At 43.3% G+C, this 72,089-nt stretch overlaps 1 protein-coding gene across 1 annotated transcript; it reads left to right on the forward strand.

Moving 5' to 3' along the window:
• Positions 1 to 7,627: 7,627 nt before the first annotated feature.
• insig2 (insulin induced gene 2) lies at positions 7,628 to 53,892 on the forward strand. Its single transcript, XM_070874483.1, has 6 exons — positions 7,628 to 7,812; positions 26,068 to 26,422; positions 29,241 to 29,365; positions 30,568 to 30,734; positions 43,711 to 43,810; positions 51,839 to 53,892. The coding sequence occupies exons 2-6, from the start codon at positions 26,173 to 26,175 to the stop codon at positions 51,878 to 51,880; spliced, it is 684 nt and encodes a 227-aa protein (XP_070730584.1). The 5' UTR covers positions 7,628 to 7,812; positions 26,068 to 26,172; the 3' UTR covers positions 51,881 to 53,892.
• Positions 53,893 to 72,089: the final 18,197 nt, after the last annotated feature.

A 72,089-nucleotide genomic window follows, 5' to 3' on the forward strand; every position in this document is an offset into this window, starting at 1 on the left:
TCTATAAAAAAATATTAAACTTTTATTATATATTGTGTTCCTAACACAGATGAGACTGCACACAGGGAGGTTAAGTAACAGTGACCTCAGTCTCTATTAAGACACTCCAGAGTGAGGAACAGGCCTTAGGTGCCGGCTTATACACAGTGCTCCCAAGAGATGCTGGGATCCCTTGGGACTTCAGGGGATGCACTCCCTGGTGGCGGAACATGAGAGTGCATGCTTTACAGATACACAACATTATATTTTTCAAAAAATCTTCCATTATTACAGTTAAATAACATGTGTCTATTTTAAATCTAAAATTTTGTTTAGAAATTTGAAAAAGCATTTGCAAAAATATAACATAAACAAGATCAAACATTTGAACAGCTGCAAACCTGAGTTCAAACAATGTAACCATTTTGATAGTTTTGTGCAAAATTTTGATAATTTTCAAAACATTAAATAAATCCTTAACGTTTTCAAACCTGTATCTTTTTAAATATCAGAAACAGCAAGATAGTAGATATCTTCCAGGAGGAAAAAGAGGAGGTCGTAGAGACAGGCTTAAAATGTCCCCATTTCCCTCAAGGCTCCTCACTTGGCCCATGTGCCCAGACAAGCTCTTCGGCCAGCTGCCACCCTGCACTGTCTACCACTTACTGTGGATGTGTCGGAAAGTTGGGTGGGATGCCAGTCTGATGAGTAGTGGGCCTGTGGTTCCATCTGCTCCTGGAACAGGGATGCTGCCATGTACATCGCAGGACTGAAATCCTGAGCTGCCTTGAGCAGCTGGCAATGTGCCTGCTGCTGTAAGGCTGGAGCCCAGGATGGTGCTGCCACCCATAGAGGTGGAGGCATCAGCCAATTGATCCACACGAGTTGAGCTAGCAATGCCGTCTTGATCTACGGCTCCCAGCCTGTACCCTGATGGATGGAACGATGGCAGCCAGGAGATCCTGCAAGACCTCAGCTAGATCCTGAAAACCGTGACTCATCACACACTCCTTTCTGTTGCCCAAAGCCTTAAGAGCTGAAGTTTGAGCCTTCATCAAGTTGGGGGGCCTGACTTCTCCATCATCGTCACATGATGAGGTATCTACTGGATATCCCAAAGCAGCATTGGCACTTGCAACTGTAGCATCACCTGTGGAGCAATTGAAGAAGTCAGTGGTCTGCATTTATCCGGGAGGGCTGGGGGAGGATGGGTGGGTGGTCTCAACAATGGGTCACTAATCAGAAGGTGCTGCCTGAGTATGATGACCACATATGGCATGAGCGACAGTTATGGCATTGCGAGTTTCTTACCTTCCCTGTCATAGTCATATTGTTCAACTTCTTTCAGCACTGCTTCTCCATCTTGGGCATGATTGATGTAGCACTTCGTGGCTCTGCAACCTCGGCCCCTATCCTGACTGCATTTGAAGGCTGGGATGTTAGGGAACTGATAGCTGATCGCACCTCTCATCTACCTCATCCAATAGGGCCTTTGTCAGAAAAGTTGAGACAATTCAGACTTTACAGAGCATTTGAAATGAATGAATTAAAAAATCTGCAGGACAGAGAGCTGTTTGCTGCTTACTTTGCACTCTCCAGCTTCATTCTGAAGGATTTAAAAAAACCTTTTATAGCACCATAGCACCCTGAAGCCCCATTGGTTTTATTCCAATTACGTTTCAACCACGCTCGGAATTCACGTGGATTCACGGCTATTTTTACGTTTGGGTGTATTCTAGTTAGATTGTGAGGATACTTGGGCAAAACTTAATATCAGTAAAATGGGCGCAGCTGATGGCACAATTTCGGGTCCAACTTCCTGGTTGCACCCAGTTAGAAGCTCCAGGCCATCCTTTTCATACTCTAGGTGTGAACTCTGTTCTTGTAAGAGTTCCTGTCTACAGTGGTGGCTACACTCCAAAAGTACTTCATTGGCTGTAAAGCGCTTTGAGACGTCCAGTAGTCGTGAAAGGCTTTATATAAATCCAAGCCTTTCTTTTTAACATACAAAGTCTGCAATCCCTGCCTTTAGTGCTGGGAGTGGCAATGAGAGGAGAAGGACTGGATCTGCTGTGATAGCAGTCGGACTTGGTCAAGAGTGGGACTGAGGGTTATGGGACCCAGTCAGTGCCGATTTTCATCAGAGAAAGCTGGCACACTGCCTGCCTGGTTCCCATTACAATGCCTGTCAGCATTGAAGATTGACATGCATGGCACAATGTCAGTTTTTTTAAGCTGTTGGCCGGCCTATGCTAGTTTACTGAATTGGCACGGATGCACCATCGTATGCTTTTATAATTGAAAAATATAATTCATTATTCAGAAATTACTGCACAAAATATTTCAAATTAAAAAAATGACGCCATGTACTTATAGTTTATAATTAGGACATCCTTAATTTTAAACATGGATATCAACCAGCAACGAGAGGTACTGAAACATTGACTTTGTTTCTATCTCCACAGATGCTGCCTGACCCGATGAATATTTGCAGCATTTTCTGTTTTTATATTAACCGACATTGGTTTTCAGGGTCTCCTCATTACTTTTGATATCATCGATCTTCCTTGCTGCAATGCTCCATCTCACCTCTAAGCTCCCCGTTGGAGTGGAGTTAATCTACAGAACAAATGGGAAACTGTTCGACGACCGTCGCCTCCAGTCCAGACCCAAGGTCGTCCCATGCTCTGTTATTGAATTACAGTATGCAGACGATGCTTGTGTTTGCGCACACTCGGAGGTCGAACTCAAACCATCGTCAACACCTTCACCGAAGTGTACGAGAGTATGGGCCTTATATTAAACATCTGTAAGACAAAGGTTCTCCACCAACCTTACCCCGCCATACAGTACTGCCCCCCGATTATCAAGATCCATGACGAGGCCTTGGACAACGTGGACCATTTTCCATACCTCAGGAGCCTGCTTTCAACAAGGGCAGACATCGATGATGAAGTCCAACACTGCCTTCAGTGTGCCAGTGCAGCCTTCGGTCGCCTGAGGAAGAGAGTGTATGAAGACCATGATCTCAAACCCGACACCAAGCTCATGGTCTACAGAGTAGTAGTGATACCCTCCTGTATGGCTCAGAGGCATGATCTATGTACAGCAAGCACCTCAAAGCACTGGAGAAGTACCACCAACGCTGCCTCCGCAAGATCCTGCAAATCCATTGGCAGGATAGGCGCACCAACGTCAGTGTTCTCACTCAGGCCAACATCCCCAACATCGAAGCATTGACCATGCTTGACCAGCTCCGATGGACGGGCCACATTGTCCGCACGCACGATACTAGACTCCCAAAACAAGCGCTCTAATCAGAGCTCTTGACACGGCAAGCAAGTCCCAGGTGGGCAGAAGATACGCTTCAAAGACATCCTCAAAGCCTCCTTGAAAAAGTGCAACATCCCCACCGACACCTGGGAATCCCTGGCCCAAGACCGCTCAAAGTGGAGAAGCAGCTGAGAAGGCACCAAACACCTCGAGTCTCTTTGCTGGGAACACGCGGAAGCTAAGCACAAACAGCGGTAGGAGCGCGCAACCAACCAAGCACCCCACCCACTCGTCCCTTCAACATCCCTCTGTGACAGAGACTGTGGTCTCATCTGTCACCTGAGAACTCATTAGTGTGGAAGCAAGTCATCCTCGACTCCGAGGGACTGCCCAAGAAGAGAAGTTGGGCAAGGGTATTAAGGGTATAAAAGGATATAAAAGGGGTCGGAGGGTCTAGTAAGGAGGAGGAACTGAGGGAAATCCTTATTAGTCAGGAAATTGTATTGGGGAAATTGATGGGATTGAAGGCCGATAAATCCCCAGGGCCTGATGGACTGCATCCCAGAGTACTTAAGGAGGTGGCCTTGGAAATAGTGGATGCATTGACAGTCATTTTCCAACATTCCATTGACTCTGGATCAGTTCCTATGGAGTGGAGGGTAGCCAATGTAACCCCACTTTTTAAAAAAGGAGGGAGAGAGAAAACAGGGAATTATAGACCGGTCAGCCTGACATCGGTAGTGGGTAAAATGATGGAATCAGTTATTAAGGATGTCATAGCAGTGCATTTGGAAAGAGGTAATATGATAGGTCCAAGTCAGCATGGATTTGTGAAAGGGAAATCATGCTTGACAAATCTTCTGGAATTTTTTGAGGATGTTTCCAGTAGAGTGGACAAGGGAGAACCAGTTGATGTGGTATATTTGGACTTTCAGAAGGCTTTCGACAAGGTCCCACACAAGAGATTAATGTGCAAAGTTAAAGCACATGGGATTGGGGGTAGTGTGCTGACATGGATTGAGAACTGGTTGTCAGACAGGAAGCAAAGAGTAGGAGTAAATGGGGACTTTTCAGAATGGCAGGCAGTGACTAGTGGGGTACCGCAAGGTTCTGTGCTGGGGCCCCAGCTGTTTACACTGTACATTAATGATTTAGACGAGGGGATTAAATGTAGTATCTCCAAATTTGCGGATGACACTAAGTTGGGTGGCAGTGTGAGCTGTGAGGAGGATGCTATGAGGCTGCAGAGCGACTTGGATAGGTTAGGTGAGTGGGCAAATGCATGGCAGATGAAGTATAATGTGGATAAATGTGAGGTTATCCACTTTGGTGGTAAAAACAGAGAGACAGACTATTATCTGAATGGTGACAGATTAGGAAAAGGGGAGGTGCAAAGAGACCTGGGTGTCATGGTACATCAGTCATTGAAGGTTGGCATGCAGGTACAGCAGGCGGTTAAGAAAGCAAATGGCATGTTGGCCTTCATAGCGAGGGGATTTGAGTACAGGGGCAGGGAGGTGTTGCTACAATTGTACAGGGCCTTGGTGAGGCCACACCTGGAGTATTGTGTACAGTTTTGGTCTCCTAACCTGAGGAAGGACATTCTTGCTATTGAGAGAGTGCAGCGAAGGTTCACCAGACTGATTCCCGGGATGGCGGGACTGACCTATCAAGAAAGACTGGATCAACTGGGCTTGTATTCACTGGAGTTCAGAAGAATGAGAGGGGACCTCATAGAAACATTTAAAATTCTGACGGGGTTAGACAGGTTAGATGCAGGAAGAATGTTCCCAATGTTGGGGAAGTCCAGAACCAGGGGACACAGTCTAAGGATAAGGGGGAAGCCATTTAGGACCGAGATGAGGAGGAATTTCTTCACCCAGAGAGTGGTGAACCTGTGGAATTCTCTACCACAGAAAGTTGTTGAGGCCAATTCACTAAATATATTCAAAAAGGAGTTAGATGAAGTCCTTACTACTCGGGGAATCAAGGGTTTTGGTGAGAAAGCAGGAATGGGGTACTGAAGTTGCATGTTCAGCCATGAACTCATTGAATGGCGGTGCAGGCTAGAAGGGCCGAATGGCCTACTCCTGCACCTAGTTTCTATGTTTCTATGTTTCTAAGGGATATGGAGTTAAGGTGGGTAAATGGAGTTAAGAGATAAAAACAGAAAATGAAGTATAATGTGGATAAATGTGAGGTTATCCGCTTTGGTGGTAAAAACAGAGAGACAGACTATTATCTGAATGGTGACAGATTAGGAAAAGGGGAGGTGCAAAGAGACCTGGGTGTCATGGTACATCAGTCATTGAAGGTTGGCATAGAAACATAGAAACATAGAAAATAGGTGCAGGAGTAGGCCATTCGGCCCTTCTAGCCTGCACCGCCATTCAATGAGTTCATGGCTGAACATTCAACTTCAGTACCCCATTCCTGCTTTCTCGCCATACCCCTTGATCCCCCTAGTAGTAAGGACCTCATCTAACTCCGTTTTGAATATATTTAGTGAATTGGCCTCAACAACTTTCTGTGGTAGAGAATTCCACAGGTTCACCACTCTCTGGGTGAAGAAGTTCCTCCGCATCTCGGTCCTAAATGGCTTACCCCTTATCCTTAGACTGTGACCTCTGGTTCTGGACTTCCCCAACATTGTGAACATTCTTCCTGCATCTAACCTGTCTAACCCCGTCAGAATTTTAAATGTTTCTATGAGGTCCCCTCTCATTCTTCTGAACTCCAGTGAATACAAGCCCAGTTGATCCAGTCTTTCTTGATAGGTCAGTCCCGCCATCCCGGGAATCAGTCTGGTGAACCTTCGCTGCACTCCCTCAATAGCAAGAATGTCCTTCCTCAGGTTAGGAGACCAAAACTGTACACAATACTCCAGGTGTGGCCTCACCAATGCCCTGTACAACTGTAGCAACACCTCCCTGCCCCTGTACTCAAATCCCCTTGCTATGTAGGCCAACATGCCATTTGCTTTCTTAACCGTCTGCTGCACCTGCATGCCAACCTTCAATGACTGATGTACCATGACACCCCGGTCTCTTTGCACCTCCCCTTTTCCTAATCTGTCACCATTCAGATAATAGTCTGTCTCTCTGTTTTTACCACCAAAGTGGATAACCTCACATTTATCCACATTATACTTCATCTGCCATGCATTTGCCCACTCACCTCACCTGTCCAAGTCGCTCTGCAGCCTCACAGTATCCTCCTCGCAGCTCACACTGCCACCCAACTTAGTGTCATCCGCAAATTTGGAGATACTACATTTAATCCCCTCATCTAAATCATTAATGTACAGTGTAAACAGCTGGGGCCCCAGCACAGAACCTTGCGGTACCCCACTAGTCACTGCCTGCCATTCTGAAAAGTACCCATTTACTCCTACTCTTTGCATGCAGGTGCAGCAGGCGGTTAAGAAAGCAAATGGCATGTTGGCCTTCATAGCAAGGGGATTTGAGTACAGGGGCAGGGAGGTGTTGCTACAGTTGTACAGGGCATTGGTGAGGCCACACCTGGAGTATTGTGTACAGTTTTGGTCTCCTAACCTGAGGAAGGACATTCTTGCTATTGAGGGAGTGCAGCGAAGGTTCACCAGACTGATTCCTGGGATGGCGGGACTGACCTATCAAGAAAGACTGGATCAACTGGGCTTGTATTCACTGGAGTTCAGAAGAATGAGAGGGGACCTCTTAGAAACATTTAAAATTCTGACGGGGTTAGACAGGTTAGATGCAGGAAGAATGTTCCCAATGTTGGGGAAGTCCAGAACCAGGGGACACAGTCTAAGGATAAGGGGGAAGCCATTTAGGACCGAGATGAGGAGGAATTTCTTCACCCAGAGAGTGGTGAACCTGTGGAATTCTCTACCACAGAAAGTTGTTGAGGCCAATTCACTAAATATATTCAAAAAGGAGTTAGATGAAGTCCTTACTACTCGGGGAATCAAGGGTTTTGGTGAGAAAGCAGGAATGGGGTACTGAAGTTGCATGTTCAGCCATGAACTCATTGAATGGCGGTGCAGGCTAGAAGGGCCGAATGGCCTACTCCTGCACCTATTTTCTATGTTTCTATGCTGGAAATACTCAACAGGTCAGGCAGCACCTGTGGAGAGAGAGAGAAAAACAGAGGGTGGATGACCTCTGGTCAGAATGGAGTAAGGATACAGATCAGCCAGGATCTCATTGAATGGCGGAACAGGTTGGAGGGGCTGAATGACCCAGCCGTGTGTTCCACGACAACCTGCCTAACAAAGACGCGTGCACGTGAGCGAGCTCTCGCAACCCCTTGCCGCGCACGCGATATCTCGCGAACCCACGCGTCGGTCGGGAGCGCGCACGCGCGAGAGCGAACTCGTGCGTAGATCGGGGCAGCGCCAGCAGAGGTGCGCGCGCACGCGCCGCTGTGTTTGTGCTCGGTGTCTGGGAGCGATGCGGTTTGGCGGACAGTAGTAGCGGCGGTTGGAGGAGGAGGAGCGGCCTGGACAGACACGGTCTGAGAGGCAGCCTTCCCGCTGTGGGCTCAGAGAGCGGCGGGCAGCTCAATTCGACTCGGGTAAGAGCCTGGTTGAAGCTATTTGGCGGAAGCAGGCTGCGCCGCACTGCGTGTGGCCTACGGTGCTGCTGGGATCCCGCAGGAAAGGGTTTTGGGGGTTCAGTGAGTGTGAGGGAGGGCGGTCGGGCACTTGGCATCGGCGTGCATTCAATTTGTTTTAACGGAAAGTCTTTATTTTACTATTGGTACTATTAAAACTACAGCTGTTCAGGCGCCCCGGCCAGGGTTAAATGTGGTCATCTGTGTGCCGTTTGCCACTTAGACATCAAAGCTGTTGAACGCTGCGGGGGTTGTTTCACACCTGTGCCACCAAATTGTCCACAGCGCTCCGTCCCGATAGAGAAAACTCTGCTTCGGACTGGCTCCAACGGACACTGTTCAAACTTGTATTGTTTTATTAATCACACTGGTACTGCAGGTTGATACTGAGCTCCAGGCTCTGTCGACACCGTATATCGCAAGCAGAGCAAAGATTGTGCTGCAGCTGGTGGTTTTATACGGAGGTTTGGTAATGGGGACCCCATACGGTAGACTTATCAAGAAGTAAACCTCCAAGTGATGGCAGTCCAGCCATAGCTCATAATCTGATCTAACCTGAAACTCCAGTGGAGTACTTGAAGGAGTGCTGCATTATCAGAGGTGCTATCCATGTCAAACCAAGCTTGCCTGTTCAGATGGACATTAAAGGATCATGTTTGAAAAAATGTAAGACGTTTTCCTGGTGTCCTGGCCCAACGTTCCCTTCTCATCCAACACCCCCCAAAAAGTGGCTCATTGTGGGTTCTTGCTGTATGCAAAATGGCTGGTGCATTTACCTACATAATGACTGCAAAAGTAATTCATTTTATGTAAACTACTTTAGGATGTTGTTGAGAATGTGTGAATTAAGTGCAAAATAATTTCTTTCTTTCAACATAATTATTTAATAAACAAGGATTTTCAAATGCCTCCCCCCCCTCCCCCCCAAAAAAAACACAACTATCCCCCCCACAGAAACATCTATACACAATCAGTTCACAGTTATGATGTAAACTAAAGTAGCTTGTTAACTTATCTGCTTCAGTGCCCTAACTAGAATGTAGTTAAAATTAGAGGAGAGTAAACAAACCTCAAAGTCTGATGTATGCTTTCAAACAATACAACAGTTATTACATTTCATCACATGAAGGTCAGTGATCTAGACTGTTAAAGTCCAAGCACTTTATAAAATCAACAAAATTACAATGATTGAGTTACTGTCTTTTAATTCCTCATCAGATGGTTATACTTTATAGCACATCAGGTTGATTTATTTTAAATATATATTTTTCTTCCTACTGAGTGGATGTTATGAATGGAATGGAGGCAGCTGTTGCAGGTAGTATTTATTTACTCCCAGGTAGCATTTATTTTCTGGTAACATTAAAGTTTCGAAAGTCTGTCTTGTGGAAATTATATTGGAATTAATACGAAGCCAAAGAGTTCATAGCTTAGAAATTACAATATATTTCAGTGTCTTGCCATATTTGCTGCCACTTGTCTCCTGTGTTCTAATATTTAGGATTTTCTGTCATGAATTTCTCTGTACTCCTTTACGTATGGTTTGTGTTCTGTGTGAAACTGCCGAAGAAATATATATTCATAAAATCTTTGAGAAATGACAGTTGTGGTTTCATGCAGGTTATTAAATATTCATATTTTATACAGATCACATGTTTTCTTAAATATGCTAACATTGCTCAAAGAATGTAAGTGTGTAGGAACTTGAATCAAAAATTTATATATCAAAGATGTTGTTCCAGCCATAGAGCCTGCACTGGCACTCTAAAGGAGCTATTCACATGGTTACATTCCCTTGCCCTTTCTCCATACCATTTTAAAATTACTATTTTTTAAATATTTATTTGCATTCTTTGTAAAAGTTGTTATGGATTTTGTTTCCACCACTGTTTCTGAGAAGACATTATCTGCCTATTTTCTTTTCTCCTAACTTCCCTTTTTTGATGACCAGCTTAAATTTATGCCTCTCGGCCACCTCATAATTTTGAACAGCTCTATCATATTTACTTGAAGTTGCTTGCTATAAAGAAAGAAAGAGCTTGCATTTAAATAGTGCCCTACTTCGGCCCAGGATGTCTAAAATGCTTCATAGGGAATGAAGTTGTCACTGTAGGTGAATGCAATAGTCAATTTGCACACTGCAAGGCCCCACAAACAACCATAAATGACCAGATGATCTGCTTTTTAGCTGATTTTGCTTGAAGGATAAATGTTGACCAGGGCATTTGAATAGTGTGGTGGGATCTTTTATGTCCACCTGAGACGGCAAACAGGATCTCGGTTTAACATCTCATCTGAAAGATGGCATCTCCGACAGTGCAGCACTTCCTCAGTACTACACTGGTGCAGAAGACACTTACTGTACGATACCGAAGATGAGAGGCTTTAGTTATGAGTATGGAGTGGAGAAACTGGAGTTCTTTTCACGAGGACAGAGAAGATTGAGTGCCATTTGAGAAATGTACTGGCACAGCATTAAAGTGTAGCAGCTTAAAAGTTTAATTTTCATGTAGTGTATTGGCACCAATACATGAACTAAACCGACTGACAACTTTGGGAACATTTAAAAATATTGAATTTCAGATCCTCTATCCTTTTTTTTATGTGTAAAATTAGGTTTTCTTCAAAACTTAGTATCTTTAGAGAATACAACATTCTTTAGATCAAGATTGTATACCTGAAAGTTGCTAACTTCCCTTCTGGATTCCTGTAATATATTAGTATATTTACTTTTCTCCATGTTCCATTTGTATCAGATTTATCGTAACTTCACTCATTTGGATAGGGTTTCTATTAAGAATTTTCAACAACTTGTATTTATATAGTGCCTTTTAATGTAGAAAAATGTCCCAAGGCACTTCACAGACACACATTGATTATAAAATTCTATTTTTGGTTAATTGTTTATTTTCTTGTATTATGCCTCTGAAACACTTTGGGATATTTTATTATGTTAAAGGCGCTATATAAATGCAAATTGATGTGATGTTGAATGACCTGTTAAGGATAGGTAAAAATGTTAGCTGCCAGCTGTTAAATTTAAGATTATGAAATGACAGTTAAAGCTTGTTCTCTGATTTCAGTAACAAAATTAATGTTTTCTATTCAGAAAATATTTTGGAGGAAAAAAAATCTTTTATGTTGAATAGTTAAATTTTGCTTGAACCAGCTAAGCATTCCTTGTCAAAGTGGTCCCAATGGGCATTTCTAATATAATTTCAATAAAATAGTAGAAATGGATATAGATTGAGAGGTGGAGCATCAATAATATGAAGGCTACAGCATGTGACAAACTAATTCCCATTACAGGCATAGTTCAATGTTAAGTAACAATATAAAAGTGTTTGGAATAGTGATCAGGATTGTTCAAGACCACTGGCCAGTGAGTTCTATAATATGGCATTAGCAAAGGCAAAGACTGACTTTCCGAATTGCATAGCACTTTTGGGGTGAAAAGGTAGATCCAGCTGAAGCTTGATTATGCATCTGTTTTTCTCCCTTTTGTGCAGACTGTATTGAAGTACAGTTCCAAGTGCTACCACAATCTGCAGTATCTTTCCCAAGTGGCCATTCTTCATGTGTGATCTGAGATAGTGAGTTTAGATAGGCTATTTGACTGTGGACGGTATGACAATTACACCCAGTCTGGTTTTCACCGAAGATCTGTCCAACCACTCGTACATTTTCCAAAAGGGGTTACTAGATAGTTATTAGGGGCTCAATTTTCTCCAAAGTATTTTTTTGGCGTACTTAAAGAGTTACACCTGATTTTTTTTTGGGGGGGCCCCCAAATATGCAAAAAAGAAAGTGTTGTAAGTTTCCCTGTTGCATCTCTCCATTTTGGCGTAGCCGAACCCGATCTTTAGTTTTGGGGGTGGAGCCTTGATCTGCGCCAAAAAGATTAGGCTGTCATGGTAACCAGGGACACAATGCGAACTGAGGCTGCAAAGTGAAGCATACAGCCACCTCCCAACACATTAAAAAAATTGAAAAAACACAGCAGCAACTTGCCTCCAACCCCGCGCTGTCCGGTCTTCTCGGTTTCCCCCCACCCCTCTCTGTCTGCCTCCCCCCCCCCCACCCCTCTCTGTCTGCCTCCACCCCCCCTCTCTGTCTGCCTCCACCCCCCCTCTCTGTCTGCCTCCACCCCCCCTCTCTGTCTGCCTCCACCCCCCCTCTCTGTCTGCCTCCACCCCCCCTCTCTGTCTGCCTCCACCCCCCCTCTCTGTCTGCCTCCACCCCCCCTCTCTGTCTGCCTCCACCCCCCCTCTCTGTCTGCCTCCACCCCCCCTCTCTGTCTGCCTCCACCCCCCCTCTCTGTCTGCCTCCACCCCCCCTCTCTGTCTGCCTCCACCTCCCCTCTCTGTCTGCCTCCACCCCCCCTCTCTGTCTGCCTCCACCCCCCCTCTCTGTCTGCCTCCACCCCCCCTCTCTGTCTGCCTCCACCCCCCCTCTCTGTCTGCCTCCACCCCCCCTCTCTGTCTGCCTCCACCCCCCCTCTCTGTCTGCCTCCACCCCCCCTCTCTGTCTGCCTCCACCCCCCCTCTCTGTCTGCCTCCACCCCCCCTCTCTGTCTGCCTCCACCCCCCCTCTCTGTCTGCCTCCACCCCCCCTCTCTGTCTGCCTCCACCCCCCCTCTCTGTCTGCCTCCACCCCCCCTCTCTGTCTGCCTCCACCCCCCCTCTCTGTCTGCCTCCACCCCCCCTCTCTGTCTGCCTCCACCCCCCCTCTCTGTCTGCCCCCCCCCCCCCCCCACTCCCTTGGTTAAAGTGGATTGATGTGTAGAAGTTGAACAAGTACCATCCTTTTATTAGCTGGGTCAGAAGTAGGTCATTCTGCCTAAAATTCTGCAACGACCATTTTTAATCAATTGCTTACAGGGATTGCTCAATTACAGAGTTAATTCTTTCGATGATGGTATCATAGTACAAAACTGTACTTGAGTTGTACAGAGTAATGAATCAAGTCATTTTAATAAGACTAAAACAGATTTATTTTTCTCCCTGGATTTAGTGGTCAGATAACATTGTGAATTTTAATTCTTGAGATGAGTTATTGGCAGTTGAATAAAGTTCTGATATCATTTATGGATTATGGAATTTGCTTGAGCAGAACATTTTGTAGCAAGAAGATTGTTACAACGCCTGGAACATATTTATTCGTCTTAAAGCTTAAAGCTTTTTGACCTTGGTCAGATTCCTTGAAGTTCATTGTGCTTATGAAGGGAAGAAAGGGGATTGCATAAACAAACTGAATTTGGGTGGAATTCAAAAAAAGAACTATAACAAGAACTACTCAGAACCGTCAATAATTTGCTTAAGATAACTTTGTAATAAAGACACTTGGATCCATACTGCAAAGGGCAAATCAATTGCCATTGCTAGTGAAGAGACTAGAATTGCCTCTGAATCATTGCCGCATATCAGTTAATCTGTCATTAGATTAAAGAAGTCATAGTCTTAGCTCTACAATTTAAAGCATAATAATACCATTTTTGAGTGGGCCTCGATTCAGGCCTCCTTTGGAAACAGATGGGCGTCTCATTTATCATTGCATAGCGGGGTCCTATAACATAGTTGGGTCGTTTATGCTATTTTAGTGCAGTACATGCTGTATGCTGGAAACTGTTCACTATGGAGTGGGAAATGACCAGAACCAGTCTCCCTCAAAGGGATTGTTGGCAGCAGCTCTGGCAACAACAACAAAAATTAGCACTTTGAGTAGCAGGATGAGCATAATTGCTAATCGCCCCACCCCCTTCAATAATGCTCTGTCACTCTCCTCTGTCATCATCGTAGGTAGTCCCTCGGAATTGAGGAAAACTTGCTTCCACTCCTGAAGTGAGTTCTTTGGTGGCTGAACAATCTAATACGAGAGTCACAGCTGGGATAGATAGTCATTGAGGGAAGGGGTGGGTGGGACTGGTTTGCCGCACGCTCTTTCTGCTGCCTGCGCTTGATTTCTGCGTGCTCTCGGCGTTGAGACTCGAGGTGCTCACCGCCCTCTTGGATGCACTTCCTCCATTTAGGGCAGTCTTGAGCCAGGGACACAGTCAGAATCAGACGAATTTATAATGGGGAACAAAGAAATGGCAGACCAATTGAACAAATACTTTGGTTCTGTCTTCACCCAAGGAAGACACAAATAATCTCCCGGAAATACTAGGGGACCGAGGGTCTAGTGAGAAGGAGGAACTAAAGGAAATCCTTCTTCGTCAGCAAATTGTGTTAGGAAAATTGATGGGATTGAAGGCTGCATCCCAGAGTACCTAAGGAAGTGGCCCTAGAAATAGTGGATGCATTGGTGATCATTTTCCAACATTCTATATACTCTGGATCAGTTCCTATGGACTGGAAGGTAGTTAATGTAACCCCACTTTTTAAAAAAGGAGGGAAAGAGAAAACAGGTAATTATAGACCGGTCAGCCTGACATCGGTGGTGGGGAAAATGTTGGAATCAATGATTAAAGATGTGAAAGCAGTGACGGGATCGGTCCAAGTCAGCATGAATTTATGAAAGAGAAATCATGCTTGACAAATCTTCTAGAATCTTTTGACGATGTAACTAGTAGAGTGGACAAGGGGGAGCCAGTGGATGTGGTGTATTTAGACTTTCAAAAGGCTTTTGACAAGGTCCCACACGAGATTAATGTGCAAAATCAAAGCACATGGTATTGGGGATAATGTACTGACGTGGATAGAGAACTAGTTGGCAGACAGGAAGCAAAGAGCAGGAATAAGCGGGTCCTTTTCAGAATGGCAGGCGGTGACTAGTGGGGTACCGCAAGGTTCAGTGCTGGGACCTCAGCTTATTTACAATATACATTAATGATTTAGACGAAGGAATTGAATGTAATATATCCAAGTTTGCAGATGACACTAAGCTGGGTGGCAGTGTGAGCTGTGAGGAGGATGCTAAGAGGCTGCAGGGTGACTTACAGGTTAGGTGAGTGGGCAAATACATGGCAGATGCGGTATAATGTCGATAAATGTGAGGTTATCCACTTTGGAGGTTTAAAAACAGGAAGGCAGATTATTTGAATGGTGACAGATTAGTCAAAGGAGAGATGTACCTGTTGATTTCTGGATTCTTTTCCCTCAATCTGGTTCAGCAAAATTACTGAAACGAATACCGTTTGTGCTTTAAACAAAGCAAGCTTTTATTTAAAAAGCAAATCCCGATCGGGGACCTTATCAGACAGAAGGAATGCAACTCTGAGAACGCACTCACTTCCTACGGACAAAGTGACGTTACATTGTAAAGGGACGACGGTTATACATTTTCGGCAAAAGATAACAAGATAGGGCTAGAGTGACATCCTAGTTCAGCCTATCCCTTTTGATCCCTCTTTTCCTTTGTCCACTCATAAGCTGACCTAAGTATGGTCTGATTTTAAACAAAGACCTTCTGTTAATGTTTCAGGTTAATAACATGATTTAATAAGACCTTGAGGTTTTTCTGCAAGCTGTGGGTTTTGTTTCAATATGTGTTAGTGTTGTAACATTTTGCAGTCTCGAGTCTGAGATGTCATGGTTATTCCTCCATGAATTCTTTGTTAGCTTATACTGGCCCTATACAATTCCCACATTCTCAACTTCAATGTCTCTATACATTTTTAAACATTCACATTCCCCCCTTTTATCATTCCATGATAACCCTGGTGACTATTCCAGGAGTATCGCATTCAGCCGTTCGCACTCTCTTTCCTGATCCATATTGTTGTTATTGTCGAGTAGTTCTTTAGTTCGTTGGATCATAACTCGGGAGCCCTTGACCACGAGGGTTTGCTAACCTTGCCATCATTACTTTACAACAAAGGTTAAGGCAACCAACAATGTGATCAGCGAGATTGGTTATGTTTTCTGACCTATCAGGAATGTAAGTGCAACATTCAGATCCTATCAGGGCACACGTTCCCCCTTTCTCAGCTAACAGGTAATCGAGGGCCATTCGGTTTTGTAATGCTACGGTCCTTATTGCTACCATTTCAGCTGTGATGCCCTCCAGAGCTTCAGCAGTATTGTTAGCTATCTGTTCCAATATCGTCTCTAGGTTCTGTACTTCATCCATGAGACGTCCTATCCTGATTGGGAACATCATGACCCCAAAGAACTTGTCGGTGGGGGTGATGGCTCGCTTGTATCGGCTGGAGGCATGTGCTTCCGCCAGGGTACGTACTTGCCGCACAAATGGCACCACATATCCCAGATAACAGGACCCTGTCCACCTTCCGGGTCCCAGGACTGGGTCCACAAACCTCCACCTGTTTCATTCGGAAGGTGAGAGAGGATGGTGACTCGTGCACCTGTGGTGATGTTGAGACTGTTTGGGCATTTGCTGTACCCTATGATATGTCCCTTGTTACTGGTGTCATTTCGGGTTAGACATATGTCCCCGGTTGGCCTTCCAATCCCCGAGGTATTGGTCAGAGCTAAGAATGGGGGTTCCTTTCCACGGTCGTAGGTTGGTTGGTACCATCCCTGGATCGTCTGACTAATTGTATTGGCCCCCCTCCTCTCGTGATAGTTTGGCTCTGAATCTATCTGACAGTCTCAGTTAGGGTCAGTGGAACGGGGCGCAAAGGAATTCCCCCTTTGGAATGTATAGGGATATGTGAACACACCCAACATCTCAAAGTTCCCATTTTGCGCATAAACATAAAACATGTACAAAAAGGTGTTTACATGGAGCTCTCGTCTCTGTCTCCCCTCCCACGCGCCAAAACTGTCATATATCAACACTATTATACAGACTGTGGCATACAGACACAGTTTCATCTTGTGGCTCAGGATTCAGATAAATAGTCCAATTATTTTGCTGATTAAAAGAGTTCAGTTTTCCCGTCTCTCTTCTGAGGTCACCGTCGGTGTAGCTGGCTGTCTATCACTACGGGTAAAAGTTCAAACTGGTCCACGTTCCAATTAAGATGCCAACGGCCTTGTTCAGCTATGGAGAAGAGGAAGTCTGGAACAGAAACAGGAGTTAGAATAACCAGTAAAATAGGTTTGTTAGAGGGTGATGAGCTTGCAGTGGTGCAGGTGAACCCAGGCACTTTTCCCCTCAACCTTGGCTGCAGTGGGGGTAGTGAGTAACACCTGAAAAGGCCCCTCCCATTGTGGCTCTAATCCCTTCCGAATCCATACTTCCCTGGTGCCACGAGGGACAATTCGGGTAAAACTGGGAGGTCGAGGTGAGCATCTTGAACCTGGTTGTGAGCTAGTCGCAGAGCCTGAGTCAGAGAAAGAACATAGGTGGTCATCAGTCGAGCTGAGATACCATATCTAGGAACAATTTCCCTCATTAACACCTTAACAACAGTTTGAGCCTTATTGTCCAGGGTAGGGTAGGCTTCAATTCATCTGCTAAACACATCTACTATTACTAACACATATTTGTAACACTGAACTTTTTGCAACTCAATGTAGTCCAACTGAAATGTCTCAAAGGGACCTTCGGGTAGGGGCGTTTTACCCCAATCACAGGGGACTCCCTTCCCTGGATTATGTTGCTGGCAAACCAGGCAACGACTACTGATGTTCTGGGCGAGTGCCTGGAGTCTAGGGTGCCACCAAGTAGCCAAAAGTGTATCACTCGTGGTCCTTGCTCCACAATGAGTAGCAAAATGCATACATTCAATAACCCATAGAGCCAACTCGTCAGACATGCAAGTCTGTTCCGCGGGAGTGGTCCAGAGTTTAGAAACATTGTCATAAGTACATGCATAATATTTCCACAACAGTTTATCTTTATCAGGAGCGTCCTCCTGTGGTTTTATAACATCTTGGATGGTTGGCATTGGTTTTTCCGAGGCTAACTTGTCCTTCGCAGGATTTTTAGTCTGACTCATCATTTTGGGCACTACCATCTGTTGGTCACGATAGGCCTGTTTAGCCTCTTTGTCAGCACAGTGGTTCCCTATATCAACCGGGGATTTTCCGGTGGTGTGGGCGGTACATTTAACAATGGCAATGTGCTTGGGGAGCATGAGGGCTTGCAACAAATCAGATACTAGTTGCTTATGGGATATCTCATTCCCCTGTGAGGTTAGGAATCCCCTATTTTTCCATAATTGTCCGAAATCATGGGCCACCCCAAAGGCATACCTAGAGTCGGTATAGATATTGACTTTGAGATCTTTGGCCAAGATACAGGCTCGGGTGAGGGCGAATAGTTCAGCTTGTTGGGCAGAATAGGCGGTTTCAAAAGCGGCAGATTCCAAGACCTGATTCTCCTGGTTTACTATGGCGTATCCTGAGATTCGTGTACCTTCTGGATTAAGAGAAGAACTTCCGTCAACATACATAATATAGTCTGGATCTTCCATTGGTACATCAACTAAATCTTCCCTGACTGATGTGGCCTCTTAAATTAAAGATAAACAATCATGACTGGGTTCTTCCTCATCTTGGGGCGGCTCAGTAAGAAAACAGGCCGGATTAATGGCAGTACAGTGCCGAAAGGTCAGCTTAGGATTGTTTAGTATGTAGATCTCATATCTGCTTTGCCTGGCCATGGTAAGGTGTTGAGTCTGCAGTTGGCCCAGGAGGGCAGCTACGGAGTGAGAGGTGTTAAGACAACAGTAGCACAGTCTTTCAGAATTGTACAATACAGTTGAAAGGGCCGGTCATCGAGGGGCCGGCCCAAAGCCGGAGCTTGCAGCAGGGCTGTCTTTAGTTCCTTAAAGGCTTGGACATCTGCGGTTTCTATTTCAAAGCTGCTTTACTTATTTGTATACGGGGTGAGGTGCTTAGTCATCAGGGCAACATTAGGGATCCAGGATCTGCAGTAATTGATCATCCCCAACCACTGTCGCATTTGTTTAGCCGTGCAAGGGACTGGAAACTGGCAAATTGGTTCGACTCGGCTAGCCTCCAAAGCTCGGTGGATACTCGGTATTACCTGTGATTTCAGTGGGTACTGTCGGATAAGGGCCAGTTCTCATTGCCCTGCACTGGGATCTCGATCGGATCAATGGGAGTATAACCTACTTGGGAGGGGTCCTCTGCCCACACATGAGGATCCACATAGTCAGGTATGTCAGAGCCAGTATGATGCTGCAGAGTCGTTAAGACCTTCTTGGGGTCCCCGTGGAATTGGACTGTTCGGCCATGTTTTACAATTTGCACATCCCGGCTGGTAGGGTCAGCCTCGTCTATAGCCTGGCGCACCATAACTCCCAAATCTTTAGAGTGGTGGGGAGGTAATACTTCACGAGTAATATGTGGTGCCACCGTTGGGGGCTGTCCATTTCCACAAAATCTGCCTTCCCTTCCGGTCCAGTCACTCTAGCCCTTAATAGAATTTCCTTCACTTCCCCTTCGTGATCCTGATAAAAGTTCTGCAGGTCCTGATTCTTTCCACTGGGATCGTATGCTAGGGTCACGTGATAGGGTGCCTGCGGCAGGTCCAGAGGGGTTCTAGTGGTATAATACTGCCGCTTAAGGGTTCCCTGTTTTACAATAATCCCATCATCTCCATACTCTAACTGCAACTGGAATTTGCAGAGGAGTCTCTAGCCATCAAGTTACAGTCCAGATTGGTTGTGATAACAAATCGATGTTCCACCGATTCTTCCTGGTAACCCATTTTAACCGGTTCTGACACCGGGAATGTAGAGACTTGTCCCAGGAATCCTGACAGTCCCTGTGTTTCAGTGAAGGTGGGGAGTTTAAGCTTTGATTGTACAGAAGACATGAAGGCTCCCGTATCTTATCAAGAAGGGTTGCCACTCATTCCGAATTTTTAACAATATCATCGGTTCGTCATCCGGGGAGGGTCCCTGCACAATCAAGCTACGTAGTCAATACGAATCGGGGGACGGTTGGCCAAAGGGGTTGTTCTGGGAGAAGTTAGTGTAACATCCCCATCCTCTCCCCCCTTGCCCCCCTCCTCTTCCTTTTTCGTGCTGACGGGAGGGACAATTTCTATTCCAGTGTCCTTGCCCACAAATAAAGCATCCATCTCGTCTTTCCCAGCCCCCACCTCTTCCCATACCAGGCCGGGGACAGTAGGACGGTCCGTAATTAGCAGGGCCCGGGCCATTTGGGTGTTTGATATAACCGTATCCCTGTTTATCCACCCAACCCTGCACGCAATACTGCGGTTCCATCTGGTATCCCCTTGGGTCAGGTTTTGGTCCTTCCACCCGAGGCGGCTCTTCCTTTCTAGTCACGTATTCAGTCTTGACCCGGGTTGGGGGCGCACCTCCCCCCTCTCCTTTCTTTTCCTGCCAATAATATTTAACCGCCCTTTCCATCTGGGCTTTACTGTTATCTGCTCAATTATTTGACTGGATAGCGTGAGCAACCGAATAGGGCAGGCACTGAAGTAGGATAGCGCAGAATTAAGGAGAATCCTCTCCTGCCCTGAAGGCATTATCTCCTGATTGACTTCCGTATATTTCAATAAATCTTTCCATGAATTCATCGGCAGTTTCTTCTCGTTTGGGTTTAGTTTCTAATACTGCGGCCATACTGATGGGCTTCTGAAGGGTCGTGGTGAGAGCATTAAAAATAGCGTTTAGGCGATCCTGGACATCGTTAGGGTGAGCAACCAACAATGCATCATGAGTAGCACGTCTGAGGCGAGTTAGAAATCGGGCATGCTCAGTTGGGCTCAGGGTTTGCTTTACCAGGGCCCACAGTCCCTTGATTCTGCATTATATCCATGCATGTCGAGGTCACTCCGTGAAATCGGAGGTCAGGGTTAAGTTGGGTTTGTGGATCCCTTTCAGCTTATTTATCTTAGCCTTTTAACTCTTCAATTTGTTTTGTTTGAGTATCTATTTCTTTATTGTATCAGGCAAGTGTTATTACATAAGCTAGTTCTGTTTTTATTTTTATTCTGACGATCGCACCATTCCTCTGTTAGGTGAGTCTTTTTTCTATTAAGAAATCCAAATTGATAATGTTCAGTATGAAATGGCTTTCAATGGAAAGGGTTAACTCCTTTACAGGTTTGTAAGAAGACCTGATGTCATTACGTGACATCACGTAACCATCTGAAAAAAAAAATCTTTTCATCAGGAAAGGCAGCATTTGATTAAACTCCAATATTTTTTTAACTTCTTATTCAAGTACTTGCCAAAGATATATTTTTTAATTGATTTAAAACGAGACCACACATTTGTTTACTGAAATTCAATTTCGTTATCAGCCTCGGTCAATGCAAAGCCAACCATTTTAACTAAGTAGTCTATCGATACATTTCTCAGAGGTCCCAGTGGAACTCTGAGTACGTTTCTCGTGCGTGCACTCTTTCTTTAAGACGGCTACGGTTTTTAATATGTCCTCCTTCTGTCAATGAAAGCCCTAATTTAATGGAGTTTTTCTGCCAACTCGACAGGAGTGATTTTTTTTAGACTGCAGTGGAATTTTTCTCATAATTTAAAATCTCAGAACATTTTTATTTTCTTTCAGCACCTATTTAATACGTTACTTCTTTTTTTGTCTTTTCCATAACTAGAGGGAAGTCTGGCACGTAGGCTGTGGACTGCTTTTCGTTATCTCAATTGTTCCAGCCTCAAGGTCGTGTTATTTAATATAATATTTTTTTGAATCCTTTTGAATCCATCTCAGTTGTTTTGCTGTGCCTTCTCTGAATGTTTTCTTTCGACAAGTAAGTGAGCATGTCAAATCCTTTTTTTAACCCACCGGGACCATGTATTTTTTTCTTTTTTTTTTACTCAACAAACCTATCCTTTGTGCATTTCCTGGCTCTGTAACTTATCATCCAAATATACGTAATTCAATAAGGTTCACACTCTTAAACTTCCCACATACAGGACAACACTACGAAGGGTTAAAAAAACTTTCATTCTGTTTGAAAAAGTGTGTGGAGCTAAAACAAACCACAACTCCCTGGCTTTTTTTTTTACAGTAAAAATCACACCAGCATTTCTCATTTAAAACAGACATTCACAAGAGTCTCTTTTCTTTCCTATTAATTTTTGGATCCATGATTGATCATCTATCCCTACTTTCCGTGTCGCCGCACGGATCTACTTGGGCCTCGAACCCACACAGACACTGGGCCTCGAACCCAGGCAGACTTACCTATTCTAACCTATCTTTCCAAGTCGCCGCTTGGTTTGCGTCACCGCGCAAGACTTGCCTATTCTAACCTATCTTTCCAAGTCGCCGCTTGGTTTGCGTCACCGCGCAATTTCCCTATCTCTATCCCTATTCTAAGTTTGAAAGGTATTCACCAGATTGTCCTGGATCTCAGTCAGACACTACCTGAGAACCAACGAGTGGCTAAACTTTCCTCAGACTTTTGAAACCGGGGGAAACTGGAGCAGTATTGAAATCATACTCACTCCAGTGGCCACTTTCTCCTCGTCTCGTCCAAGGCTAATCTGGCTCTTAATTCGCAAGTTTTCGGCAGTCGTCCGTTGAGATCCCACTTCTGACACCAAATGTTGACTTCTGGATTCTTTTACCTCAATCTGGTTCAGCAAAATTACTGAAACGAATACCGTTTGTGCTTTAAACAAAGCAAGCTTTTATTTAAAAAGCAAATCCCGATCGGGGACCTTATCAGACAGAAGGAATGCAACTCTGATAGAACGCACTCACTTCCTACGGACAAAGTGACGTTACATTGTAAAGGCACGACGGTTATACATTTTCGGCAAAAGATAACAAGATAGAGCTAGAGAGACATCCTAGTTCAGCCTATCCCTTTTGATCCCTCTTTCCCTTTGTCCACTCATAAGCTGACCTAAGTATGGTCTGATTTTAAACAAAGACCTTCTGTTAATGTTTCAGGTTAATAACATGATTTAATAAGACCTTGAGGTTTTTCTGCAAGCTGTGGGTTTTGTTTCAATATGTGTTAGTGTTGTAACATTTCGCAGTCTCGAGTCTGGGATGTCATTGCTATTCCTCCATGAGTCAGAGAAAGAACCAACCGGGGACATATGTCGAACCCGAAATGACACCAGTAACAAGGGACATGACATATAGGGTACAGCAAATGCCCAAACAGTCTCAACATCACCACAGGTGCACGAGTCACCATCCTCTCTCACCTTCCGAATAAAACAGGTGGAGGTTTGTGGGCCCAGTCCTGGGACCCGGAAGATGGACAGGGTCCTGTTATCTGGGATATGTGGTGCCATTTGTGCGGCAAGTACGTACCCTGGCGGAAGCACATGTCTCCAGCCGATACAAGCGAGCCATCACCCCCGCCGACAAGTTCTTTGGGGTCATGATGTTCCCAATCAGGATAGGACGTCTCATGGATGAAGTACAGAACCTGGAGACGATATTGGAACAGATAGCTAACAATACTGCTGAAGCTCTGGAGGGCACCACAGCTGAAATGGTAGCAATAAGGACCGTAGCATTACAAAACCGAATGGCCCTCGATTACCTGTTAGCTGAGAAAGGGGGAACGTGTGCCCTGATAGGATCTGAATGTTGCACTTACATTCCTGATAGGTCAGAAAACATAACCAATCTCGCTGATCACATTGTTGGTTGCCTTAACCTTTGTTGTAAAGTAATGATGGCAAGGTTAGCAAACCCTCTTGTGGTCAAGGGCTCCCGAGTTATGATCCAACGAACTAAAGAACTACTCGACAATAACAACAATATGGATCAGGAAAGAGAGTGCGAACGGCTGAATGCGATACTCCTGGAATAGTCACCAGGGTTATCATGGAATGATAAAAGGGGGGAATGTGAATGTTTAAAAATGTATAGAGACATTGAAGTTGAGAATGTGGGAATTGTATAGGGCCAGTATAAGCTAACAAAGAATTCATGGAGGAATAACCATGACATCTCAGACTCGAGACTTCGAAATGTTACAACACTAACACATATTGAAACAAAACCCACAGCTTGCAGAAAAACCTCAAGGTCTTATTAAATCATGTTATTAACCTGAAACATTAACAGAAGGTCTTTGTTTAAAATCAGACCATACTTAGGTCGGCTTATGAGTGGACAAAGGGAAAGGGGGATCAAAAGGGATAGGCTGAACTACGATGTCACTCTAGCCCTATCTTGTTATCTTTTGCCGAAAATGTAGAACCGTCGTCCCTTTACAATGTAACGTCACTTTGTCCGTAGGAAGTTCTATCAGAGTTGCATTCCTTCTGTCTGATAAGGTCCCCGATCGGGGCTTGCTTTGTTTAAAGCACAAACGGTATTCGTTTCAGTAATTTTGCTGAACCAGATTGAGGGAAAAGAATCCACATTTACACACCGAGACCTAGATGTCATGGTACATCAGTCATTTGAAAGTTGGCATACAGGTTCAGCAGGCGGCGAAGAAGGCAAATGGCATGTTGGCCTTGATAGCGAGAGGATTGGAGTATAGGAGCAGGGAGGTCTTACTATAGTTGTACAGGGCCTTGGTGAAGCCACACCTTGAATATTGTGTACAGTTTTGGTCTTCTAATCTGAGCAAGGACTTTCTTGCTATTGAGGGAGTGCAGCAAAGGTTCACCAGACTGATTCCCGGGATGACAGGAATGACATATGAAGAAAGACTGGATCGACTAGGCTTGTATTCAGTGGAATTTAGAAGAATGAGAGGGGATCTCATAGAAATATATAAAATTCTGACTGGATTGGACAGGTTAGATGCAGGAAGAATGTTCCCGATGTTGGGGAAGTCCAGAACCAGGTGTCAATCTAAGGATGGGTAAGCCATTTAGGACCAAGATGCAGAGAAACTTCTTCACTCAGAGTTGTAAGCATGTGGAATTCTCTACCACAGAAAGTTGTTGAGGTCAGTTCATTAGATATATTCAAAAGGGAGTTAGATGTGGCCCTTACGGCTAAAGAGATCAAGGGGTATGGAGAGAAAGCAGGAATGGGGTACTGAAGTGCATGATCAACCATGATCATATTGAATGGTGTGCAGGCTCAAAGGGCTGAATGGCCTCCTACTGCACCTATTTTCTATGTTTCTGTGTGTCATTGGGATGTCGCACTTCATCAGGGAGCCTTTGAGGGTGTCTTTGTAGCGTTTCCGCTGCCCACCTTTGGCTCGTTTGCCGTGAAGGAGCTCCGAGTAGAGCACTTGCTTTAGGAGTCTCATGTCTGGCATGCGAACTATGTGGCCTGCCCAGCGGAGCTGATCGAGTGTGGTCAGTGCTTCAATGCTGGGGATGTTCGCCTGGACAAGTCGCTGATGTTGGTGCGCCTGTCCTCCCAGAGTCTTGTGAAGACATCGATGGTGATATTTCTCCAGCAACTTGAGGTGTCTGCTGTACATTGTCCATGTCTCTGAGCCATACAGGAGGGCAGGTATTACTGCAGCCCTGTAGATCATGAGCTTGGTGGCAGTTTTGAGGGCCTGGTCTTCAAACACTCTCTCCCTCAGGCAGCCGAAGGCTGCACTGGCGCACTGGAGGCGGTGTTGTATGTCGTCGATGATGCCTGCTCTTGTTGATGGGAGGCTCCCGAGATAAGGGAAATGGTCCACGGTGTCCAGGGCAGTGCCGTGGATCTTGATGACTAGGGGGGCAGTGCTGTGCAGTGAGGACAGGCTGGTGGAGGACCTTTGTCTTACGGATGCTTTCGTGCTCCTCAGTATATACATCGACTATGTCCTGGAGTTCAGCCTCTTTGTACGCAGACGCAGGCATCGTCCGCGTACTGTAGCTCGACAACAGAGGTTGGGATGGTCTTGGACCTGGCCTCGAGATGGCGAAGGTTAAACAGTTTCCCACTGGTTCTGTAGTTTAGTTCCACTCCAGCGGGGAGGTTGTTGACTGAGGTGGAGCATGGCGGTGAGAAAGATCGAGAAGAGGGTTGGGGCGACGACGCAGCCCTGGTCTGGACGTGGATTGGGTCTGTGATGGACCCGTTGGTCTATAATCTCTTGTTGGCAACATAGTGATCTTGCTGCAGGCCCATGCTCTGTGGATGGTCTGCCGGATTTGCCACTCTCAACTCCCCTTTCCACCAAAATGGAGAGCTATTTGCACTCAATGTGCTGGCAGCTTGCCAATTGAATGAAACTCTGTCCCGACCATCAAAATGGTTTGGCCTCTCGCTGGCGGCATAGCGATCTGTCTGCCCACCACCTGCATCAAAGCCTATTGTATTTTCATCTCAAGTGTTCTAGAACTCAAAAGTTCATTTGCTTGTTAAAGGAACTGTTCCATTATGTAGAAAGATTACATAAAATAAGGATTATGTCATAGATTGCTTACTGTAGTAATTGTATAGCATGTTGTATTTCAATTCTTTGTAGGTTGCACGCACGATGTGTATTGAAGGGCGAAAATAGATCCAGCTAAGTGGAGGTACACTCCTACAGCCAACATCTGTGAGCAGATACGCAAGTACCCTTACATAAATGGCGGAGGAGGAAAGAAACAAAACCACAACTGTGCAGATTGGACATGGCCTATATCTTTCTGTCATCACAAACCAGAACATGAACTTGCTTATTCGGGGAGTGGTCCTATTTTCTATTGGCGTATTCTTAGCACTTGTATTGAACTTATTACAGATACAAAGAAATGTTACCCTTTTTCCTCCTGATGTGATTGCCAGCATTTTCTCTTCAGCTTGGTGGGTTCCACCATGTTGTGGCACAGCATCGGGTAAGTGATCACAACATGTTCTGTTTTGTGATACTGTATTTTAGGAAGCACCTGTAGTGATGCTACCAAAGATTGAGAGCGCAAATCAGTTACACTTTAACAAAACTTATTGTACAAGGACATGCATATCAGCAATTTGAGCCGCCGCATTATTTCATGATCATTATCCCAAGAAAATTGAAGGCAACATAATAGTTTCTATTTGTGAATAGTTGCATTTTGACATGCCAGTTGTGTGTGACCTTTGAGGTCTGGAGCAGAATAATGCCAGGGGTGTGTTTTTTTTTCTTTTTTTAAAGAGTAGCTGTTTACATATAGACTTCTTTTACTTTACTTTATACTTTAAACTTGCAGATCTGTCTAGTTTTTATTTTTGCCTACCTTTTAGAAGACACAATTAACTGGTTTTGGTTTTATGTCAGGGCTGCAAGAAAACTATTATTGCTCTGTCGTACTATCGCTGCCCATATAGTTGTATGATTTAATTAGTGATATATTATCTTTTATATTTAATGAAAGTTGAAGTGTGTTGTGCAAAACTCCCTGACACGCCCCCCCCCCCCCCACAGTACATAAAATCACTTTTTTAACAAAAGAATTCTTACAAATAACCCGAATGAAATGTATTGAGAGAACAAAGCATTTGTGCTACTGATTGACCCCACAATGAACAAGTAGAAACTTTTGCTGCCTTGCGTTTGAACACCTGTCTGTAACCATATCTAGTTATTGACAGCTGTTTGAAGACATTGGCACAGAATTTGCGGTGAGTAATAACAGCAAATGAACAGCGTTTATTGTTATTACTCTTTGAAACCAATCGCAACTTCAGGATGTAGTGCACGCATATCTAAACATGGAAATCCTGAAATTTCTCAGTCATTCACTGCTCTGACACTGGTAGCTGTGTCCCCGCCACCCCCCCCCAGTAGCCAGCAACGAGTGTGATCAGGAAAATCCGCAGTAATATCACTGTTAAATACCCCAATAAAAGTTAGACTGTGTTGGATTAGGTTTTTCTGGGGTTTTAACTGCTCAACAAACATGATGCTGAAAGATTAATTTTAGTTTTGTGTCATATCAAATTTCTCCATTGTAATAAAAATTAAAGTTTGTTAATGTTTCAGGTTTACCTTTTCCCCACGTGAGAGCCAAATCTTTGTTTTGCTCTCTTTAACATTTAAAGAAAGTTAGAATAAAAGCTGTTTTTCAATTCCTGCCTTCCTGTCTGAGAATTCCACATTGTGATTGGCAGCTTAGACAGCTTGTTGACGTCACAGCAGATCGCCCGATGGGATTCTCACTGCACTGATCTTAATTATACACTGATAAAGCCAAATTTCTCACCAGAGATCACAAGATCTTGGTGGGCAGCTTTATTCCTGGGCCACAAATTACAGGCCATTAGAGTGAAGAAAACATTTTTAATTTCTGTGTTATGCAGTCAGTTAGTATTCAGATATGTTTCCCCTTTACAAATATCTCTGTTGCACCTAACGGAGATGTGCACATTCCATTTAAAGAGGTGAGAGCTATTGATCACATCTCTTCACATGTGATAACATAAATATCAGAAGTAAAAAAAAAGTGGTTAGGAGGTAACATGCTGGTCTACAACAACAATGGCTCAATTCCAGTATTCATTCATTTAATCAGACTCCTGAGTAACATGCTGCATGATATAATTGTTGAGAGTTGAAGCACAAATCAATTTGTAGTTTTGTTAAAAACACCTGGTTCATTTTTCCACATTTAAATTACCAACAATCTGGGATAATTTATTATGTTACCCCACAATAGTGGTTCAGCAAATGTGAATGGAAAAAGTTAGTTGGAATTTGCCCTGTGGGCATATTATTACCACATTCAGTATTGCTTTTAAAATATTTTATGACGGTGATTTAGTTGTAGTGTGCATGAGGTTAACATCAACTTCAAATAATTTGTTTAAATTGTAGCTTAATTACATTTGCACAGCAGTAAAAGAATTTGTAATTCTATAGGTGCTTTTAAATGTTTTTTAATGAGAAAAACATGAAATCGTAATCCATTTACTGTTTCTTCAACACAAACTGAATTATGAATGTGAATATTTTTTGGGGATTTTGACAATTGTACTGTAGATTCATAATTCTTTATAGTTATTTAAAATATACTATAAGCCTTCAGCTGTCCTTTGTAGCAGAACTCTTAAAAAGATGCAGTGGTCTAGTAGTGCAGACTGTTGGTTTATAAAATGATGGCACCTGAGTTCCTGGTATTAGTGATGCAATTGGGCGAGATGAAGGGAGGGAGGGAAAAGAACAAAGTGAATCAGTGGTCAATCCACTATTCCAATGCTACTGGTATTGGAGCATTGTTGGCAGATGTTTATCATTGGCCCATCCTTAGCAAAGAAATGGGATGCAGGTTGATTTGGGGGAGGGGGTGCAGTGGGGATTTAAACTGGGAGGCAAAATTACAAAAATGATTGAAAAAACACGGTGAAAAAATGCAAAGCTAACTTTGCTCTTACTGCTTGGTAAATTGTTTCTTTTTGGCAGTACAATTGTCTGTCTGTGACACTTGAAATCCTAAATTTTGACAAATCTTGTTTAGATTAGCTGGAGAAAGTCATCGAGAGCTTATCCACTTGGCAGTGTTAAATATTCATTTAAAATGTTATACTGTACAGCGTTAGCTGAGTTTATGCTTACTGAAACAATGTTTTTTTGTGTGTTTGGGCAATGCTGTTGAACTAAAGTAACCCTAGCCTTGTATGCAAAAAAAAGTGCTATTTTAGGTCATAAAAATCAACACTTTTTTTTTGTTCCTACAGCTGTGATTGGTTTGCTTTACCCATGCATTGACAGCCATCTGGGAGAAACACACAAATTCAAGAGGGAATGGTCCAGTGTAATGCGTTGCGTGGCAGTCTTTGTGGGCATAAATCATGCTAGTGCTGTATCCTTATATTTGTTTACCAAACCACAAAATACAGATTTTGTATTAAAAAAAATTCATCTTCGAAAAACATCCTGCATTCTTAGTTGTAAGATTTTAGAATCTGTACATGTCACAAAACTAAACAAATTAGTGGCTTTGAATTAATTACAAAAAATAATTGCTTCCAAAGAAAGAAGTGGCTGTTTAGAAAATTGAGATGAATTTCTTTCCAGAAATTCTACAAAACATTACTTCTACATAATCGCACTTCACCATAAGATGGGAACATAGTTTTAATGGGCCCAAGTTTCGAGCCGTGCCTAGAACGGCGCAGTCCCGACCTGGACGCCCGTTTTTCGCGCCACATAGTGCGCCTAAAAAAACCCTCCGTATTCTCCACCTCCCTGCAGGTCCTCTGGCCCTCGGCGCAGTGCAGCAGGAGCTGTAGGGGGCGGAGCCAGGTCCCTGCGCTGAAAACAGGTTGGGGGGGGCGGGGTGGGGTTGGGGGGAGCGGGGAGGTGGGCATCCCAGCACGCTGTTGGAGGGCTCCCGGTGCTGCAGTCGGTAAGTAGAAAATGTTTTATTTATTGATTTAAAAAAAAAATTATTTCTTATTAATTTTTTTTTGATTGATTTATTGGTTGATTTATTGATGTATTTATCATTTATTATTGATGATGGCTCTTTATTTGTAAAACTGAACTGTTTAATGTTTGTAAACTTCCCTTTTAAACCACCCCCCCCCCCTCCCCACCATTCCCTATGCCTGATTTGTAACCTACGCCTGATTTTCTAAAGTGGAGACAAGGTTTTTTCGAGCGTACAAAAATCTTCTCTTACTCCATTCTAAGTTAGTTTGGAGTAAGTTTTCACTGACAAAACTTTGAAAACAGGCGTAAGTGGCTGGACACGCCCCCTTTTCGAAAAATAAATTCTGTTCCAAAGTGAAACTGTTCTAACTGACTAGAACTGGAGCAAACTAAATGACGAGAATTCCGATTTCTAAGATACTCCGTTCTACACCAGTTGCTCCTAAAATATCAGGAGCAAATCATGTGGAAACTTGGGGCCAATAGAAGCTTCTGTTGAGATTTTTTTTGTGGCTTATCAACTTTTCTATATTTGGAATAAATTATTTTTTTCTTATGTATATATAATTAAGAAAAAATGCAGTGTTAAATGCTGTCTTTGTCTCTTGAACCTTAACAAGTCTCTCATAGAAGGTGGACTTTGCCAACAATATGCAGCTGTCTCTTACATTAGCAGCGCTTTCCATTGGACTGTGGTGGACCTTTGATAGATCTCGAAGTGGCTTTGGGCTTGGAATAGGAATTGCTTTTCTTGCCACGTTGGTCACTCAGCTTCTAGTCTACAATGGTGTTTACCAGTAAGTACAGAATAGAAGATTTATCTGATTGGAACAATTTCAGTGTTTTCACACACAAAGTTGCATTTACTTGGTTGACATTTATTTGTCTCTTGTTGAGTATTGTAGAAAACTAAATTGTATTGCATATAGATAACTCCAGTTTCCCTAAAACCTATATAAGGAACATTTTAGCTAAATATTGTAATGCTTAACCAAACATTTTGCGAGTCATAGATGCTACTTAAGATGAAAATGTATACATGGTGCAGGTGGAGCTCATTCTCCAGGAGGCAGGTACAGGCCTGGGTTTGTAGAGATTGTGAGGCCTGTTTTGTTCTCTGGAACTTTCCAGACTTCTTCCTGGAATTATTTGAATCTGAGGCAAGGACTAGAATATATGAAGTAATGTGTTCTTCTGACCAGGAACAACACAATTTGAATTTATATGGTGTTTTTAATGTAGAAAATGTCCTACGGTGCTTCATAGAGGTGTAAGGAAAAATTAAACGCTGAGCAACAAAAGGCACTATTAGGAGAGATGACTAAAAACTTGGTCAGCGAGGTAGATTTCAAGATGGGACTTAAACTTGGATGAGGACAGGGATACGGTATGGCCTGCTGAGTTTTGGCAGAACTGGAGTTTATGGAGTGATGAGGATGGAAGACCAGTAAGAAGACCATTGGAGTAATTGAGTTCGTAGGTGATGAAAGTGAATGAGTTGAGGTTGGGACAGGTAGGTGATGACACAGTACTAAATGACCTGGAGGGCATTACACTCCTGCCTGATCCAGTCCTTACCTTATCTGGGGAGGGGAGACAAGTACCACTTTAAACTGGGGAAAGAGAGAAAATTGCTAGCTTGAACTGAGGAGAGGGAGAAGAGCATCATCTTGAACTAGATGGGAGAGATGAGAATACCATCTTGAATATGGGAGGGAGGAGTGCCATCTTGAACTGAGGATGTGGGGGAGAAAAGTGTCAAAGATCTGAAAGGATGTGAAATGGGCAAGAAATCCTGGCCCACCCTAAGCAGGTTTGTGCTGGTGGTCTTTCTTTGGTCCACATGCTTTAGAATAAGCACTGAATGCCCTGTGAAGAGCACATGTCCGGATACCCCTGGTTTAGTACTACAAGGGAAGCTATTTTTATTTAGCCGGCCATTAGGAAATCTAATAAGAGAAGTTTTATTTGGATGATTGAGTAGGAGAATTTCAATTTTAATAAACTATTTTCCACATGCCAATTTATTTACACTGCTCTATTAAAGGCAACTTACCCCTTGTTCCCATTGCTCTGTTACTTTAGCTTCTACAAGGTCTAGACCTACCGAACAAAGAGGTGGGTCTGGCAATTTATTGGGAGATTCGTTTCAAACATCGTGGATGAATTTATTTAGCTGAAAGCTTCAGTCATGTACATATTGTTTTTTGTGTTAAAGCAATCATGATTAATTCTTACAAACATTGAGTTCCCATTTTTGTTTCTGTCATTGTTCTTTTGTTTTTACAGCCTGCCTAACTGAACCACTGTTTCTATTGAAGTTGCTGGTCAAAGGCAGTTTGGGGTACAGATACTTCTCCCAGGAGCTCCCTTATAAATTAGTGGGTTAGAGAATGCAAAGGTATCTTTGCCAAATTTTCACACATCACAGCAAATTAGTAGGAATTCAAAGGAAGTAAAGGTGGTATACTCTTATGGCCTTGCAGTATGCTTGGCTGAAAATGCTTTACAGCAGATTAACTTTGAAAAGTTGAATCGATTAAAAACATTGTTTGGAGACGATACTTCATTACCTGTTATAGTTCAGTTTGCATCGCTGTGAAAAGCTTCAGTTGCACATCAAAACAACTTGTTCTGCAACCCTTGATCAGGTCAGTTATCTAGCTGCAGACTATCATAGAAACATAGAAAATAGGTGCAGGAGTAGGCCATTCGCCCCTTCGAGCCTGCACCGCCATTCAATGAGTTCATGGCTGAACATGCAACTTCAGTACCCCATTCCCCCTTTCTCGCCATACCCCTTGATCCCCCTAGTAGTAAGGACTACATCTAACTCCTTTTTGAATATATTTAGTGAATTGGCCTCAACAACTTTCAGTGGTAGAGAATTCCACAGGTTCACCACTCTCTGGGTGAAGAAATTTCTCCTCATCTCGATCCTAAATGGCTTACCCCTTATCCTTAGTCTGTGACCCCTGGTTCTGGACTTTCCCAACATTGGGAACATTCTTCCTGCATCTAACCTGTCTAAACCCGTCAGAATTTTAAACATTTCTATGAGATCCCCTTTCATTCTTCTGAACTCCAGTGAATACAAGCCCAGTTGATCCAGTCTTTCTTGATATGTCAGTCCCGCCATCCCGGGACTGGTGAACCTTCGCTGCACTCCCTCAATAGCAAGAATGTCCTTCCTCAAGTTAGGAAACCAAAACTGTACACAATACTCCAGGTGTGGCCTCACCAAGGCCCTGTACAACTGTCGTAACACCTCCCTGCCCCTGTACTCTAATCCCCTTGCTATGAAGGCCAACATGCCATTTGCTTTCTTAACCGCCTGCTGTACCTGCATGCCAACCTTCAATGACTGATGTACCATGACACCCAGGTCTCACTGTACCTCCCCTTTTCCTAATCTGTTACCATTCAGATAATAGTCTGTCTCTCTGTTTTTACCACCAAAATGGATAACCTCACATTTATCCACATTATACTTCATCTGCCATGCATTTGCCCACTCACCTAACCTATCCAAGTCACTCTGCAGCCTTATAGCATGCTCCTCACAGCTCACACTGCTACCCAACTTAGTGTCATCTGCAAATTTGGAGATACTACATTTAATCCCTTCGTCTAAATCATTAATATACAATATAAACAGCTGGGGCCCCAGCACAGAACCTTGCGGTACCCCACTAGTCACTGCCTGCCATTCTGAAAAGTACCCATTTACTCCTACTCTTTGCTTCTTGTCTGCCAACCAGTTCTCAATCCACATCAGCACACTACCTCCAATCCCTATGCTTTAACTTTGCACATTAATCTCTTGTGTGGGACCTTGTCGAAAGCCTTCTGAAAGTCCAAATACACCACATCAACTGGTTCTCCCTTGTCCACTCTACTGGAAACATCCTCAAAAAATTCCAGAAGATTTGTCAAGCATGATTTCCCTTTCACAAATCCATGCTGATTTGGACCTATCACGTCACCTCTTTCCAAATGCGCTGCTATGACATCCTTAATAATTGATTCCATCATTTTACCCACTACCGATGTCAGGCTGACTGGTCTATAATTCCCTGTTTTCTCTCTCCTTTTTTAAAAAGTGGGGTTACATTGGCTACCCTCCACTCCATAGGAACTGATCCAGAGTCTATGGAATGTTGGAAAATGACTGTCAATGCATCCGCTGTTTCCAAGGCCACCTCCTTAAGTACTCTGGGATGCAGTCCATCAGGTCCTGGGGATTTATCGGCCTTCAATCCCATCAATTTCCCCAACACAATTTCCTGACTAATAAGGATTTCCCTCAGTTCCTCCTTCCTACTAGACCCTCTGACCCCTTTTATATCTGGAAGGTTGTTTGTATCCTGCTTCGTGAATACCGAACCAAAGTACTTGTTCAATTGGTCTGCCATTTCTTTGTTCTTTGTTATGGCACGAAGTATGAGACAACTTTTACAATGTAGTCTCGCACCACTTGGCCAACTTGAGTATAAACTCAGTTGAGTACAAAGCCAAGTTATTTTCCTATGTTTTTGATATTAGAGAGTTGTTGCGAGAAGCTCTGCACATATCTGCAAGTCAACATTGGTAAATACAGAGAGACTATTTCATCCAGTGGATGAATCCAAGACAAGGGGGTATAATAAAATTAGAGCTGGGCCATTTAGGAATTAAATCTGGAAATTTTTTTTCAAACAAAAGGTAGCGGATATCTGGAACTCTCCAAAAGGCTGTGGATACAGGGTTAATTAAAATTTTCAATACTGAGATCAATAGATTTTTTTTTTTAAGTAGAGTTATCGAGGTATATGGAACAAAGGCTGGTAAAGAGAATTGAGGTACAGATCAGCTATGAGCTAATACAATGGCAGAACAGGCTCGAGGAGCTGAATGGCCTAGTCATGTTCTTACGTGTCTTATTGCAGTGTTGCATGTTTTATGGGCAGAGAAGCAGTCTATAGCCAGCCTACCATAGAGTTTAGAAGAATGAAAAGTGATCTAATTGAAACATACAAAATTCTTAAGGGGCTTGACAAGGTTAATGCTGAGATGATGTTTCCCCTGGCTGGGGAATCTAGAGCACGGGGTCACACACACACAAAATAAGGTGTCGGCCATTTAGGACTGAGATGAGGAGAAATTTCTTCACTCAAAGGGTTGTGAAAATTTGGAATTATCTACCCCAGAGAGCTGCGGATGCTCAGTTGTTGAGTATATTTAAGACACAGGTTGATAATTTTGGGGGAATTAAGGAATATGGGGATAGTGTAGGAAGGTGGAGTTGAGGTAGAATATCAGCCATGATCTTGTTGAATGGCGGAGCAGATTCAAAGGGCCAAATGGCCTACTCCAGCTCCTATTTCTTATGTTCTTATAATTGGCTAGTGTTTGATATTTTTACTATCCTAAAATGTGTGAACTGCAGTGACTAATTGCACATTAACTGCCGCCTTCAGATAATGTTTTAGAAAAACTCCTCTTCACTAAGATATTGCATTGTGAAGGTTCTGGAGGTTCTTTCACTTATGTAAATGACATGGAAGCGTGAAGGTTCTGGAGGTTCTTTCACTTATGTAAATGACATGGAAGAAATTGGGCTAGAACCTCCACTTTTTTTGCATGCTTAACGCCCATTTCACCGCTGAAATGACGTATAACTCCCAGATATAGCCCATTTAGCCGCAAAATGGAAACTGACGGGCATTTTTCGGAAACTTATTGCCGAGCGTTACTTTCCCCATGTGCTTAACACCGGGAAAAAATAATACTGCCCGCCCACTTCGGCCAGCATCACTTTCACCACCTTGCGCACACACCGCCCACAATATTGCTAGTCCAAAAACCGGCCCAGAAAAAATGGAACTAACCGGAACTAATCACAGCATTATGGATGCCATGTTCTACATCACATGTCACATCCTTTTAAAAGGCTGCTGTGCTTCAACCTTGAGGGGAGTTCGGATGTACTCTGGAGGTCGTTGGAGTTGATGTGAACATCTGTACAAACATCTTGACCATACTGTGACCGATTGGAATTTAATAGGTGTCTTCGTCGGGACAATCATTGTTTGTGACCAATCGGTGGAAATCAGGCTATTGCAATGGGGCCTGTCCCTTCTCACTCTCTCTTGATGACCAATTACATGCAGCAGACTCGAGATCGGCAAACATATGCTCCACAGCATTGTGCCCAATGTAAAACGTGCCATACTGATGAGAAGGACCAGATGTTACACCCCTGCAAGTACAGGGAGAAGCAGTCTTGCCTTGACTTGCCCGACACCACCTGCCTTCGGAGATTGCGTTTCCACAAAGAGGTTATCACTGAGGTATGCCAGCTGATAAGGGGAGATCTGCAGCCTGCCAGCAACATCAGTACTGCACCATCTGTTGAGGTCAAAGTCACCGCGGCACTGTCGTTCTACGCTTCGGGTTCTTTTCAGGCCACAGCTGGCGACATTTGCGGACTTTCTCAGCATGCCACACATTACTGCATCAGACAGTCACTGAAGTCCTGTACGCACGCAGGAGGGACTTGATCAGCTTCCCTAGGACCAGGGAGGCACAGAGTGAGAGGGCTCTCGGGTTCTCCAGAATTGCAAACTTCCACAAGCTGCAGGGAACAATAGACTGTGTACGCACATCACGATACGGGCACCTTTTCAGGATGCAGAGGTTGTCAGGAACCGCAAGGGATTCCACTCCCTGAATGTCCAACTGGTTGTCGACCACCAGCAAATTATACTGGTAGTGAATGCTCAATTTCCGGGCAGCATCCATGATGCTCACATCCTGCATGAGAGTACTGTTAAACAAGTCAGATACAATCAGCCACAAGGTCAATGCTGGATGCTTGGTGACAAAGGGTATGGCTTCACCACCTGGCTGATGACCCCCCCCTGTGTGACACCCACACTGAAGCCGAGAGGCAATAAGAGAGTCACTCGCAATATTGTGGAGAAAACCATTGGAGTGCTTAAGCAGCGCTTTAGAAGCCTGGACTACTCAGGAGGCGATACCACCCTGAGCAAGTAGCTCAATTCGTGGTGGTGTGCTCCATGCTGCACATCTTGGCTATCAGGAGGGGACAAGAATTGCCTGATGAGTCTGACAGTCCACCTCACCAGAGAGAGGAAGAGAACAAGGAGGCGGACGCTGACATCGGCCAAGACAATCAGGCTGACGCTGAAGCCATGCCCCCACCCCCCCCTGTAGACCGCATGAAAGGCCCATGGTGGCATGATAGCTGCAAGAGCCTTACGTCAGGAGCTCATCAATGATCGCTTTGCCTGAAAGAACGTTGGTGTTATTTACAAAGCTGACACACTACTGGGTGTGCAGGTGATACATCAATGGCGGGCATCACCTTGGTGACAGTTAAAGTTTAAGTTGATTGAAGTTAAGTGTCATTAAACCATTTGCTAAGGAATCACCAACGTGTAACGGTGCACCTATCTGAGCCAATGCGCAACAAGGTTTTGTTAAATAAAAAAACATTTAAATCGAACATTTGTCTGAAATCATCAGTATTTATGTAAAAAAAAACACCCTTCTCTCCCTCCACCCCGCTGCTTGGACGGATATGGGAGAGGACGGTCCCGAGGTGGGAACGTGCTCCGAGCCAGAAGCAAGATGTTGCTCTTGGCTCTCGTGTGGTTGGCAATGGGGGTGCGGCACCTTGGGGTGCAGTGCCTTGCTCCGGGACCACTGGGAGCCCTCTGCCACCAGTGTTCCTGGCTACCAGCTCCAGGACCTCCACCATCCCTTCCATCTTGTATCTTATTTGTTGGACAGAAACTCGGTGCCAACTATATTCTTGGTGCTTGGTGGGCTTTTTCCTGCTTGTGAATCTCCCTCGTGCCTCCCACAACAGCCAAACAAGCACACACCACAGCCACACATGCCTTCAGTCCCTCTGAGCTCCCTCTCTCTGTTTCTTCTGTGCATGTCATGATGATCCTCGATCTCCTGAATCGCGGGAATCGAGCGTTGCCATACAGTTGCTAAGGATGGCAACACTTTACGGCAGAAGATCAGTGAGATTTAACACAACCGCCCATTGCATATCGCTCGCGGTAATGCCCATTTTCAAAAATGTAGACTAGGTGCTTTGAGAAGTTGGCGATCTGAAAACTCTTTTTTACCGCCCACGCTGGAAATAACGCCCATTTTTGGGTGATCAGCACAAAAGTGGAAAATCTAGCCCATTGTCCTTAATGAATGTACCCCCACAACGAGACACATCATTTCGGGTCTCTTACAATAAGGATTACTCTGTTGACTTGGGTTACAGATGTCTCTGGGCGTAGCTCTATTGAGTAACTCAGAAATAAGTGCTTGGGACTAGTTTTCCTTTCAAACCAGATGTACTCGAGCTGGAAATATTGTACTAACTAACACAAATTTTTCCTGGTTCTGGTATTTCCATCCACATCAGTCCCTAGAACTGATTTCTGGGTTACTCTATGGAGATATTTATGGATATCCTGATAACTTTGGCTACTGGAACGGCTCCATGCAGTAACCTGGTGTAACACGAGACACAAAGTAGCAAGTTGCCTTGGAGGAAAATTCATGAATAAAAATAATTATCTGTTGCAGCCTAAGAGATTATGACAAATGGGTACTTTATGCTGAAAGTACTATACTGCAGTATTCTCTTAATATTCTTTAATATACAGTATAGGTGATAAAAGATAACGGCCCTGAAATTGTGGTGTGTATGACAGTGTACTCTATGCCTTCGGATTCCCTTTGAAATCCACTGCAAGTTCAGGATTTCTGCATGCGCTTGTGTGTGTGCGAAATCTGGAACTTGCAGCCTGTCGATGTACGTGTTGACAAACCATCCGCAGGAACCATGGAAAAGCAGTCGCTGGTGCAGATTTGGGCTATTTGCCCACCAGTTGGCCAGTGATTCCGCATGGCACAGGGCCTGTTTGCATCAGTGCAACGGGATATCGAAACTATTCATTAAACATTTTCATATCCTAAATTATGCACATACACTATGAAATGGGTTTATACAAATATTGGCCCAGATTACAGTTTTAATGATGTATAAAGTTATTAAAACTACATTTTTAGTGAGTTTGGTGGAATGAAGGTAATTATGAATACAATTCAATTTCTGTAAATTGTATAATTATTAGATTTTGGGAATCCATTGCATCTCATTAGGGGATTTCCTTCATAAATGATTAAAATGAATTCTGCTTATTGATTGGAGGACCAGGCCCACGTGATCCCAAGTACGCTTCTGCACCACCTGTGTTCTTGGAATCCGTGAACTTTTACACTGCCTTCTGCCTCAAGGCCTGAGACCGCAAATTTTCACAGCCTGGCTGCAAGCAGGTACTTTCATAATTCTTTCACAGGTTGGAGGCGTACTCTGGAGGTACGCCTCCGACCACAATTGCTAGCCCAACAAATATAGCTGAGTTTAATGCATAAATTGAATCTGAAGTTCTGGTGGCATTCATATATCACTCAAACTTTGCTCTTGTGATTTGTGGTATCACTCAGACTGCTAAACTGATTCACTGCCTTCTGCCTAAATGCTAACAGAGTCTATCTTTCTGTCTGCCCCTCCTTATGTTGCATTATTTTTAAGAGACGATTTTTATTTTAAAAAAAAATACAGGTTTTCAAGCTTTTCAGATTTATTTTTAACATCAAAACAATTGGTGGGGGGAGCAAAATTAGGGCCCAAAAAAGGGTCAATTCAGAGAAAATTGGTAAAAATATTTTACCTCAAGAAAACAAGCAACCAAACTCTTTCTTCGAGCATTGCTGAGGTACTGAGATCCATTGAGAGATCATTAAGTAATGTCCAGCTGTGGAGTGGTCATTTTTTTTTGCCAACTTTTTGTGATCTGTACTGAATTTTCTTTAGCTGTTTAAGTGGAACATGATTGTTCACAAATTAAAAGGTAGTTAGCAATTATGTCTAATCTAGTTTAAGTCAAACAGAGACATACATTTACCCAAGTGTTTTGAGGCACTGAGATGCTATTTTCCCGGCTGGCTAGAAATAGTTATTTGTATTGGCCACACTTTCCAGCAGAAATAAATTGAGAGATCAAAAAGTTGTTGGTACTAGATTTTGCATCAATGAGGTGTGAGGTAGGAAAATGAAGTTATCACTTGTGTGCCTTTTCTTCAGAATAAGTGATCCAATAATATACAAGTGTACTTGATCTGCAATTCGACAAATGGATTTTAAAAAGAATAATGAGATCCGAGAATTAAATTTTTAGAGTATCCTCCTTTATTTTGATCATACTGAATGAAAAAGTTTTTAAAGAACTTGCCTCAAATTGCTGCCTCTCTAGAATTTGGCACTGCAAGTCAGATCCCAAGATGCATATCTATTGTATTAGTGATGTAATTGCGCAAGTTGCAGCATGTCATACTGCACTGTGTGAAATCATATTACTTATTCTCCCACTAAACAATGCTATAAAAATAACCTTGCCCTTATTAAAAAAAAATATATATATATTTTATATTGTGGCTCTTTTATCAGCAAGACTGCAATTTAAAAAAAAAAGGTATGGTTTTATTATTATTGTGGGGCATTACAGCTTATCATTGCAGGTATTTCTGATAGTTTAATTGCTTCATTATCCTTAATAATGAACAACAGAGTTTGGAAGCTTTGAAGTTGTTTTACTGCAGGAGAGTGAAACTTCAAAGCTTTGGCTGCCACTTTCAATAAAAATTCTGCCCATTGGGAAATGAGCGCAAAAAAAATTGGCCTGGAGTAGCAGAATGAGTAAAGGAGAGTTATGCTAATATTTTTTGAAAATCTCTTCACTCATTTTTCAAACTAAAACCTTGCGTGGAAAGAATTTTCTACATTTAGCTGGCTTTAATTGCAGGTGAAAATTTAGTGTGAAATAATTACCACCATTTAATTTGTTCCTTCACAAGTTACAACTGTAAGGTTACAAAACTGTCCTGCATGTACAAAGTAACATTTACATAACTTTGAAATGACCCATGGAATATCAAAAATAATTTTTGATGGACAATATCATACGGGGTTCAATGCAATAAATAATTGTCTTCAAAAAAGTTGCATTTAATTGCCTTTAATAGGAATGAATAATTACAATGATCATATCATACGGAAGGTAAGTGTCTTTATAACCAGCAGTTGGTTCGTGTGATTTGCTGAACTGGTTTTGATCACCTGAAGGTTGGAGAGGAATTTTACAGCGTATTGGCCCTGGGTTTTTTTCTGGGGGGATGTTTTCCTCTCTCAGGGAGGCGGTAAGGAAGTGTCGAGTTAAAATGCTCCAGCCATCGTGGTGTGGGGTAAGCTTGATGGTCCAGCTGGTCTTCACCTGCCCGTCAATTTTGTATGTTTCGTAATGAGAAAATTGGTTGTAAAGTGTTTGAGAACCGAGCTCCTAGAAGATTTTAAAGTGTCGTATATTAATTTATATTCAAACACAAACCTGCTGATGGCTACTGTGCTACAATATCAGCATGGAAAACTGTTTTGGAGTTATTACAACCTATCGGGCACTGAACTTATTTTAAAATTCAAGCTTTTGGGTTTTATGGCAACATTCATGCACCAAAATTTAGATAAATTGTTTTCTCATACTGGGGCAGAAAAAAATGAAGTGTCCTGCAAATTCAAAACAAAAATACCCAAGAAATCACTGAACAGAACACATTAAGTTTGTTACCCTGGCAAAAGCAAACTCATTCTGCACAACTAAAGATCACATTTGTAATTTTTGGGGTCAGTTTCAAATGAAATCAAAATCTAAGATTTAAAAATTAGAATCAGGTGAAATTATGCTCATCAAATCTAGAGTTTTTTGAGGATGTAACTAGTAGAGTGGATAAGGGTGAACCAGTAGATGTGGTGTATTTGGACTTTCAAAATACTTTTTTCAAGGTCCCACACAAGATTAGTGTGCAAAATTAAGGCACATGGTATTGGGGGTAATGTATTGACGTGGATAGAGAAATAGTTGTCAGACAGGAAGCAAAGAGTGGGAATAAACGGGTTCTTTTCAGAATGGCAGGCAGTGACTAGTGGGGTGCCGCAGGGTTCAGTGCTGGGACCCCAGCTATTTACAATATACATTAATGATTTAGACGAAGGAATTGAATGTAATATCTCCGAGTTTACAGATGACACTAAGCTGGGTGGCAGTGCGAGTTGCGAGGAGGATGCTAAGAGGCTGCAGGGGGACTTGGACAGGTTAGGTGAGTGGGCAAATGCATGGCAAATGCAGTATAATGTGGATAAATGTGAGGTTATCCACTTTGGTGGCAAAAACAGGAAGGCAGATTATTATCTGAATGGTGACAGATTAGTAAAAGGGGAGGGGCAACGAGACCTGAGTGTCATGGTACATCAGTCATTGAAGGTAGGCAGTGCAGGAACAGCAGGCAGTAACGAAAGCAAATGGCATGCTGGCCTTAATAGCAAGGGGATTTGAGTATAGGAGCAGGGAGGTCTTGCTGCAGTTGTACAGGGCCTTGTGAGACCACACCTTGGGTATTGTGTGCAGTTTTGGTCTCCTAATCTGAGGAAGGACGTGCTTGCTATTGAGGGAGTGCAGCAAAGGTTCACCAGACTGATTCCCGGGATGGCAGGACTGACCTGAGGAAAGACTGGATCGGCTAGGCTTATGCTCACTGGAATTGAGAAGAATGAGAGGGGACCTCATAGAAATGTATACAATTCTGACGGGATTGGACAGGTTTGATGCAGGAATAATGTTCCTGATGTTGGGGAAGTCCAGAACCAGGGGTCACAGTCTAAGGATAAGGGGTAAGTCACACAGGACTGAGATGAGGAGAAACTTTTCACCCAGAGAGTTGTGAACCTGTGGAATTCTCTGCCACAGAAAGTTGTTGAGTCCAGTTTGTTGGACATATTCAAAAGGGCGTTATATGTGGCCCTTACGGCTAAATGGATCAGGGGGTTTGGAGAGAAGGCTGGGGTGGGGTACTGAGGTTGATTGATCAGCCATGATCATATTGAATGGTGGTGCAGGCTCGAAGGGTCGAATGGCCTACTCCTGCACCTATTTTCTATGTTTCTATGTAAATCTCAGAACTAAAAAATTATTTGACATTAAATATTTTTGATATGCTTGGCATTAAAATGTCACACTGTCAGTTACAACAATGGGTGAAGAACACTCAGTATCTATAAATAAATGGAAAAATGAAGGAAAATCTGAGAAAATAAATGAATTAAGCAGATAAATTTCCAAACCACATGTATTGAACCTGGGGCCTGCTTATACCTATTTGGTTCAGATCCACACTAATTCTTCATAATGTGATGAAAATGTTCTTAATTCATTTAAATATTGAAGCAAATACCAAATAATTGAAATAGTTCTTTGTTTTCAAAGCTGTAACAGTCCTTAAACAATTAAGCTCTATGCAGTCTGTATGTTTAGATCTGCCTGCAACATTTTGTTAGTATTTTAGTGGTATATGTAAATGTGTTTATATGTTAACTGTCAGCATAGCCTAAATTCAGTATAAAGTCAATATTTATTATGGACTGCTTCCTCAGATTTAATTCATGTGGTTGAAAGTTTGCTGTTCTTTGTTCATCGCGCACAAGAGTTTTTATAGAATTCAATCCTTATCGCTAAGTTCGGAATGGAGATTATTTATAAAGAGCACTGTTAATGCACTGGAGGTTTAGTGCACGTAATTTTACATTGAGTTTTGAGTTAATTGGTGATCTGTAAATAATTTCACCTACACCTTGTTTTGCAGATATACATCTCCAGACTTCCTTTATGTTCGGTCTTGGTTACCTTGTATATTTTTTGCTGGTGGAATAACGATGGGAAATATAGGACGCCAGTTAGCAATGGTAAGTGAGCAAGTATGTCCTTTATGCATGTTGATGTCAGTGGATATTGGTGATAATCCCCCCCCCCTCCTTCCCAAATCCCCAGATAAAAATTATTTATAAATTGTGCTCAAACATTTTAAAGACAGAATATATTTGTGGTTCAGATTTTTATGTTATGTTCTAAAATAAAATTTCTCAGAAAAATGCATTCCATTGCCAAATGAGATAGTTGGCTCAAGTTTCGGCCTGAGTTGCTCCTATTTTTTTTGGAGCAACTGGTTTAGAATGGAGCATCTTGGAAATTGCAATTCTCGGCATTTAGTTTGCTCCAGTTCCAGTGAGTTAGAATAGTTTCATTTTAGAACAGATTTTTTTTTCAAAAGGGGTTGTGTCCAGCCACTTACGCCTGTTTTGCAAGTTTAGGCAGCGAAAACTTACTCCAAACTAACTTAGAATGGAGTAAGTGTAGATTTTTGTACGCTCAGAAAAACCTTGCCTACACTTAGAAAATCAGGCGTAAGGAACGAGAGATGGAGGCGGTGGGGCGGGAAGTTTACAAACATTAAACACTTAACTTTTACAAATAAAGAGCCATCATCAATAATAAATGATAGATAAATCAATAAATCAACCAATAAAACAATCAAAACATTTTTAAAAATTAAAAAAATAATAAAAACTTAATCAATAAATAAAAAATTAAGTTTCTACTCACCTGCAGCACTGGGAGCCCTTCAACAGCATGCTGGGATGCCACCCCCCACCACCCCCCCCCCCCCCCAGTGTGTGTCTCTGTCAGTGTCACTCTCTCTGTCTCGGTCAGTGAGGGGAGGGGGGGGAAGAGAGGGTGAGGGGGGGGAGGGGAGGGGGGAAAGAGAGGGGGGGAGGGGGGAAAGAGGGAAAGAGAGAGGAGAGAGAGGGGGGGAGGAGAGAGAAGAGAGAGGGAGGAGGGGGAAGAGGGAGAGAGGGGTAGGGGGAGAGAAAGAGGGGGAGGGGGGAAAGAGAAAGAGAGAGGGGGGGGAGGGGGAAAGAGAAAGAGAGGGGGGGAGGGGGGAAAGGGAAAGAGAAAGAGGGTGGAAAGAGAAAGAGAGAGGGGGGGAGGGGGGAAGAGAAAGAGAGGAAGAGGGGGAGAAAGAGGGAGGGAAGAGGGAGGGAAGAGGGAGGGGGGAAGAGAGAGGGAGGGGGGAAAGAGAGGGAGAGGGATGGGGGGGAAAGAGGGGGAGGGATGGGGGGGAAAGAGGGGGAGGGATAGGGGGAAAGAGAGGGGGAAAGAGGGAGGGAGGGGGGAGAGGGGTGAAAGAGAGGGGGGAGGGGTGAAAGGGGGGGTGGGAGGAAAGAGAAAGAGGGAGGGAGGAGGGGAAAGAGAGGGGGGAAGAGGGGGAGGGAGGGGGAAGAGGGGGAGGGGGGGAGAGAGGGAGAGGGAAGGGGGGAGGGGGAGGGGGGAAGAGGTTGGGAGGGAGAGAGGGGGGTTGGGGAAAGAGAGGGGGAAAGGGGAAGAGAGGGAGGGGGAAAGAGGGGGGAGGGGGAAGCGAGAGAGGGGGGGAAAGAGAAAGAGGGAGAGAGAGGGGAGAGGGAGGGGGGAAAGGGAAAGGGAGGGAGGGAAAGAGAGAGCGGGAGGTGAGAGTGAGAGGGGGAGGGGGGAAAGAGAGAGTGAGAGGGAGGGGGGAAAGAGAGCGAGAGAGAGGGGTGGGGGGGGGGAAGAGAGAGGGATGGGGGGGGGGAGAGGGGGGGTGGGAGAGAGGAGGGGAGGGGGAGAGAGGGCGATGGGGGGGAGAGAGAGATGGGGTGGGAGAGGAGGGGAGGGGGAGAGAGAGATGGGGTGGGAGAGGAGGGGAGGGGGAAGAGAGGGCGAGGGGGGGAAGAGGGAGAGAGAGGGGGTGGAGAGAGAGGGGGGGGAAGAAAGAGGTAGCGGGGGGGAAAGAGAGAGAGAGAGAGAGGTGGTGTGAAGAGGGGGAGCTGAACGGGAGGGAGTCCCGATCTTCAATGCCCGGTGAGCCCATTCGGCCAGGGTTAGGGGCGGCGTTCTTCAGGCCCCTCCCACGCAGCCTGCACAGATTCGGGCTGTGAGGAGCTACTGCACATGCGTGCACACTCTAGTGCGCATGTGCAGAGGTCCCGGCACTGTTTTCAGCGCTGGGACCTGGCTCCGCCCTCCACGCGTTCTGCTGCGCTACGCCAAGGGCCTGGATCTATCAAACTGAGGGGAGAACATGAAGGTAAATAATAGGTGCCGTTTCTGTTCTTAAAAAGGTCAGCGCACCATACGGAGGTGCGCCGTTCTAACCCTGGGGGCAAACTTGGGCCCCATCTTTGTACTGGACTAATGTTTTCTATTTCCTGTAGCCTGTGCATGTGTAATCCTTCTGCCTTTCTTTTCTAACTGAAATAAATTATTTGATAGCGAGTCTACTGCACCAATGTGTCCCACAGGTAGTCTGTGGAATAGTATGAATTTTAAGTTGTTATGGGCCAAATTAAAAAAATATATAACTACCAAGAATAGAAGTGTTTTTTTATTTACCCTTAAGTGCTCACTTTCTGTATAAATCTGGACTTGCATTTGTATGGTGCCTTTTACCTTATCAGTGTGACCCAAAGCAGTTCACAGCCAATTGAATACTTTTAACACAAAAGCAAAATCCTGCGGATGCTGGAATCTGAAATAAAAACAGAAAATGCTGAAAATCACAGCAGGTCAGGCAGCATCTCTGGAGGGAAAACAGGAGTTAACATTTTGGGTCGATGATTCTTTGTCAGAATACTTCTAAAATGTGATCACTGATAGGTAGGCAAGCAGAGAAACCAATTTGAACAACTTTCAATCACAAGGTGACAGTTAGTTATACTTGCCTTGTATAGATCTGATGAAACCAGATTTGAAATATTGTGTGCAGTTTTGATTACCTTGCCTTTTAAAAGGGAATAGTAGAAGATTTAAGGAAGAGTGGCCAGGATGATTAGGCAGTCCATTTTAAACTTTTTTCTGTAATGGACCTCTGGAAAGTATTGACCCATTCCAGGGACACCTTGCAAATACAGGTGCATCGTCAAAAATCCGGAGTTCCGGAATCCAGACTCCAGACCGATATGTGGCAGGGACGTCCAGAATCTGTAAAATGTTCCAGATTCCAAACCCGCCAACCTCAGTGCCCCGCCGCTGCACGACCTCTGGCCTCGCCCCGCTCGCCAGCGCTGCCCTTATCTTGGGGCATCCTCAGCAGTCCGCCCAAAGAGCTCCACCACGGCGGGGCCCCGCACAAAGAGCTCCACCACGGCGGGGCCCCGCACAAAGAGCTCCACCATGGCGGGGGCCCCGCCCGCCCGCCCGAAGAGCTCATCGATGGGATCCTCTCCCCCGCCCCCCTTTCTGACAGTACGAAATCTGGAAATACCCAAACCTGGGCTCGAGTGTTTCTGGATTCGTGACGTCGGAAAGACGTTCGAAAATCCGGAAGAGCCTGGAATCCGGAACAGCCTCAGTTCTGGATTATCAACTCTGCACCTGTATTGACATACTCACAGAGCCCCCCTGAAAACATTGACCAATTGTTGGGATTGCACTATTTGAGCGTTTGAAAGACTGGTTAGCTACCCAAGAAAATGTGCTAGCAAGGCAACAAATACAGACTGTTTTTATAATACTTGATGGCCCTAAATCTAACAACCTTTAGGGGATCCACACACTCGTTGGAAAAGCTCTGCTGTAAAGAATGGGGAGGTCATTTTCATTGGGGGAAAGAAGGAGAATGGGAGGCAAGAAATTCAGTTCTTTCAAATTTACAGAGGCATACACCAGCGGCTCTCCCTTTTTTCTTCCGAGGCCCCCCTCCCGTGTGAAAAAAATTCCACAGATCCCATGTAACACACACGCATTTTTCTATATAAAAAATAGTTATACAATTAAACATATATTGATTAATTTAGTTTTACTTAATGTGACAAATTAGGAAGAGAGATTCCAATCATATATTAATCCCACCACCTTTAATCGATAACTGGAAATTAGATGCAATTTTATTTTTCTACTGTCGTCAAGTCAGAGACAAACAACACCGGATACGACTGGCAAATGATACTTAAAGGGTTGACGGTGGATAGGCACTGGCAAACATTTAAAGATCACATGGATGAACTTCAGCAATTGCACATCCCTGTCTGGAGTAAAAATAAAATGGGGAAGGTGGCTCAACCGTGGCTAACAAGGGAAATTAAGCAGTGTTAAATCCAAGGAAGAGGCATATAAATTGGCCAGAAAAAGCAACAAACCTGAGGACCGGGAGAAATTTAGAAGTCAGCAGAGAAGGACAAAAGGTTTAATTAAGAGGGGGAAAATAGAGTACGAGAGGAAGCTTGCCGGGAACATAAAAACTGACTGCAAAAGCTTCTATAGATATGTGAAGAGAAAAAGATTAGTGAAGACAAACGTAGGTCCCTTGCAGTCAGATTCAGGTGAATTTATAATGGGAAACAAAGAAATGGCAGACCAGTTGAACAAATACTTTGGTTCTGTCTTCATGAAGGAACACACAAATAACCTTCCGGAAGTACTCGAGGACTGAGGGTCTAGTGAGAAGGAGGAACTGAAGGATATCCTTATTAGGCGGGAAATTGTGTTAGGGACATTGATGGGTTTGAAGGCCAATAAATCCCCGGGGCCTGATAGTCTGCATCTCAGAGTACATAAGGAAGTGGCCCTCGAAATAGTGGATGCATTGGTGATCATTTTCCAACAGTCTATCGACTCGGGATCAGTGCCTATGGACTGGAGGGTAACTAATGTAACACCACTTTTTAAAAAAGGAGGGAGAGAGAAAGCGGGTAATTATAGACCGGTTAGCCTGACATCAGTGGTGGGGAAAATGTTGGAATCAATTATTAAAGATGAAATAGCAGCGCATTTGGAAAGCAGTGACAGAATCGGTACAAGTTAGCATGGATTTATGAAGGGGAAATCAGGCTTGACAAATCTTCTGGAATTTTTTGAGGATTTAATTAGTTGAGTGGACAAGGGAGAACCAGTGGATGTGGTGTATTTGGGTTTTCAAAAGGCTTTTGACAAGGTCCCACACAAGAGATTAGTGTGCAAAATCAAAGCACATGGTATTGGGGGTAATATACTGACGTGGATAGAGAACTGGTTGGCAGACAGGAAGCAGAGAGACGGGATAAACGGGTCCATTTCAGAATGGCAGGCAATGACGAGTGGAGTGTCACCGGGCTCAGTGCTGGGACCCCAGCTCTTTACAATATACATCAATGATTTGGATGAAGGAATTGAGTGTAATATCTCCAAGTTTGCAGATGACACTAACGGTGTGAGCTGTGAGGGGGACGCTAATAGGCTGCAGGGTGACTTGGACAGGTTAGGTGAGTGGGAAAATGCATGGCAGATGCAATATAATGTGGATAAATGTGAGGTTATCCACATTGGGGGCAAAAACACGAAGACAGAATATTATCTGAATGGTGGCAGATTAGGAAAAGGGGAGGTGCAACGAGACCTGGGTGTCATGGTTCATCAGTCATTGAAAGTAGGCATACAGGTACAGCAGACGGTAAAGAAGGCAAATGGTATGTTGGCCTTCATAGCTAGGGGACTTGAGTATAGGAGCAAGGAGGTCTTACTGCAGTTGTACAGGGCCTTGGTGAGACCTCACCTGGAATATTGTGTTCAGTTTTGGTCTCCTAATCTGAGGAAGGACGTTCTTGCTATGAGGGAGTGCAGCGAAGGTTCACCAGATTGTTCCCGATGTTGGGGAAGTCCAGAATCAGTGGACACAGTCTAAGGATAAGGGATAGGCCATTTAGGACTGAGATGAGGAGAAACTTCTTCACTCAGAGTTGTTAACCTGTGGAATTCCCTGCCGCAGAGAGTTGTTGATGCCAGTTCATTGGATATATTCAAGAGGGAGTTATATGGCTCTTACGGCTAAGGGGATCAAGGGGTATGGAGAGAAAGCAGGAAAGGGGTACTGAGGGAATGATCAGCCATGATCTTATCGAATGGTGGTGCAGGCTCGAAGGGCCGAATGGCCTACTCCTGCACCTATTTTCTATGTTTCTATGAATCAGGCCCTAAACCCCAGTACCACTGGCGCCCACCAGAGTGAGTGAGTGTAAAAAGGAAACATCTTTTGGGGACACTTTTGTTACTGCTGGTTATTTATTATTCACTGACTGCTGCTCCTTACTGAATTAATTGATGAAATCCACTGTCTTTTTGATGCTACTGGTGTTAACCTCAGTGTACTCTCTGTTGGCCCAGGTCTGGTGTATCTCTCTGCACCGGCTCGCTCTGCCCTGCCCTGCCATGTCTGAAGCACAACGACTTCCCCTGACCCAAGCCCACCTGTAATCGTTGAGCTGATTGGCCTAACATCGCATGTCCAAATTGCCAAATAAACCAAACAACCCAAACAACCAGATTAGCCAGATCTAACCCAGCAGTGTGATTTAGGCAAAGATTTTTGGTCAGGAGGGTGGCGGATTGAGAAGACAGATGAAACGAGAGTTTCTGTTGGTTAAACATGAAGGAAGGCTCAGACTTTGAGCAAAAGAAGAATTGGTCAATTGACAAAAGGTTACATCTGGATTTCGATTGGTTTCATTGAAGAAGCAACGAGAAATATGATTGGTTTAACCTGGGCTTGCGCTATTTTGGTGGACCCCTTGAAATCTTCTTGCGGACTTCTAGGGGGCCTCAGACCCCTGGTTGAGAACACAAGGCATACATGATACAGATGCAAGTCAGACTTGAACTGCAAGGTTTAAAATTAACTCTCCTCAAGGGAGACTACAGGTCTCTTTTCCCCTCCCCCCCCCCCCCCCCCCGCATTGTACCTTTTCAATATATTTCTTGAGGTTCTGTGCCCAGAACTGAATACAGTCTGACCACTTTTTAATGCCAATCCTTTGAGATGGGAGGCCAACATTCCATTAAACCTTTTGCGTGGAGGCCCCGACCTGTGAGAAACCATCAGCGGCAGGTCGGGGCCATAAAAGGAGCAGCGAGCGGCGGCTCCTGGACAGCGCGGAGGCATGACACTAGAAGGTACAGTGTGAGCTGGTGCAGGAGGGCAACGGCAGCGAAGAGTGAAGTCATCAAGATCCAGGTCGGTGATTGGAGCGCAGGCAGATGCAGCAGAAGCGACGAGATCGAGGCGAAGAAGCTGTGAGAGACTGTGGAGGGATGCGATTGGGGCCAGGGGCCTAGGGTCAGCACGGGCCAGACAACACTGCTGCAATATGTGTGCGCACTCGGTCCGTGCAGTAGAGCAGGTGTCTAGTTGCCTTGGGTAATCCTTGCCACTGGACCAAGACCTAACTCTGTCAAGCGATGGTTGGTGTGCAACAGCCACCACACGTTTAAAAAAAAAAAAATCCACGCACAGGCACCTTCCACCCTTGAGGATGTAGTTCGGGTTCTTCTTTCGAAACACTGTAAACTCATCCTTTTATTTTGGCGTGGAAGCAAGTCATCCTCGTTTCGAGGGACTGCCTACGATGATGATGAAACCTTTTGTACTTGTGCACCAGCTTTTAGTGATGTGTGTAGACAGACGCTTGAATCCCATTTAAAAAAAAAAAAATACTGCAGATGCTGGAATCTGGAATAAAAACAGAAAATGCTGGAAATCTCAGCTGGTCAGGCAGCATCTGTGGAGAGAAAGCAGAGAAAGCTTGAATCCCATTGCTCCTCCATAGATCCTAGCCATTCACCATCAAGAAAATATTCTGATCTGCCTTTCGGGTCCAAAATGGATAATTGAACTGGATGTACCGTAGTTTTGTCCACTCACTTAGTCTGTCAATGTCAGAGAGGTTTTCCAGGAAATTAAATGAGTGAAGTAGAGTCCACAATAGGTAAGTTGCAGAATCTATGCAAGGGACGATGTTGATGTGCCAATTTTCTTTGTTTTAATATTCCAGTTTAATTTTAAAATAGATTACAAGTGAAGAAATAACAGTAAGTGTAATCAGTATTTTTTGCGTTGCGTGCACTACAACCTGAATCATGATCTCTTTATATTTTGTTTTTGATTACAGTATGAGTGTAAAGTTATTCCAGAGAAACCTCACCAAGATTGAAGTAATATTGTGGAAATTTGAAGATTTCAAATGGACAATTGGAAATAAGGATGATATGCCAAATGAATGTAAAAAGCTGTAAATAAGGGTTCCGATGTAAAATTGCAAAAGTTGCAGTTTTATTCTTTTTCACTCGGCTACATGAAATGCAATCTGTGATTGCTAGTGGTATAAAATGTTTTGTTAGAGCATTATTGTGTAGGCAATACACTTGTAAGACCATACATCTATATGCAACTCTGGATTCAATTTTAGTACATGGAGAACATTTATTTTATTCCCATGGAAAGCTTTTGGACCATATCTACAGATGTGTGGTGCCAACAAAGTATGTCATTTCAATGCTCTTGTTAGTTTTAATGATGAACAAAAGCTTCAGATTTTATACTTCATTTAAGATAGTCATTGGCCAGCATCCTGCAAATATTTAGCTAGCTTAATTTTTTAATACTTAAAAAAAATTGAATTTGTACTGTTTTCTCATATCACCTGTTTGCATGTGTGTGTTTATACACCTTTATAGTTCAGAAGATTCAACAATATTTCAATGAAGTGAAAAATTAGTATTCCTGATTTTAAATATATATTTTGTATAAGGGTAATATTTCATGGTTCTGCCTTGCAAGAAACGTAATATCTGAACTTTTGGCTCATCCTCATTTTTCGTGTCCTGCTTGTAGCAATAGGATATTTACAAATGCATGAAACTGCTACCATTATATATCTGCACAGATGTGTGATGTTATTGAAGCAATATACTATTGATAATTCAAGACATTGTGAGCTCTGTGATTAGTTATTGTAGTGGGATTTGGATAGCTCCTTCAGCATATCTGAAATTGATCTGTATTTTCAGTTCAATATTTTGTGAAAAAATGAAGAATGCGTACTACTGTACGTGTTTTGTTTAGAATAAAATATTTTAATTTGTGGTAAGGATCTCTTGTATAGAAGCCAAATAGTTAAATTAACAAATCCACCAGTTAAAACAAGACATTTGTACAGAAAATAATGCAAATTGTTCTTATCAATTCTGGATTTTCTTTCATGGGGCTTCTGTCCCTTCCATTCAAAGGCATTCAATTGTAAGTGGGGTAAAATCATTTGGCCTCTTAAGTACTTTAGACTAATTTATGCTGATTAAATATACACTGAATATTCCAATAAAATATATATTCAGTACAGCTGGCTGCTCCAGTCCTGTGAGACAACTGCACATTAAAAAAAACTCTTCCTGTTACACAATACAACCCTTGATGGCTTTTAATAGTAGTTGGCAGTGATTATAGAAAATTAAGGTCAAGTGACAAAATTCAAACAGAAGAGCATTCCAATTGTATGGGATTGTGGAAGGAATTTAAACATTGTTGTATATTCTTAACTGTTATTTTCCACAGAAATGGTATCCCTACATATCTAAAGAGTAATTTTGTATTTTGCTACACCAAATATGAATCACTTTATTAGTACATTTAACCTACGTTGTGGCAATTACCAAAATTTGAAGTACAAATTGATATGATTTTGGGTTAGCAGTTAGTTACATGGATAGAACCACATTTATTCATTTTAACATCGGATCAAATAGCTGGCTGTAAAATGTGTTGTGTTTTCTTCCCCTACTCATTTTCAGGTTTGCAGCTTTTCAACATAGTTGATTTTAACAAGTTAGGTCCTTTTTGCTAAATGAAGCACTGAACAAGTGGGAACTTTTCAGTGTGCCACTTAATGTGTAATCGTTTATAACTGCCAGGATTTTATTTCGTCAATTTAAGTAGAATAAATATAGGGTACAAATATTGAAGTATTTTGTATGGATTTTTGTTGAGTGAAATATTAACCATCAAATGCTTCAAATGTGTTTTTAATTTTGGTTTACCAGAATGCAAAAAGAGCTAGGGATTCTGTAGTAGCCATAGTATAGTATCACAGTGGTTATGGAAATTTTGGGGAAACTGATACCATCAAAAAAAAAATGCTCTTATTTTTCACAATAAAAGTTTATACTGCAAGTGTGGAGAGTTTTTTGTGTAGTGTACATGTAAAAATGTGTTTTGGAATAGTATTGGCTTACATTATAGAAACTCTTCTACCTTAATGTTTGATTTAATTAATGCTGGCAAGGGTACAGAGACTAATCTTTGATCATAGAATGGTTACAGCACGGAAGAAGGCTATTTGGCCTGTCAAGCCCATGCCAACTCTCAGCTAATCCCACTCCCCTGCCCTTTCCATGTAGCCCTGCAAAATTGTTTCCGTCAGATACTTTTTATCATTTCAGGATGTGGGCATCGCTGGCAAGGCCAGCATTTATTGCCCTCGAAGGTGCTGGTGAGCCGCCGCCTTGAACCGCTGCAGTCCTTGTGGTGAAGGTGCTGTGCTGATGGGGGGGGGGGGGGGGGGGGTTACAGGATTTTGACCTAGCGATGATGAAGGAACGGCTATCTATTTCCAAGTCAGGATGGTGTGTAACTTGGAGAGGAACTTGCAGTTGATGGTGCTCCCATGCGCCTGCTGCCCTTGTTCTTCGAGGTGGTAGAGGTCATGGGTCTGGGAGGTGCTGCTGAAGAAGCTGTGGCAAGTTGCTGCAGTGCATCTTGGACATAGTGCACACTGCAGCCACGGTGTGCCAGTGGTGGAGGGAGTGAATGTTGAAGGTGGTGCCAGTCAAGCGGGCTGCTTTATCCTGGATGGTGTCAAGTTTCTTGAGTGTTGTTGGAGCTACACTCACCCAGGAAAGTGGAGAATATTCCAACACACTTCTGACTTGGAGGGGGGGCACGTCAGGAGGTGAGACACTCGCTGCAGAATACCCAGCCTCTGACCTCTTGTTGCCACATTATTTATGTGGCTTGTCCAGTTAGGTTTCTAGTCAATGGTGACCCCACAATGTTGATACTGGGGGATTTGGCGATAGTAATGTCGTTGAATATCAAGGGGAGGTGGTTAAACTTTCACTTGTTGGAGATGGTCATTGCCTGGCCATTGTGTGGCATGAATGTTATTTGCCACTTACTAGCTCAAGCTTGAATGTCATCCAGCTCCTGCTGCATGCTGACATGGAATGCTTCACATTCTGAGGAGTCATCAGCGAACAAACCCCACTTCTGACCTTATGATGGAGGCGGGAGTTCGTGGCGTTGGTGAGGCCTACAAAAGGCCCAGCGGCAGTCACAGGTGGCAGCAGTCAGAGGCGGGAATTCGTGGCGTTGGTGAGGCCTACAAAAGGCCCAGTGGCAGCGAGAGGCGGCGGCAGTCAGAGGCGGGAGATCGTGGTGTTGGTGAGGCCTACAAAAGGCCCAGCGGCAGTCACAGGTGGCAGCAGTCAGAGGCGGGAATTCGTGGCATTGGTGAGGCCTACAAAAGACATGCTTGTGCAGCTCCAGCCGGAAGAAAAAGCAAAAAAGAAGTAGAAAGAAATCAAAAGGTGACGTCACAGCCAAGGGGGTAAGTGATTGGCTGGTGATTGGTGAGTAGATTTTCTTTTTCTTTTTTCTATCAGTAAGTAACCTGTTAATATTGTTGTCGCCAAATTAAGTGTATCTAAGGGTTAAGTCATGGCAGGAGAGCTCGGACACGTGATATACTCCTGTACTATGTGGGAATTCGGGGCACTTCCGGTGTCCCTGACGACAACGTGTGTGGGAAGTGTATCCGCCTCCAGCTCCTGACGGACCGCATTGCGGAATTGGAGCTGAGGGTGGATTCACTCTGGAGCATCCACAATGCTGAGAATGACGTGATTAGCACATGTAGCGAGTTGGTCTTACCACAGGTAAAGGGTTCACAGCCAGATAGGGAATGGAAGACCAACAGGAAGAGCAGTGCAAGGAAGGTAGTGCAGGGGTCCCCTGCGGTCATCCCCCTGCAAAACAGATACGCCGCTTTGAGTACTGTTCGGGGGGATGACTCATCGGGGGGGGCAGCAGCAGCCAAGTTCAAGGCACCGTGGCTAGCTCTGCTGCACAGGAGAACAGGAAAAAGAGTGGGAGAGCGATAGTGATAGGGGATTCAATTCTAAGGGAAATAGATGGGCGTTTCTGTGGCCGCAACCGAGACTCCAGGATGGTATGTTGCCTCCCTGGTGCAAGGGTCAAGGATGTCTCGGAGCGGGTGCAGGACATTCTGAAAAGGGAGGGCCAACAGCCAGTTGTCATGGTGCACATTGGTACCAACAATATAGGTAATGTTGTCCGAAACAGGATGAAGTCCGAAGAGATGAATTTAAGGAGCTAGGAGCTAAATTTATAAAGTAGGACCTCAAAAGTAGTAATCTCGGATTGCGACCAGTGCCATGTGCTCGTCAGAGTAGGAATCGCAGGATAGCTCAGATGAATACGTGGCTTGAGCAGTGGTGCAGCAGGGAGGGATTCAAATTCCTGGGGCATTAGAACCGGTTCTGGGGGAGGTGGGACCAGTACAAACCGGACGGTCTGCATCAAGGCAGGACTGGAACCAATATCCTAGGGGGAGTGTTTGCTAATGCTGTTGGGGAGGAGTTAAACTAATATGGCAGGGGGATGGGAACCAATGCAGGGAGACAGGGAAGCAAAATGGAGACAGAAGCAAAAGACAGAAAGGAGATGAGTAAAAGTGGAGGGCAGAGAAACCCAAGGCAAAAAACAAAAAGGGCCACTTTACAGCAAAATTCTAAAGGGTCAAAGTGTATTAAAAAGGCAAGCCTGAAGACTCTGTGCCTCAATGTGAGGAGTATTCGGAATAAGGTGGACGAATTAACTGTGCAGATAGCAGTTAACGGATACGATGTGGTTGGCATCACGGAGACATGGCTCCAGGGTGACCAAGGCTGGGAATTCAACATCCAAGGGTATTCAACATAAAGGACGGATAGACAGAAAGGAAAAGGAGGTGGGGTGGCGTTGCTGGTTAAAGAGGAAATTAATGCAATTGTAAAGAAAGACATTAGCTTGGATGTTGTGGAATCGGTATGGGTGGAGCTACGGAATACCAAAGGGCAGAAAACACTAATGGGAGTTGTGTACAGACCTCCAAACAGTAGTAGTGATGTTGGGGAGGGCATCAAACAGGAAATTAGGGGTGCATGCAATAAAGGTGCAGCAGTTATCATGGGTGACTTTAACATGCTAATAAATTGGGCTAACCAAACTGGAAACAAGACGGTGGAGGAGGATTTCCTGGAGTGCATAAGGGATGGTTTTCTAGACCAATATGTCGAGGAACCAACTAGGGGGGAGACCATCTTAGACTGGGTTTTGTGTAATGAGAGGATTAATTAGCAATCTCGTTGTGCGAGGCCCCTTGAGGAAGAGTGACCAGAATATGGTGGAATTCTACATTAGGATGGAGAAGGAAACAGTTAATTCAGAGACCATGGTTCCCATAACTTGAAGGTATGAGGCGTGAATTGGCTAGGATAGATTGGCGAATGATACTTAAGGGGTTGACAGTGGATGGGCAATGGCAGACATTTAGAGACCGCATGGATGAACTACAACAATTGTACATCCCTGTCTGGCGAAAAAATAAAAAAGGGAATGTGGCTCAACCGTGGCTATCAAGGGAAATCAGGGATAGTATTGAAGCCAAGGAAGTGACCTACAAATTGGCCAGAAATAGCAGCGAACCTGGGGACTGGGAGAAATTTAGAACTCAGCAGAGGAGGACAACGGGTTTGATTAGGGCAGGGAAAATAGAGCAGGGAACATTAAAATGGACTGCAAAAGCTTCTATAGATATATAAAGAGAAAAAGCTTAGTAAAGACAAACTTAGGTCCCCTGCAGTCAGAATCAGGGGAAGTAATAACTGGGAACAAAGAAATGGCAGACCAATTGAACAAGTACTTTGGTTCGGTATTCACTAAGGAGGACACAAACAACCTTCTGGATATAAAAGGGGTCAGAGGGTCTAGTAAGAAGGAGGAACTGAGGGAAGTCCTTATTAGTCGGGAAATTGATGGGATTGAAGGCCGATAAATTCCCAGGGCCTGATGGTCTGCATCCCAGAGTACTTAAGGAGGTGGCCTTGGAAATAGCGGATGCATTGACAGCCATTTTCCAACATTCCATAGACTGGATCAGTTCCTATGGAGTGGAGGGTAGCCAATGTAACCCCACTTTTTTAAAAAAAGGAGAGAGAAAACAGGGATTTATAGACCGGTCAGCCTGACATCGGTAGTGGGTAAAATGATGGAATCAATTATTAAGGATGTCATAGCAGCGCATTTGGAAAGAGGTGACATGATAGGTCCAAGTCAGTATGGATTTGTGAAAGGGAAATCATGCTTGACAAATCTTCTGGAATTTTTTGAGGATGTTTCCAGTAGAGTGGACAAGGGAGAACCAGTTGATGTGGTGTATTTGGACTTTTAAGAGGCTTTCGACAAGGTCCCACACAAGAGATTAATGTGCAAAGTTAAAGCACATGGGGGTAGTGTGCTGACGTGGATTGAGAACTGGTTGGCAGACAGGAAGCAAAGAGTAGGAGTAAATGGGTACTTTTCAGAGTGGCAGGCAGTGACTCGGGTACCGCAAGGTTCTGTGCTGGGGCCCCAGCTGTTTACATTGTACATTAATGATTTAGACGCGGGGATTAAATGTAGTATCTCCAAATTTGCGGATGACGCTAAGTTGGGTGGCAGCGTGAGCTGCGAGGAGGATGCTATGAGGCTGCAGAGTGACTTGGATAGGTCAGGTGAGTGGGCAAATGCATGGCAGATGAAGTATAATGTGGATAAATGTGAGGTTATCCACTTTGGTTGTAAAAACAGAGAGACAGACTATTATCTGAATGGTGACCGATTAGGAAAAGGGGAGGTGCAACGAGATCTGGGTGTCATGGTACATCAATCATTGAAAGGTTGGCATGCAGGTACAGCAGGTGGTTAAGAAGGCAAATGGCATGTTGGCCTTCATAGCGAGGGGATTTGAGTACATGGGCAGGGATGTGTTACTACAGTTGTACAGTGACTTGGTGAGGCCATACCTGGATGTGTACAGTTTTGGTATCCTAACTTGAGGAAGGACATTCTTGCTATTGAGGGAGTGCAGCGAAGGTTCACCAGACTGATTCCCAAGATGCTGGGACTGACATATCAAGAAAGATCGTATCAACTGGGTTTGTATTCACTGGAGTTCAGAAGAATGAGAGGGGCTCTCATAGAAACGTTTAAAATTCTGGCGGGTTTAGACAGGTTAAATGCAGGAAGAATGTTCCCAATGTTGGGGAAGTCCAGAACCAGGGGTCACAGCCTAAGGATAAGGGGTAAGCCATTTAGGACCGAGATGAGGAGAAACTTCTTCACCCAGAGTGGTGAACCTGTGGAATTCTCTACCACAGAAAGTTGTTGAGGCCAATTCACTAAATATATTCAAAAAGGAGTTGGATGTAGTCCTTACTACTAGGGGGATCAAGGGGTATGGCGAGAAAGCAGGAATGGGGTACTGAAGTTGCATGTTCAGCTATGAACTCATTGAATGGCGGTGCAGGCTCGAAAGGCCGAATGGCCTACTCCTGCACCTATTTTCTATGTTTCTGTGTAAGGTCATTGATGTAGCAGCTGAAGATGGTTAGGCCTAGGACACTGCCCAGAGGCACTCCTGCAGCGATGTCCTGGGCTCGGCTGATTGACCTCCAACAAAAACAACCATCTTCCTTTGTGCTAGGTATGGCTCCAGCCAGTGCAGAGTTTTCCCCTGATTTCCATTGACTTCAGTTTTATTAGGGCTCCTTGATGCCACATTCAGTCAAATGCTGCCTTGATGTCAAGGGCAGTCACTCACTTCACCTGGAATTCAGCTCTTTTGTCCATGTATGGACCAAGGCTGTAATGAGGTCTGGAAACGAATGTTCCTGGCGGAACCCAAACTGAGCATTGGTGAGCAGGTTTGGTGAGTAAGTGCCGCTTGATAGCACTGTTGACAGCACCATCCATCACTTTGCTGATGATTGAGAGTAGACTGATGGGGCGGTAATTGGCCAGATTGGATTTGTCATGCTTTTTATGGACAGGACATACCTGGGCAGTTTTCCACATTGTCAGGTAGATGCCAGTGTTGTAGCTGTCCTTGAACAGCTTGGCTAGAAGCGCAACTAGTTCTAGAGTACAAGTCTTCAGCACGACAGTTGGGATGTTGTCGGGGCCCATAGCCTTTGCTGTGTCTAGTGTGCTCAGCCGCTTGATATCACGTGGAGTGAAGACTGGCTTCTGTGATGGTGGGGACCTTGGGAGTAGACCAATACGGATCATCCATTGGACACTTCTGGCTGAAGCTGGTTGCAAATGCTTTGGCCTTGTTTTTTGCACTTACTTGCTGGGCTCCGCCATTATTGAGGGCGGGTTTATTCTTTGAGCCTCCTCCTCCCGTTATTGTTTAATTGTCCACCACCATTCGCGACTTGATGTGGCAGGACTGCAGAGCTTTGATCTGATCCACTGATTGTGGGATCGCTTAGCTCTGTTTAGTAGTATGCAAGTTGTCCTGTGTTGCAGCTTCCCCAGGTTGGCATCTCATTTTTAGGTATGCCTGGTGCTACTTCTGGCATGCTCTTCTGCACTACTCATTAAACCAGGGTTGGTCCTCTGGCTTGATGGTAATGGTAAAGTGAGAGATATGCCAGGCCATGAGGTTAGATTGTGGTGGAATAGAATTCTGCTGCTGCTCATGGTCCACAGCGCCTCATGGATGCCCAGTTTTGAGCTGCTAGATCTGTTCTGAATCTATCCTATTTAGTGCCATACCAGACAATGAAGGGTGTCTTCAGTGTGAAGATGGGACTTAGTCTCTGCAATGACTATTGTAATCACTGTTATGGACAGATGCATCTGCGACAGATAGATTGGTGAGGACGAGATCAAGTAGGTTTTTCCCTCTTGGTTCTCTCACCACCTGCTGCAGGCCCAGTCTGGCAGCTATGTCCTCCAGGACTCGGTCAGTAGTGGTGCTACTGAGCCACTCTTGGTGAAGGACATTGAAGTCCCCTAACCAGAGTACATTCTGTGCCCTTGCTACCCTCAGTGCTTCTTCCAAGTGGTGTTCAACATGGAGGAGTACTGATTCATTAGCTGAGGGAGGGTGGTAGGTGGTAATCAGTCAGGAGGTTTCCTTGCCCATGCCTGACCTGAAGCCATGAGACTTCATGGGGCACGGAGTCAATGTTGATCACTCCCTCCTGACTCTATACCACTGCTGCCATCTCGGGGTGGGTCTGTCCTGCCGGTGGGACAGGACACACCCAGGGATGGATTATCCAAGTCTCTTTTGAAAGATAAGATTGAGTCCGTTTCCACCACCCTTTCAAGCAGAGCATTCTAGATCACAACCACTTGCTGCGTAAAAAAGTTTTTTCTTGCATCGTCTTTGGTTCTTTCGCCAATTACCTTAAATCTGTGCCCTCTGGTTCTTGAACATTCTGCCAATGGGAACAGTTTCTATCCTGTCCAGATCCTTCACGATTTTGAACATCTTAATCTTGTCTGCTCCAAGGAGAACAACCCCAGCTTCTCCAGACTATCAATATGACTGAATTCCCTAATTTCTGGAATCATTCTCTCAAATCTTTTCTGCACCTGCTCCAAGGCCTTCACATCCTTCCTAAAGTATGGTGCCCAAAATTGGACACAGTACTCCAGTTAGTGGAGGTCAGCCAAGAAAATTAGAAATCAGAGTAACCGACCAACTATTTTTCAGTAAATATTATGGAATAGTAAAAGAACAAAGTATCAGTGGATGTGAACAAAGCTTTGCAAGCATAGCAATGAGATCACAAAACTGCATGATAGTAAGACAACCTATGATTTGAACAGTATTTTGTTACGAGTTGCTGTTCGTGTCACTAGGAAGACAATGGCCCAGAAATTCCTCTGAGGGTGTTCCTGCGGGCAATTGCCTCCTCGCCGGATATTTTTTACAAATATACCTGGTGGTCTAGGAGGCGTCCTGATTTCCAATGGGGAGGCCTTCTTCTCCCGCGCTGCGAAGTGCGCTCCCGTGCAGAGGATCCCGACGCAGAAGATGCAGTCACGTGTGACTGCTCAGCGAATCGGGTAAGTATTTCACAGGTTCCCATTAATAGCACTGAGACTCGTGTACCTGAGTTCTGTGCTATTAATGGGAACAAAGGCAATCACACAATAAAAAATAAAAAACAAACCACGCCTATTTAAAATTAATTGAAATTAAAGTTATGTCTTATTAAAAAAAAAAAATATTTTCACAATTTTTAGTTTAAATTAAAAATAAACTTACCATCGTGGGGAGGGTTTTTAAGAATAAGATTTGTTTTTATTTAAAATGTTTTTGTGTATTTTCATACACTTGAGGATATTTGCTGGGCAAGATATCTGTAAATATCAGAAATCTTGTCCTGCAAATGTCCTCGCTCTCGATCTGCGGATGATCTGTCAAGCTAGAAACTTGACAGATCGGAAAAACCGGTTTTCAGCGCATGTGCATTGCGCACTGAAAACCGGCTTTTCCGATGCCTTCCCCGGACCAGAGACATCGAAATTCCAGCATCAGTGTTTATCAAGCCAGAAGGCAAACAAACTACTGTTCAGATATGCGCTCAGCTTTTGTAGCATGCACGTGTCACCATTGCCCAATATCACAAAAATCATGAGGCTTCTCTCCTGGACAATTAAAGCCTGCACAATTCCAGTGATATCAAGTCAGTTGAGTTAGGAAGAAGGCGGCCTGGTATTGGAGGGGTAAATGACCCTTTTGCAGCTATGACTATGCTTACATTCTGACAATTTACCCATTTCCCTCAACATCCATTATGTTACCTCTAAGTGAGAATGCCGCTTAGGGCCGGGGCAGTTTTTGCTATAAACATAGAAAATAGGTGCAGGAGTAGGCCATTCGGCCCTTCGAGCCTGCACCACGATTCGATAAGATCATGGCTGATCATTCCCTATGGGCCATATCCACTGAGACATGTACAGAGGATTACGCAAACTTACTTTACCTAATGGCCAGAAGACAGAAACATCCATTCCATCTGGACTGGATTTGAACCCAGATGTGAAAGTGTCTACTTATTTCTGACATATTTTGTTCCAGTGTTGCACAGTTATCACTATTGTAGTAACATTTTTATACATATTATGATTATATTTATATATAATACATATCCATGTATTAAAACTATTCTGCCCATAATCATTACAACACTGCATAATACGGTGGACTTTACTTAAGTACTGTAATTTAAAAAAATATTTGTGTTCACCCCTTTAATATTTCTATCTTTGCTGGAAATAACACGTTTATTAAAGTTGGAGGATATTTTAAGGGATTGGGGAAGATAGTAACAGAAGTTCCCTCAGTATTGGGGGGAAGTAGTGTAGCGGTTTTATTCCTAAACTAGTAATCCAGAGGCCTGGACTAAAAATTCAGAGAACGTGAGTTCAACTCCTATCATAGATGTTTGACCTGGAAATAAAAAGCTGGTATTGGTAAAAAGTGACCATGATGCTGTGGGATTGTTGTAAAACCCCAACTGGTTTACTAATGTCCTTTTAGGGAAGGAAACTGGTCTGGCCTAAATGTGACTCCAGTACTGCACAAGCATGGTGAACCTGTGGAATTCTCTACCACAGAAAGTAGTTGAGGCCAATTCACTAAATATATTCAAAAGGGAGTTAGATGAAGTCCTTACTAGGGGGATCAAGGGGTATGGCGAGAAAGCAGGAAGGGGGTACTGAAGTTGCATGTTCAGCCATGAACTCATTGAATGGCGGTGCAGGCTAGAAGGGCTGAATGGCCTACTCCTGCACCTATTTTCTATGTTTCTATGTAACTTGCTGAGCATGCCAGTCTGTTGTATCAAAGTGCTACTGTAGCTTTTCAAAGCCCACCGCCACCTTTTCAGGGCAGCTAGGGATGGGCAATAAATGCCATCATGCTAGTGGCTTGCCCACATCCTGAGAATGAATTTTTTTAAAATGGGGTACTGACAGTTGAGGGGTAATTGAGTAGTGTGGACGGTAGGCACTTGAGGGACATGAACAGATTGGAGCTGCAGAGTGGAGGGAGTAGATCGATCGACTTTGATCAAGCTGCACCTAGATACATAACTAGCATAGCTAAAACTAATTAGAATGTTTACACTTTCTATGAACAAAACATCATTGATGGCAATCAAAATTCAATTCATTTTTTTAATGTTGAAAGGAGAAAAGAGACCGTTTATCTGAGTATCTTTGTATCTGTTTGCCCACCTAGCTAATTTATGATGTCTGAGCTATTTAAAATAGAACTAAAAATTATATCTGCATCTTTTCAAATAATCGGGAAAGCTTCAAAGAAACTCTAATGTTATATTACATGCGGATAAATATACTCTTCCATTTGTGTCACCCTGCCATTTATACTGACAGAATGATTTTAGTGCATGATGGGAAATTCTGCACATGCACAGAGTGCATCATCTTGCTTAAGTGAACTGCAAAAATTCTGCGTTTTTGAGAGGCTGAATACTGAACATGAAAACATTAATGAGACAATTCAAGCATAAAAAATAAGTTTAGAGTTAATCTTTGTGTTAAAACCCTTATTTTAGCTCATATTTGCAAGGTTGAGGACAAAATAAAAATAACATTTGTTTTAAATTTGAGTAATTTCAATTTTGTCTTGTCAGAATTTATATCTGTGGTAGCCATAGTGGCAAAGGGTTGCATGAACTGCAGCTTTTATCTCAAGACTATAGAATATAAAAGAATGATAAGCCGAGAGAAAACCTTACTAAGATCTCCATGCTATAGGAAGAATATTAAGGCTTTCGAGAGGGTACAATGCAGATTCATGAGGATGCTACCTGGTATCAAGAAATACAAATATGAAGAAAGACTTAAAATCAAAACAATGCAAATTAGAGGTGAAATAATAGAAATAATTAAAATGCTGAAAGGAAGGGACAGAGTACATGGAAGCAGATTGTTTTCAGTAGTTGAGGGGTCAACAACGATGGACCATTGCTACAAAATTAAATGTAAGATTTAAAGCAGAGGGCAGAGAGAGTTGAGGCTGTGGAATTCACTACCAGGGTTAGTGTTGAGGCAGAAGTTACGTGGATGAAGGAAAATGGGTTGAAGGGATATGTGTACAGAGTGAGGTAAATGTGATTACCTTGTGTAGAGGGTAAACGTCATGGGCCGAATGTCTTGTTTCCGTGTTGTTACTTCCAGGTTAGCTTGTTCAATACAACATTTAAATCTGATCAGGGATCAAAATGTTTGCAAAGAAGCTTGGTACGTCAAGCCTATTACACCACAAATTTTACACTTTGTGTATCATTGTTCACAGGCAGGCAAAAATCTGATAGTTGGATTTGCTGCATACAAGCTGATGGATTTAGGTTTTAGTTCTCTGTGCTAATGCAGCATCTGTTCTTCCTGAAATAAACAGTTTACATGTGTATTGCATCCTTAACATGACAAGACATCCTAAAGTGCTTAACAGATGGAGGGGGAGAGAAGAAGGGATGGAACCTCGGGACATCATGAAGTTGACCATGTAGGGAGAGGAAGAGAAACCATTAGTTATTTGGCCTGTATTGGAATTGAACCATGAGAGAGTAGTACCATGGTGGAGAACAGAGTGATAGAGTGTATTTCAGGGCTGCAGAGAAGTCAAAGGGGACAAGTTCACCCTAGAATCAAAGCTGTATTCTTGGTACAAGAATTTAATTGTTTATATAAACCTCTGAATGGAAGACTTTCAAAAAGATAATTGCCTGAATTTTCCTCTCAAAGGTGAAGGAACAGCTTTCGCCATTCATCTTGCATACAGTTACCTACAGACTTTTTAAGGGCTTGTCAGTGGAGACTACCAGTAATCCGCCATCTGTTTCAATATGGCATCTGTGAACAGGAGAAACAACAGCGAGGCACTTCAGCCAATCAGATTGAAAAATCGTCACTGAATCACGCAGAGTCTAAATCAGGAAGTAAAAAAACAGGAAATATAAATTACATTTAAATCATGTACAGGAAGAAAAATAAAGATTGGGAAATACAGTTGGGATTAAGGGAGAGAGTTAAAAGAGACAACCAGAAAAACGTAAATAAATAATAAAAATCTCCAAAATTAATTTTCTTAGGGAATAAGATTACACATTTATAAAATTATTTTATCAGGGCCAAAGAGGTTGTTCACTTTAATTATCACTTATTACATCGTTAAAAACTCTCACTCCTAAATCTACTAGCCCTAACTTTGTCAGCCATTTTTAGTGCGGAGCTAGTGGGTAATTATCCCAAATTCATGCCATTACAGTGATTTCAATGCCGAGTCTATTGGAGAGGATTGCAACTGTGCATCTTGTGGAAGAGCAGGATATCTCTGACAGAGACTTCTGTATTTCTGCATTTAACTGCGTGTGCAGGCGCCAGCAGTTGCTGTCAGATTTACCCTGTAATAAGAGCGAGTGCTGAAAGCTTCACCATTATTATTACAGCAAAATCTGGACCAATATGCTCATCCTGAAGAGGTGGTTCTCAAAAGTTCTTATGCAATGTAATTGGACCAGATAGATCATTGGCTATGTATTCTATTCTTTGAGAATTTTGATCCTGTTATCACTAACTAGGGGTTTGTTCATATGTTTTAAGGGAGAGGCAGCATGTTTTATTAGCAATATAAAAATGGACCTATTCATGCCAGCTAGAAGGTTCAATGAACTTTGTTCACTAGTTGTGAATTCATTCAATATTAAGATAAGTTACTGCTAAAAATGCTGTAACAATTGGGGACTGTGTAAGGTTCTTGCACACACTAATGTGCCTTATAAACATAGAAAATTCAATTTCTACCAGTCCTACTATGACCAATAAAAGGCAGCAACCATCAACTTGTAATTATGGATCTTATCAGTCAGAAATAGAGTAGGGTCCCATTTTTATTAATAATGATACTGGAGTTTGGCACTTTATTCCTGGGGAGGACAATGGCAGGAGACAGGATAATGAATGTTTATTGGCATGTTAGGTGCCACCAACATTATTCTATGTTGATATTGCTTTTACACCTGCTATAAAGACCACTTATTTAGTAGTAAGACCTTGACCTCTTTCGGGTCATGTAGTGTCTCTTGTCCTTAACAACATCTTACAACGTGTACATTAAATCACAACAATTACAAATTTCTGTAAAATTTGGGACGTAGCTTTTCTTTTTCTGGAAAGTATAATCAATAATGGCAGCAGCATTATAAAAACAAGTCATCAAAAAATGTGAATCATCATGTACAAATGGCAACACATACATCTACATTGTATCGGTAAACAAAATCGTTTTTACGTGTTGGGGTTAAAGATATAAAAATATTTAAGGATCATCAAAACTTTTTTTATACCAATTTCCATCATAAATTCCTGGACACTACTTGGATTGAGAGATTGGTTAAAAGCTGCTTCTCCACTTTTTGAATCTCCTCTCAAATTCTTTCTGATCTTTGTATTGAAAATCAGATCCAAAGATACACAATAATGCATTGTATTGATGGGATTTTCAGCATGAAGAATAGGGAAAATTGTCTTGAGGTGAGTTTAGAGTCCAGAAAGAGAAAGGTTAAGCAGTGACTGTTCTCTTTTGGCAGTCATTTTATCGGATTGGAACCAATGTCCTAGGAGGAGGGGGGGGGGGGGGGGGGGGGGGGGTGTTTCCTAGTGCTGTTGGGGAGGAGTTAAACTAATATGGCAGGGGGATGGGAATCAATGCAGGGAGACAGAGGGAAACAAAATGGAGACAAAAGCAAAAGACACAAAGGAGATGAGTAAAAGTGGAGAGCAGAGAAACCCAAGGCAAAAAACAAAAAGGGCCACTGTACAGCAAAATTCTAAAGGGTCAAAGTGTAACAAAAAGACAAGCATGAAAGCTCGGTGCCTCAATGCAAGGAGTATTCGGAACCCAGGAGAGGGCTCTGAGCTCGTTAGTGGGTGAGAGCACAGATGAACAGGACCCCAAGAAAGAATGCAAAAGGCAGGAGGCAACTGAGCAGAGTAGCACTGGGGTAAATGTAAACCACAAGGTGATAGGAAGGGACAATATGTATGAATATAAAGGGGCTGCAGGAGGGGTCTAAACTAAAAATCATGGTTTAAAAACTAGTATTAAAACACTCTACCTAAACGCACGCAGCATTCGAAATAAAGTAAATGAGTTGACGGCACAAATCATTACAAATGGGTATGATTTGGTGGCCATTACAGAAACGTGGTTGCAGGGTGGCCAAGACTGGGAATTAAACATACAGGAGTATCTGACAATTCGGAAAGATAGACAAGAAGGGAAAGGAGGTGGGGTAGCTCTGTTAATAAAGGATGATATCAGGGCAGTTGTGAGAGATGATATTGGCTCTAATGAACAAAATGATGAATCATTGTGGGTGGAGATTAGAGATAGTAAGGGGAAAAAGTCACTGGTGGGCGTAGTTTATAGGCCTCCAAATAATAACTTCACGATGAGGCGGGCAATAATCAAGGGAATAATGGAGGCATGTGAAAAAGGAACGGCAGTAATCATGGGGGATTTTAACCTACATATCGATTGGTCATGTCAAATCAAATCGCACGGGGTAGCCTTGAGGAGGAATTCATAGAATGCATACGGGATTGTTTCTTAGAACAGTATGTTACAGAACCTACAAGGGAGCAAGCTATCTTCGATCTGGTCCTGTGTAATGAGACAGGAACAATAAACGATCTCCTAGTAAAAGATCCTCTCGGAATGAGTGATCACAGTATGGTTGAATTTGTAATACAAATTGAGGGTGAGGAAGTAGTGTCTCAAACGAGTGTACTGTGCTTAAACAAAGGGGACTACAGTGGGATGAGGGCAGAGTTGGCTAAAGTAGACTGGAAATGCAGACTAAACAGTAGCACAATTGAGGAACAGTGGAGGACTTTTAAGGAGCTCTTTCATAGTGCTCAACAAAAATATATTCCAATGAAAAAGAAGGGCGGTAAGAGAAGGGATAACCAGCCGTGGATAACCAAGGAAACAAAGGAGAGTATCAGATTAAAAACCAATGCGTATAAGGTGGCCAAGGTTAGTGGGAAACTAGAAGATTGGGAAAATTTTAAACGACAGCAAAGAATGACTAAGAAAGCAATAAAGAAAGGAAAGATAGATTACGAAAGTAAACTTGCGCAAAACATAAAAACAGATAGTAAAAGCTTTTACCGATATATAAAATGGAAAAGAGTGACTAAAGTAAATGTTGGTCCCTTAGAAGATGAGAAGGGAAATTTAATAATGGGAAATGTGGAAATGGATGCGACCTTAAACAATTATTTTGCTTCGGTCTTCACAGTGGAAGATACAAAAACCATGCCAAAAATTGCTGGTCACGGGAATGTGGGAAGGGAGGACCTTGAGACAATCACTATCACTAGGGGGGTAGTGCTGGACAGGCTAATGGGACTCAAGGTAGACAAGTCCCCTGGTCCTGATGAAATGCATCCCAGGGTATTAAAAGAGATGACGGAAGTTATAGCAGATGCATTGGTTATGATCTACCAAAATTCTCTGGACTCTGGGGAGATACTAGCGGATTGGAAAGCAGCTAATGTAACACCTCTGTTTAAAAAAAAATGGGGGCAGACAAAAGGCATGTAACTATAGGCCGGTTAGTTTAACATCTGTAGTGGGGAAAATGCTTGAAGCTATCATTAAGGAAGAAGTAGTGGGACATCTAGATGGGAATAGTGCAATCAAGCAGACGCAACATGGATTCATGAAGGGGAAATCATGTTTAACTAATTTACTGGAATTCTTTGAGGATATCACGAGCATGGTGGATAAAGGTGTACTGATGGATGTGGTGTATTTAGATTTCCAAAAGGCATTCGATAAGGTGCCACACAAAAGGTTACTGCAGAAGATAAAGGTACGTGGAGTCAGAGGAAATGTATTAGCATGGATAGAGAATTGGCTGGCGAACAGAAAGCAGAGAGTCGGGATAAATGGGTCCTTTTTGGGTTGGAAATCGGTGGTTAGTGGTGTGCCACAGGGATCGGTGCTGGGACCACAACTGTTTACAATATACATAGATGACCTGGAAGAGAGGACAGAGTGTAGTGTAACAAAATTTGCAGATGAGAAAGAGGGTTGTGTAGAGGACACAGAGAGGCTGCAAAGCGATTTAGATAGGTTAAGCGAATGGGCTAAGGTTTGGCAGATGGAGTACAATGTCGGAAAATGTGAGGTCATCCACCTTGGGAAAAAAAAACAGTCAAAGGGAATATTATTTGAATGGGGAGAAATTACAACAAGCTGCGCTGTAGAGGGACCTGGGAGGTCCTTGTGCATGAATCCCAAAAAGTTAGTTTGCAGATGCAGCAGGTAATCAGGAAGGCGAATGGAATGTTGGCCTTCATTGCGAGAGGGATGGAGTACAAAAGCAGGGAGGTCCTGCTGCAACTGTACAGGGTATTGGTGAGGCCGCACCTGGAGTACTGCGTGCAGTTTTGGTCACCTTACTTAAGGAAGGATGTACTAGCTTTGGAGGGGGTCCAGAGACGATTCACTAGGCTGATTCCGGAGATGAGGGGTTTACCTTATGATGATAGATTGAGTAGACTGGGTCTTTACTCGTTGGAGTTCAGAAGGATGAGGGGTGATCTTATAGAAACATTTAAAATAATGAAAGGGATAGACAAGATCGAGGCAGAGAGTTTGTTTCCACTGGTCGGAGAGACTAGAACTAGGGGGCACAGCCTCAAAATACAGGGGAGCCAATTTAAAACCGAGTTGAGAAGGAATTTCTTCTCCCAGAGGGTTGTGAATCTGTGGAATTCTCTGTCCAAGGAAGCAGTTGAGGCTAGCTCATAGAATGTATTCAAATCACAGATAGATAGATTTTTAACCAATAAGGGAATTAAGGGTTACGGGGAGCAGGCGGGTAAGTGGAGCTGAGTCCACGGCCAGATCAGCCATGATCTTGTTGAATGGCGGAGCAGGCTCGAGGGGCAAGATGGCCTACTCCTGTTCCTAATTCTTATGTTCTTATGTTCTTATCTGCTTTGCTAATGCCCTCCAAACTCTATTGGTGGGCTATGGATAATTAAGTGCATTTGCAAACAATTATATTAATTTAACAAAAAAAATTAAAATGCTTTTGAAAATTGTAATTATTTTATAAAACCTATATAAACACTGTCAGATTTACAACTTTAAAAAATAATAAACAATTTTTAAAAGACATGAATGCTTGTGCTAGAAAAAATGGTTTAGTCTCTTACCCTAACAATATTTGCAATGAGTGCATTAAATCCCATCAGTTACAAAAATATTCCAAATCTATTATTTCTACAACCTTCTGACTAAAGTACAGTGCTCTGTAAATAATGATATATCAACATATATTTCCAAGGATATAATACAATTGTACAAACCTCAGACTTCTAACAATAGACTCTCAAACATTCCATATTCCCAGTATGTCAAACACAATTAAAAAGAGCGCTTAATAGATAACAGAAGTACATAGGTTAAACTAAGTTGTGACACAACTGACCACAAAACAAAAGCTGTAGTAAAGAATATGTTTGCAGAACTTTTTGGAAGTGCCACTGATGCACATAAAAGTGGGGTCCATGAACCATGTCAATAATTGAGGTTATTAATTAGCTTAACTTTGGCACTTTTAATCCTGTGCATGTTTACTAGAGTTTTAGCAATGTAAAGTCAGTAAAAATTGGTACTGATTTTCTCCAATCTACCTGGGGTTTTGAGGTTCCAGTTATTCCTCCAATTTACTCTTAGTTTTGACGCTAAAAGTAAAACTTATAAAAACACCTGAAAAACTCCAGAATTTAAAAAGAAATACATCCTTCATCCCAACCAATTTATCCTATTTAGATTTTCATTCAAAGCCAGTTTCATCTCCCTCCTTGTGTGGTGCCAGTTCTGTATTTGCCTGCTTCATGTAAATGAGTTTTTTTTGTTTTCTTTTGTATGCTTGAACTGAGTCAGTATTCACTGTGAGAGATGCAGTCCATTCCATTCATCCATAACCAACTGTGAAGTTGCTCCTTAGATTGTTTAATTTCCGGAGCTTTATCTTATTATCTTGCCCCCTGCTTCTCCACTATATACTTACATTCACCCTACTGATTCTCCTCGTGATTTTAAAACGTCATGGTCAAGTTCATCCTTAGTTTCTTTATTTGAGTGAGCATCTCTTCATAGCTCAATGATTTAAGACCTAGAGCCAGCCTTATTC

This window comes from Pristiophorus japonicus, chromosome 3 (assembly GCF_044704955.1).
Source record: "Pristiophorus japonicus isolate sPriJap1 chromosome 3, sPriJap1.hap1, whole genome shotgun sequence".
NCBI classification, from domain to species: Eukaryota; Metazoa; Chordata; class Chondrichthyes; family Pristiophoridae; genus Pristiophorus; species Pristiophorus japonicus.

Coding starts and splice junctions, on each gene's coding strand:
- insig2 (XM_070874483.1), top strand. CDS start 26,173: ATGGCGGAGGAGGAAAGAAACAAAACCACAACTGTGCAGATTGGACAT. Junction 29,366..30,567: donor GCATAAATCATGCTAGTGCT/GTATCCTTATAT, acceptor AGTCTCTCATAG/AAGGTGGACTTTGCCAACAA. Junction 43,811..51,838: donor TAGGACGCCAGTTAGCAATG/GTAAGTGAGCAA, acceptor TTTTGATTACAG/TATGAGTGTAAAGTTATTCC.